At 42.7% G+C, this 72,089-nt stretch overlaps 1 protein-coding gene and 1 long non-coding RNA gene across 2 annotated transcripts; both read right to left on the bottom strand.

Moving 5' to 3' along the window:
* Positions 1–12,440: 12,440 nt before the first annotated feature.
* On the bottom strand, positions 12,441–52,457 carry LOC120434836 (protein NLRC3-like). Its single transcript, XM_039603280.1, has 8 exons — positions 52,453–52,457; positions 52,227–52,305; positions 49,469–49,670; positions 47,533–49,318; positions 35,980–36,153; positions 35,498–35,671; positions 13,131–13,177; positions 12,441–12,982 (listed from the first exon to the last, which is right to left on the bottom strand). Exons 1-8 carry the CDS (start codon positions 52,455–52,457, stop codon positions 12,447–12,449), a joined length of 3,003 nt encoding a protein of 1,000 aa, XP_039459214.1. The 3' UTR covers positions 12,441–12,446.
* Positions 52,458–52,970: 513 nt separating this feature from the next.
* Positions 52,971–55,093, bottom strand: LOC120437829. Its single transcript, XR_005611432.1, has 3 exons — positions 55,035–55,093; positions 54,849–54,950; positions 52,971–53,025 (listed from the first exon to the last, which is right to left on the bottom strand). It is a non-coding gene; the product is annotated as an uncharacterized LOC120437829 (long non-coding RNA).
* Positions 55,094–72,089: the final 16,996 nt, after the last annotated feature.

Genomic DNA, 72,089 nt, shown 5'->3' with positions numbered 1-72,089 from the left:
ATGACTTTACAGTTAAGCCATCTTGTGTCTGCTGTACTCAACGACACACATTGGAGGAGTGTCAACAGTTTCAGCGGAAGAAGCACAGAGACAAAATGCTTTTTCTAAAGGAGAAAGGGCTATGTTTTGGTTGCTTAGGTGCTGGGCACATAAGTAAAGACTGTGCTAAGCGTTTGACATGTAGGATGTGTGGTAAAGGTCATCCCACTGTCCTCCATATTGATAACAATGGTTTAAGTCCAGAAACCTCTGGAGAGCCCTCCTCTCCAAAGAATGTAACTCCTATGAAAACTTGTGGTCATACAGGGGCCGGGAGAGACAGCAGTTTGCTTTCCATTCTGCCAGTTCAAATAAAGTCTGTTAAAGGTAGTCATGTCATACAGACATATGCTTTTTTAGATCCTGGCAGTTCAGCTAGCTTCTGTTCAGAGCACCTCATGCAAAAGCTAAATCTTGTGGGCAAAAGAACTCACTCCCTGTTACAAACGATGGGTCAAGAAAAGGTCGTCTCTGCCCACTCACTTACTGGTCTTGAAGTTTCTGGTTTAGGCAGCAATGCCTTCTATGAACTTCCAGAAATCCTAACACAGGAAAGGATGCCTGTCACCACAGGTAACCTTGTAAAGGAAGAAGATCTGGTCAGGTGGCCATATCTGTCAAAGGTTCAAATTCCCCACGTAATGGCTAACGTGGACCTGTTGATTGGATGCAACGCTCCCAAGTTATTGGAACCATGGGAAGTCATTCATAGCCAGGGAAATGGCCCATATGCTATAAGAACGGCATTGGGTTGGGTCATAAATGGGCCCATGGAGGATGGGAAAAACAACTTGGACAGTGAGCACCCACCAACAGTTGTAAATAGGATATCTGTTTGTAAGCTGGAGGAAATGTTGAAAAGTCAATATAACTATGACTTTAATGAAAAGGTTACAGAGGAAAAGGGTTTGTCAAGGGAAGACCTTAAGTTCATGAAGATCATGGAAAAATCTGCAACAATGGAAGATGGACACTACTGTTTGAAGTTACCTTTTAAAAAGGATAACATAAAGATGCCAAACAATTTCTCCATAGTTAAACAAAGATTGCAAAGTCTAAAACGAAAACTCCTCAACAATGAACGGTTGCATAAAGAATATAAAGGCTTTATGGACGAGATGATAAATAATGGATACGCAGAGCAAATACCTTCACAGCAGCTGTCTTGTGAAAATGGTCAGAAGTGGTACATTCCTCATCACGCAGTCTACCATCCCAGAAAACGATCTATAAGAATTGTATTTGACTGTGGGGCATCATTCCAGGGGACATCATTAAACAAGCAGCCAGAAAGTGCTTGGCCAACCAATCTAACAGAATGCTCCTTAGCACCAGAGGACCCTGAAGTCAAAGGTGAGGCCACAGTAAATGTTACTCGAGTAAAAGACTTGCTTGATGCTACATGTCAATTGATGGCGTACTTCTCAGACTGGAGAAGGCTCAAGGTTGCTGTTGCTTGGTTCCTTAGACTGAAGGCAATCCTTCGTTCAATAAGAGACAAGAAAAGAAGGCTGCAACCTACCTTAGATAACACAATTCATAAAGGTACTACAAGGGAGAAAGTAAAGACACCACAACTGTATAGACTATCTTCAAAGGATCTTCTGGAAGCTGAGCTTGCCATTATTAGATTTTGCCAGCAACAAAGATTTGGAGAGGAGATTGCTGCGTTGTCAAGTGGGAAAGGTTCTGTGAGCAGGCACAGCTCAATTTACAGATTAGATCCTTATCTCGATGATGAAGGTCTCTTAAGAGTTGGGGGACGACTGACAAAGGGCTCCTTACCAGAAGAAATGAAGCATCCCTTTGTTTTTGCAAAAGATCAACACGTAGCAAGTCTCATCCTAAAGCACATTCATCAACAGCTTGGTCATAGCGGTCGCAACCACACCTTATCCACACTAAGGAGAAAATACTGGATCACAAAGGCCAACTCAGCTGTAAGGAAGGTTATTGCAGAATGTAATTTTTGCAGAAAATATCATGGAAAAGCCTTGGAGCAAAAGATGTCAGATTTACCCAAGGAAAGAATCTTGCCAGATAACCCACCATTCACCAACGCCGGAGTTGATTACTTCGGACCTATTGAAGTGAAAAGAGGACGAGGTACAGCAAAACGTTACGGAGTCATTTTCACCTGTTTAGCCAGCCGAGCAGTGCACTTGGAAGTTGCTAGCTCTCTAAGCACAGATGCCTGCATTAATGCTTTGCGCCGTTTTGTGAGTCGAAGAGGTCAAGTTGCTCACATCCAATCGGACAACGGAACCAACTTTGTTGGAGCAAACAGAGAGTTAAGGGAGGCTCTTGAATCGCTGAAACGTACCCAAATAGCGGATGCTTCGCGACACATTGGAATAAAATGGAGTTTTAATCCGCCTGGAGCATCACATCATGGTGGCATTTGGGAACGGATAATTCGTATGATCAGAAAGATTCTGAGATCCGTCCTTCAACAACAACAGTTGGACGACGATGGATTAAATACGGTTCTGTGTGAAATTGAAGCAATTTTAAATGACAGACCCATCACAAAGCTTTCTGATGATCCAAAAGACCTAGAGCCGCTTACACCAAATCACATCCTCCTAATGAAAGGAAAACCATCTTTACCACCCGGACTGTTTGACCCTCAGGATATGTATCTGAAGAGAAGATGGAAACAGGCTCAGTACATCTCAGATCTTTTTTGGAAACGATGGATACGCGAATACCTGCCTTTGTTACAGGAGAGACAAAAATGGAACCAAAAGAAGAAGAATCTAAAACCAGGAGATATAGTCATTATAATGGATTCCTCTGCACCACGTGGTTCCTGGCCACTTGGAAGAGTTCTGGACACCATTCATGACAAAAAGGGACTTGTAAGATCTGTACGTTTAAAAACAAAGACTAATATTCTGGAAAGACCTGTAACTAAACTTTGCTTGTTACATGAGACTGTAATCTAAAAGTGTTTAAGTGCTCTATTACTTATGTTTATTTATGTGAACGTATATGTCTAAAGTTGACTGTATTAGTGGCTCCTTATTTTCTTTATGATTAAAATTGCCATGTCTGATAGCCATTGGAATTAGGGGCCGGGGTGTAGGAGCCATTTTTGGGTTAATACCTTATGTGGCCGCTAGAGGTCACCTTTTCTGTTTGTTGATGTAAAGGTATTTAAGGTAGACGCACGTAATCGGCGTCAGGTGTGTCGGTACGTGTGAGAAGGCAAACAGTTTGTGACCGCTGCGCTGTTATGTCAAGATGATGTTGGAATAAAGAACAAAAAGGACAAGATAAGTACTGCTGGAGTTATTGGACTGTTTACTTAATTCATCCATACCAGTGACATCACACCCCCCCGTTAACGGCCACCTCAGTGGCTTCAAGCGTAGGCTTAGCCTCTACAGGCATTAAACCCGTCCGAGGAGCTCCAAGATGACATCATCTACAATGTCGAGATCCTCCTCGGGCTGTGGCTGGAGAACCCTCCGAAAGGGCTTCTCCGCGCCGTTGAAAGCTGGCTACAACGGCTCTTTTCCAGCCTGCCATGGCTTCTGGAATCGCTTTCCCCGACCATGCAGGCCTTTCTCCACAACACACCCCACCTTCTCTCAGCCACTCCTACCTCGCTGCCCGACTCGCTGGATGTGATGTTGCCCGGCCCGTCAGAGCCGTCTGCGGGGAAGAGACGTCGATCGCGCCACCGGCGCGCCACCCCACAGCTGGCGTTCGGACTTCTAAATTGCCGGCTGTGGTGAGTGAGGACTCTTTTTCTGTGTTGGACTGTGGAACTGTTTTTTCTGGGGCTATGTTTTGTGTGGCAGATAGGAATGTCAACAGCGTATTAGCGGCCCAGCAGCCACTGTCGGCTCAGTTAGCGGCCCAGCAGCCACTTTCAGTTCAGTCTCCAGTCTCCAGCGCCTCCAGGGTCACTTTCAGTGCAGTCTCCAGCGCCTCCAGGGTCACTTTCAGTGCAGGCCTGTTAAAATCTCCCAGTTCTTTTAATCTTTGGGCTGAAGGAAGGACAATACTCGGTGTATAAATGCTCAATCAACAAGATTTTATTTCCATATAATTCAACACGTAAGAGCATAAGAACCATCATGATGGGGAGACCTGCCTGCAGAGGGTCACAGCAAGTCTCAAAATGGTGACGGGTTACTCAGCCTTTTATAGCCTCTAGTGGCCCCCACCTAGTCGTAAAAGCCTAAACATTCACATTCTTTCTCTCACACGGCGCCTAAGTTATGACCTCGGCTCCCTGTCTTTCTGCTCTCTGTAAAGGTGGGGGTATGGAATGTGGTCTGTCTCTTCTGCTATCAGAACAAGGTCTTCTGCACACAACATTCTCTTCATGATTCAGCAGTATGAAATGTCAAGAAACAGTGTAACACATTCAACAGTGTTGAGTAATGCAGGTCAATCCAATAGATCTAATGATTTTCACACTCTTTTAGGTCAGAAGTATAATGCAAACTAAAACTACATACTGATCACACACTCTATATTAAGGGGTATAATATGATCTACAGCAGTATCATAATTCAACTACTTTTATTACATATATAACGTAACATATGATAACAGAATAATCTCACAGGCCCCTGTGCCTCCTGTGTCACCGCTACTCGTTGCTCAGGCCCCAGTGTTACCTGTTTCACTCATTCATTCCATGCAGGGAGAAAGTCTTGTTTCAACTCTGGGTGTTTCTCAAGGTTTAGCTGCTATTGGCAGAGTCTTCCACTCCAGGGCTTCCCCAGAGGCTAGGTCTCAGTCCCCAGCTGATTCTGGACCCCTGAAGTTTAAGCAGCCCCCTGAGAACTGTTCCATATCAGCGTTGCCTGGGCAGAGCCAGTGCTCAGTGCAGCGCCAATTGCCTTCGTGTCTGCCAGTGGACTCCATGCCTGCTGGCTTTGTGATGGCTTCTGCTGGAGGGTCCGAGGGACCGCTCCGGCCTTTGTCTCGTGTCTCTGCTGGAGGGTCCAAGGGATCCGTCCAGCCTGCAGCGCCACCGCCTCCGGCTTCCACGCCGTTGCCTGCAGCGCCACCGCCTCCGGCTTCCACGCCGTCGCCTGCAGCGCCCTCATCTTCCACGCCGTCGCCTGCAGCACCACCGCCTCCGGCTCCCACGCCGTCGCCTGCAGCGCCCTCATCTTCCACGCCATCGCCTGCAGCGCCACCGCCTCCGGCTTCCACGCCGTCGCCTGCAGCGCCCTCATCTTCCACGCCGTCGCCTGCAGCGCCCTCATCTTCCACGCCGTCGCCTGCAGCGCCCACATCATCCACGCCGCCGCCTGCAGCGCCGCCGTCTCCGGCTTCCACGCCGCCGCCTGCAGCGTCGCCTGGCCCAGCCTCCGAGTCTTCAGCGTCGCCTGGCCAACATTTTCAACATTTGTTTTTATGAACCTCCTGAGATCCACTGCCCTCATATGGAGACATGCTGGTGATGGTAACTCCATCTTCATCCTCCTCTTTCCATTGAGGGCTTCTGTTGCCAGGTAACGATGATGTCACACTGGATCTTCTAATCTTTAGCATCGTAGCGCTCGGAGTCTGATGTTGGCTCATGTGTTGTCATACACCAACATGTATACATTACAAGCCCACTACAACCATTATCAACATTTTACATTACATTATACATCTTCACTGATTTAAAGTATTTTAACTTGATTAATTTTTCCACCTTAACTGTTCATTCCTCAAATCAAACAAGATATTTGACCCTCAAAAAATGTACCAACAAATCATTTTGCAATAAAATATTTATTTTCCAGCTTTTACAAGTGAAATCAAACAAGTGTATTTAACAGTGAAACCAGAGTGGAAGATGCTCATATAGTCCAACCCAGGCTAAAAGTAAGTTGAGTAGACCAGCATCATCAAAGTGTCGGCTCTCTGAACACGGTGCAAGATCGCCATCTGCAGGACAAAACTAGTTTTTCATCATACTGCTGCTCTGCCCTGTGATGTTTGAAGTTCATCTGGCTTAGACGTTTAGGTTCAAGGTTCTTTGCTGTGCCTGAATTCCACCTGAGCTGCTCATCTGTACATGAAAGCCCTGTGTTTCCACTGATCACTGATTTGTAACAAACATTAATAATTTTTTTTCACTGTCAACACTCAAGATTTAACATCATGAGGAAGTTTACACTAACAAAAGCACTACAGTGTCTGTTTATATCAGTGTGCCGGTGTCCTGCATGTTGTAGACATAACCCTGGGCCATCACACCTGAATCATATCTAACACACTGAAATAAAAACACTGGCAAGGTCACCCATATTTTCCATTTCATATTAATAGTCAGTTGGTTTTTGATGCAGAAATATACATCAACAGTCTAATCTTTTTCAACATAGTGTGTGTGTGCATATATATATATATATATATATATATATATATAACACCCATCTCGCCCCTGCGGGCGGTTTATCCTTCAAGCTCGGGTCCTCTACCAGAGGCCTGGGAGCTTGAGGGTCCTGCGCAGTATCTTAGCTGTTCCCAGGACTGCGCTCTTCTGGACAGAGATCTCCGATGTTGTTCCCGGGATCTGCTGGAGCCACTCGCCTAGCTTGGGAGTCACCGCACTTAGGCTCTGATTACCATGGGGACCACCGTTACCTTCACCCTCCACATCCTCTCGAGCTCTTCTCTGAGCCCTTGGTATTTCTCCAGCTTCTCGTGTTCCTTCTTCCTGATATTGCTGTCATTGGAACCGCTACATCTATCACTACGGCCGTCTTCTTCTGTTTGTCTACCACCACTATGTCCGGTTGGTTAGCCACCACCATTTTGTCCGTCTGCATCTGGAAGTCCCACAGGATCTTAGCTCGGTCATTCTCCATCACCCTTGGGGGCATCTCCCATTTTGACCTCGGGACTTCCAGGTTATACTCGGCACAGATGTTCCTGTACACTATGCCGGCCACTTGGTTATGGCTTTCCATGTATGTCTTGCCTGCTAGCATCTTGCACCCTGCTGTTATGTGCTGAATTGTCTCTGGGGCATCTTTACACAGCCTGCACCTGGGGTCTTGCCTGGTGTGATAGACCCCAGCCTCTATGGATCTTGTACTCAGAGCTTGTTCTTGTGCTGCCATGATTAGTGCCTCTGTGCTGTCTTTCAGTCCAGCTTTGTCCAGCCACTGGTAGGATTTCTGGATATCAGCCACCTCCTCTATCTGCCGGTGGTACATACCGTGCAGGGGCCTGTCCTTCCATGATGGTTCCTCGCCTTCCTTCTCTTTCTTGGGTTTCTGCTGCCTGAGGTAATCACTGAGCATGCTGTCAGTTGGGGCCATCTTCCCAATGTATTCGTGGATGTTTGTTGTCTCATCCTGGACTGTGGTGCTGACACTCACCAGTCCCCGGCCCCCTTCCTTCCGCTTAGCGTACAGCCTCAGGGTGCTGGACTTGGGGTGAAACCCTCCATGCATGGTAAGGAACTTTCTCGTCTTTATGTCAGTGGCTTCTATCTCCTCCTTTGGCCAACTTATTATACCAGCTGGGTACCTGATCACGGGCAGGGCGTAGGTGTTGATGGCCCGGATCTTGTTCTTACCGTTCAGCTGACTCCTCAGGACTTGCCTGACCCTCTGCAGGTACTTGGTGGTTGCAGCTTTCCTACCGGCCTCTTCATGGTTCCCATTCGCCTGCGGGATCCCCAGGTACTTGTAACTGTCCTCTATGTCTGCAATGTTTCCTTCTGGTAGTTCAATCCCCTCAGTTCTGACTACCTTCCCTCTCTTTGTTACCATCCGACTACACTTCTCCAGTCCGAACGACATTCCAATATCATTGCTGTATAGCCTGATAATGTGGATCAGTGAATCGATGTCTCGTTCACTCTTGGCATACAGGTTGATGTCATCCATGTACAGGAGGTGGCTGACAACTGCTCCGTTCCCTAGTCGGTATCCGTAGCCAGTCTTGTTAATGATCTCACTGAGGGGGTTCAGGCCTATGCAGAACAGCAGTGGGGACAGAGCATCTCCTTGGTAGATCCCGCACTTGATGGTGACTTGTGCTATGGGCTTGGAGTTGGCCTCTAGTGTTGTACGCCACATCCCCATTTAGTTCCTGATGAAGGCTCTTAGGGTCCTGTTGATCTTGTACAATTCTAGGCATTCCAGTATCCAGCTGTGGGGCATTGAGTCATAGGCCTTCTTGTAATCAATCCAGGCTGTGCACAGGTTGGTCAGTCTGGTCTTGCAGTCTCAGCTGACTGTTCTGTCTACCAGTAGCTGGTGTTTTGCGCCTCTGGTATTCTTGCCAATCCCTTTCTGTGCCCCGCTCATGTATTGACCCATGTGCCTGTTCATCTTAGCCAATATGATGCCTGACAGGAGCTTCCATGTAGTAGTGAGGCAGGTTATTGGTCGGTAGTTGGATAGGACCGGTCCCTTCTTGGGGTCCTTGGGGATCAGGACCGTCCGACCTTCGGTTACCCATTCCGGGTGTCTCTCGTTAACTAGCAGCTGGTTCATTTGTGCTGCCAGACGCTCGTGGAGTGCAGTCAGCTTCTTCAGCCAGTAGGCGTGAACCATGTCGGGCCCTGGTGCTATCCAATTCTTCATACTGGAGACCCTTTCTTGGATATCTGCCACTGTGATGGTTACTGGACCCTGTTCAGGGAGGTCGCTATGGTCTGCCCTCAGATCCACTAGCCACTGCGCATTGCCGTTATGGGTTGCGTCCTTCTCCCATATGCTCTTTCAGTATTGCTCCATCTTCAGCCTTGGTGGTGCTTTTCTCTTATTGTTCCCTTCAATTCAATTCAATTCAATGTTATTTATATAGCGCCAAATCACAACAAAAGTCGCTTCAAGGCGCTTTATATTGTACAGTAGATCGCACAATAATAAATACAGAGAAAAACCCAACAATCATATGACCCCCTATGAGCAAGCACTTTGGCGACAGTGGGAAGGAAAAACTCCCTTTTAACAGGAAGAAACCTCCGGCAGAACCAGGCTCAGGGAGGGGCGGCCATCTGCTGCGATCGGTTGGGGTGAGAGAAGGAAAACAGGATAAAGACATGCTGTGGAAGAGAGACAGAGATTAATAACAGACATGATTCGATGCAGAGAGGTCTATTAAGACATAGTGACTGAGAAAGGTGACTGGAAAGGAAAAACTCAATGCATCATGGGAATCCCCGGCAGCCTACGTCTATTGCAGCATAACTAAGGGAGGATTCAGGGTCACCTGGTCCAGCCCTAACTATATGCTTTAGCAAAAAGGAAAGTTTTAAGCCTAATCTTGAAAGTAGAGATAGTGTCTGTCTCCCGAATCCAAACTGGAAGCTGGTTCCACAGAAGAGGGGCCTGAAAACTGAAGGCTCTCGCTCCCATTCTACTTTTTACTCTAGGAACAGCAAGTAGGCCTGCAGAGCGAGAGCGAAGTGCTCTAATAGGGTGATATGGCACTACAAGGTCATTAAGATAAGATGGGGCCTGATTATTTAAGACCTTGTATGTGAGGAGCAGGATTTTGAATTCAATTCTGGATTTAACAGGAAGCCAATGAAGGGAAGCCAAAACAGGAGAAATATGCTCTCTCTTTCTGGTCCCTGTCAGGACTCTTGCTGCAGCATTTTGGATTAGCTGAAGACTTTTCAGTGAGTTTTTAGGACATCCTGATAATAGTGAATTACAGTAGTCCAGCCTGGAAGTAATAAATGCATGAACTAGTTTTTCAGCATCACTCTGAGACAGGATATTTCTAATTTTAGAGATGTTGCGCAAATGGAAGAAAGCAGTCTTACATATTTGTTTAATATGTGCGTTGAAGGACATGTCCTGGTCAAAAATGACTCCAAGGTTCCTCATAGCATTACTGGAGGCCAAGGTAATGCCATCCAGAGTAAGAATCTGCTTAGATACCATATTTCTAAGATTTTCAGGGCCGAGTACAATAACCTCAGTTTTATCTGAATTAAGAAGCAGAAAGTTAGCGGCCATCCAGGTCTTTATGTCTTTAAGACATTCCTGCAGTTTAACTAATTGGTGTGTGTTACCTGGCTTCATGGATAGATAGAGCTGAGTGTCATCTGCATAGCAGTGAAAATTTATGCTATGTCTTCTAATGATGCTTCCTAGGGGAAGCATGTATAATGTAAATAGAATTGGTCCTAGCACTGAACCCTGTGGAACACCATAATTGACCTTAGTGGGTGAAGAGGACTCTCCATTTACATGTACAAATTGGAGTCTATTAGATAGATATGATACAAACCACTGCAGTACAGTACCTGTAATACCTACAGCATGTTCTAATCGCTCTAATAGGATATTATGGTCAACAGTATCGAACGCTGCACTGAGGTCTAGCAGGACAAGCACAGAGATGAGTCCACTGTCAGAGGCCATAAGAAGATCATTTGCAACCTTCACTAAAGCTGTTTCTGTGCTGTGATGAGCTCTGAAACCTGACTGAAACTCTTCAAATAAGCCATTCCTCTGCAGATGATCTGTTAGCTGCTTGACAACTACTATTTCAAGGATTTTTGATATGAAAGGAAGGTTGGAGATTGGCCTATAATTAGCTAAGACAGCTGGGTCTAGAGATGGCTTTTTGAGTAAAGGTTTAACTACAGCCAGCTTGAAGGCCTGTGGTACATAGCCGATTATTAGAGATAGGTTGATCATATTTAAGATTGAAGAATTAATTAATGGCAGGACTTCTTTGAGCAGTTTTGTAGGAATGGGGTCTAAAAGACACGTTGATGGTTTGGAGGAAGTAATTATTGAAGTTAACTCAGAAAGATCAATTGGAGAAAAAGAGTCTAACTTAACATTGATGGTACTAAGAGTAGCTGTAGATAATATTACATCTGTGGGATGATTATTGGTAATTTTTTCTGTAATGATAAAAATTTTATTTGTGAAGAAGTTCATGAAGTCATTACTAGTTAACGTTAAAGGGATGGTTGACTCAACAGTGCTCTGACTTTTTGTCAGCCTGGCTACAGTGCTGAAGAGAAACCTGGGGTTGTTCTTATTTTCTTCAATCAGTGACGAATAGTAAGATGTTCTGGCTTTGCGGAGGGCTTTCTTATAAAGCAGCAAACTATTTCTCCAGGTTAAATGATGATCCTCTGATCCTCCCTTGCCACTGAGAGTACACCTTTGTTGGTTCTGAGGAGAAGAGCTGGTTTATTCTCCTGCCTTCTATCTCTCTGGTGTACCTCCTCAAGCGGCTGGCCAATGCTGTGAGTCTTTGCTTGGCAGTTTTCAAGGAGGTGTCCGGCGTGAGTGTGGCCTGACATTCCATTTGGAACATCTGGCAGACTCATTTGTGCAACTCGGAGTGTGAGCAGCAACTCCTCTGTACTGAACATAAGAAAAGTAATGTGTAGGGCTAAACCGAGACTCCAGGGCTCATGCTTATATGGTTTTCTTTTATTCAAAAACAGGTTAGTTTAGCGATCGTGTCACTGTGTCCTTGACCTTGTTACCGGTTTGAGGAGTTGGTTTCCTGGTCCAGATATTTGGGATGGTTCAAATGCCGAGTCTCCAAATGCAAACAAAAGGATATTTTCAACGTTATTTCTTAAATGTGCATTACCTGGAGGTCGGCACGGGCGCTTACACAGACTGGATCTCCTCCACTCCAGCGCCATTGGGGAGCGCCGGTGGGGGTGGTGTCGGGCAGGACCGGATCAGCGCCGCCAGATACTCCATCTTCTGGAGGTGGTGTTCAGTCTGGTCCTGCAGCTCTTCCCGCCTGCGGCGCCACACCGCCGCCTGCTCCTGCTGCGTGGCCACCAGCTCGGCCACCATTCTCGCCAGCTCCTCCCTCTGCTGGCCCACTCCTGGATCTGCCGTGCATCCCGTCCTGGGTTTGGGCACCACTGTAAATGACCACGGGAGACCCGGTGACATCAACATGCTTTGCATTCCTTTTATTGACACACGGTTGCTGTTTACAAGGCACACAGAGCTGCAGCTCTCCGGCTGCCAGCTCAACATAACGACCACAACAACAACGCCAACCACAGGACCGAGTACAATATTTAATTCGGCGGGGCGTGATTGCAGATGCTGTGCAGGTACTTCCGCCTCCTCTGCACTGCACCGCAGGCCACACCCCGTCACAGACATAAATCAATCATTATATAAATTATTATTTAAGTGATCTTCATGAACTTCAGAGAACAACATACAAAATAGTAGCTTTGAGTGGAAAAAGACAGAAAAACAACATGTGGATCCTGGAATAATGGAAGCTTCCATTTTTAAAGGACTGAAGAGGAAGAAGTTTACAAGGAATCATTTAGAACAATTTCAAACATCAACTGATTGAATCCATGAATCTGAAAACGTGTTTGTGAGTGAAAGAGACAGACATGTACAGACTGAACTATCTGTTCAACAGTCAGAGTGTTTCTCTAACAGGAGACACTCTTTACACTCCACTCAGCACAGGGACACTGAGGAACCAGACCCTAACCATAATCCAGGATAAAGCGTTTGAGTGAATGTGGTGTTGAAGGTGTGGAGGTGGATCAGGGTGTCAGAGGAGACTCTGTAGAAGGACAGAGTGCCAGCAGGACAGTCCACATACACTGCTACTCTGTTAGAGCCAGAGGAAGAGGAGGAGGAGGAGGAGATGGCTGTTTCTCTCTTATTGTGCCAGACAGAACGAGGACCATCATCAGAGCAATGCAGACTCCAAGACTGATCATTCCGTCCGAGCACAGAGTCATCGCTGGCTCTTTTCCTTCTGAATCTTCTGTAACTCACTGATATATAAATTATTCCTCTCCACTCGACCTCCCAGTAACAGCGACCAGTCAGACCATTTCTACACAGTAGCTGAGGACAAACATCAAATCTGTCTGGATGATGAGGATATGACTGAACCTCCTCCACATGCGTCACCTTCCTGTTGTTGTCAGACAGTTGGAGGTTTGTGTGCACTGTGTTTGTGTCGATTGTGAGTTGACAGGAATCTGATGGAGAGAACAAACACAATCCAGCTGCAGTTATTGATCAATCATCTGTTCATTGATTGACACTTTGATGGTGACTCCTGACATGATGAAGATGGTTGAATGTGTGCTGCTTTGTTTTCATGAATCCCATTAAAAACACACTTACACTTCCTCAGACCTGGTCTCAACCATCGGACTCCAGCAGGCTCCACCCTGAAAGGAGGAGGGGGGGTCAGAGCAGCACAGTCAGCATGCACACATGGACATTACATGGCTCTCATACACATACTGTTAGACACTGATAAAGGAACAGTCCAACATTTTCAAAAATACACTTCAATCCATCGTGGCAGCCACAGATGATGAAGCAGGTGTTGGCACTCTAGGCAACGGTGTGGAAGCCGTTGATGGTAGAGCAGAAGTTGGCTGAACGGAGTCACCAGCCATCAGTGGATGCGAGGTGCTGGAGCAGCTCACCAGAGCCACCAGCTGACACAAAGAGGTGCTGGACAAGCTCACCAGAGCCACCAGTGGAAATGAGACAGTGCTGGCTTGGGTCTCCTGAACCTCAGCACAGACACATTGCAGGAACAGTTCTCCATAATCCCCAGCGGAGACAATGCTGGAGTGTTTCTCCTGAACCCCCAGCAGTGACGGAAGCAGAGCCAGCAGGTGCGGAGACCCTTGGCTGGATAAAAAGCCAGCTCAGGATGCCTTTCAGGCTGCAGCAACACAAAGTCCATTGCGAGCTACCTGAGCTCTTGCTGAAGGCTACTGCAGACAGCTGAGACGGCTCGCCCCAGCTCTCAGTGGACACAGAAAGCTGAGTCAGCCAGCAGAGCTCCCAAGTGAAGCAGCCGAAGGAGACTGCGAAAGTTCAGCTGAGCTTTCAGCCGAAGAAGGTGGAGGCTGAACACATGGTTAAGCTAATGACTGAGCTGGTGACCGAGCAGAAGACAAAGGTGGTAAAAGAGATAACGACTGAACAGGTAATAGAACTGAGAACAAAGCTATTGACTGAACTAGAGATTGGAGTAGAGGTTGTATTAGTGTTTGAAGTGGTGGTGGAAGTGGAAGATTCACAGGTAGCTGAGGTAATCCTTGTGGTCCTCCAGATCATGAGGAAAACTGCTGGATGGGCCAGGCTGGATGGGTTCTTTCAGTGGTGCTACTACAATAGTTGATTCTGTTCATCCGGACGTAGCATTTTCAGTGGGAGAAACGTTTTGTTGCTCATTAAAGTGACTTCTTCAATCTCAGCTGACTGCTGGTTTCCCCTATATTATAAACAGTACATTTGCATAATGACTGAAATCAGCCCACTGAAGGAACAATGGCCTGGGAGGTCAGTTCCTTGATCATTAGTTTGTAAATTCTCATGTCCACTGATCAACAACAAAGGATTAAAAATCACTAATCTATTGCCATGAGTACCATTCATAGAGAGTTGGGAAATGAGAGATGTCATTATGGAGGCAGATGAAACTATGGTCTCGTACTATGTTACATCTCTCTTCACTTGCATCCCAGTCACGGAAGCGTTGGAGGTAGTACGTAAGAGATTACAGGATGACCCCAACCTCACCAAGACCACTCTCAGCACCGACCAAGTGTGTTTGCTTTTGGAACTGTGTCTTAATTCCACCTATTTTGCATACAAGGATCAGTACTACATGGGTGTGCCATGGGTTCCCAAGTTTCACCTATTGTGGCCAATTTGCACATGGAAGAATGTACAAATGTGCCAGCAGTATCAGAACAGCTGAGATGCATTTTTTCTAAACACAAAGTCTCTGTGGAGGACAGGGAGGAATGTTGGTTTGAGCAGGGAGTCAAGGAGGCCATTTACGTGAAAAGGGAAAGACCCTATCTGAAATTGAGGAGAGGGCCTAAGAGTACATCCCTTGCCATCAATGCTGTAATTGCAGCCATTCCCCAACTCTCAGTGAATGGTACTCATGGAGATTGATCAGTGGGCTTTGATTAATTAGCTTTGATCAGTGGTTGTTAGTCAATGGTCATGAAAATTTGCATAATTATGATTAAGGAACTGACCTCCCAGCCCATTGTTCCTTCAGTGGTGCTAGGTCCAGTCATTATGCAAATGTACTGTTTATAAGTTTGGGGAAACCTGCGGTCAGCTGAGACCGAAGAAGTCGCTTGGATGAGTGACGAAACGTTTCTCCCACTGAAAAGTTACTTTCAGATGAACAGAATCATCCTTTTGGGATTTACTCACCTGGATAATTGAGCATGCATCAGGACACTCTCTATTTAATTGTCTATTTTTGTCCCTTACCGGAAATTTCTCAAAAGGGTGGTTGGCCTCTCCCTTGTAGATAGGGTGAGGAGTTTGGCCTCCGGGAGGAGATCAGACTAGAGCCACTACTCCTCTACATCAAAATGAGCCATTTGAGGTGGTTTAAGCATCTGACAGGAATACCTCCTGAATGAGGTGCTCCTGGCATGTCCAATTAGGAGAAGGCCCTCAAGCAGACTCAGGACATGCTAGAGAGATTTTATCTCTCAGCTGGCCTGTAAAGGCCTTGGCGTTTCTCTGGATGAGCTGGAGAACGTGGCCGGGGAGATCGAGGTCTAGACTAGATTACTGCCCCAGATAAAGGAAGAAAACGGGTGGATGTTCTTGAAGGCCACTCTAATTTTGACATTTGACATTTTTCACATTGTTATGCCTAGTACACTAATACACACGTCATAAAAAACCTGAGTGGCAATCCTGGTCCAGATTTTTCTGTTCCCAGTGAAAATGCTCTTATTTTCCTCCCTGGATGTAAATATTAGTAATGTCAGATTTAATTCAAAATATGTTTTTCAGAGGTATAACACATATCCTTATTCGGGAATAAAGACAAGTGTATGAATAGTCTGTCTGAAATTACTTAAAGATTCTCCAACTGAACTAAACGGAATTGACGGTAACTTTTTAAAAGCAGCAGAAGACAGTGTGATTATATTTAGATTCCGTGATTTTGAGTAAGATTTTTAATAGGATATTGTAAAATGTAACTTGTGATGTATAATGGAAATTATGGAGTTAACCTTGTGTACTTATTTCATTTTTCACATCTATGAAACATTTACAGATCTAATCAAATGGTGAGTAACACACAGTTATCATGGAGAAGCTTTCTGTTATTTTTCAAATAGTGTTTCTATTATGAACAAAAAAAAGTTCATTCATGTGCATGATTGGTCATGTCACATCTGCAGGAAACAAACAGGAAGTGAGTGAAGGACACAGGAAATGTTTCCAGCTCTTCTTCCTCTATCAGACATTCTCTCGATACCTGAGAGTGTCCAGTCTCCATCCTGGATTCTTCAGTCCAGCCGACAGCAATTTCATGCCTGACTCTCCTGGATGATTGTAGCTCAGGTCCAGCTCTCTCAGATGGGAGGGGTTGGAGCTCAGAGCTGAGGCCAGAGAAGTACAGCCTTCCTCTGTGATCAGACAGCCTGACAGCCTGACACACAAAACAACAATCCATCTGTCAACAATCATTTTCTGTTTGTCCGATACAATAACATCTATCAATTTACATCCATTCAATTTAATTTACCTATATTTATAAGTAACAATTCCCAACAGACAACAACAGTCATTTCAAGTTGTTTAACAATGCAGCGGATCATCCTTAGACAACCTGATGCCTGTCTGAATCATTCTCAAACAGTCAGTTCAATACCCTGAACCCATAGCAGCATAACTATGAGGTTTTCAGGGTCTATAAACGTTATCAAAAAGAAAAAAGTATAAAGTCTAACTGTAAAAGTAGAGATGGTGTACGTCTCATTCAGTGATGGGAATAACGGCGGTACAAGTAACAGCATTACTAACGGCATTACTTTTTTCAGTAACGAATAATCTAACTAATTACTATTTCTATCGTTACAATGCTGTTACCGTTACTAACAAGACAATACGGTGTGGCCATGTTACTATTTTTCAACAAACGGTCGGTTGAAGCTGTGTTCAGCTTACCGCACCTTATATCAGTTGCACGGAAGTAGCTGTCTATGTAAGTAATCTGGGAGCTACAGCTTTAAGCAGCTGCGCACGCTCCGCGGACGGCAATCACTTCCTGCCCAACGATCACTTTTTTAGCACAACACCTGGAGCTCAGGGGGCAAAACAATCGCATGAGTGCTGCTGTTTGACTGAGGAAGAATAAAGTAGTCGTGGTAAGCCAATCACACGACCACTTCAAGTTTGACAAAGCAACAAGGTGATATATACCAGTTTTTAAACTCCATCAATAGGCCACATAAAACCAGAGTCAACGCAGTGTTTTTTCCTGAATACTTTCATCACGTTTACTGTCTAAGGACAGTGCTAGCAAGCACTCTCTGCTTATGACCGAAAAAAAACCCTAAACAAAACAAAACAAAAAACAGAAGTTCTAGGAGTGACAAAGAGAGAGAGAGAGAGAGAGAAAAAGAAAGAAAGAAAGACAGCAGAAAAAGAGAGAGAGCGAGTTTTGAGATGTTAGAGATTTGTGACATTTAGCGTGTTTGCAGTGTGTAGTTAATGTGTCGTCTTGTGTAGTTAGTGTGTAGTGTTATTGTCTCCAGGTAGAAACAGGAGTGATACACCTGCTGCTGTCAGGTATCAGGCTGTGATGTTCTCCTTTATAGTGAACAGGAATTTTTGGAGTGTCACAAATAATTTGTGTGGCATCTTTGGGTTTTTTTTTTTTTTGCATAACATAATAAAGTATACAATTCAGAACCAAAAATAAATAAATAACAAACATAAACAAACAAATAAACAAAACAGAACAAAAACAAACAAATAAACAGACTGATAACTAAGCACAAAACACCAGCTCAGGTCCATCTAAAAATAAATAAATAAATAAAAAGAGAATACAATACAGTGCAATACCTGTAGTCCCAGTAGTACGTTGAAATTTGAACACTCAAGAGAATCCTTGTAACATAATATTAGAAACATCAGGTTCCACATAATTCAAGTATGGTTCCCACACCTTAAAGAATTGATCTGTTTTTGAATGCAGTACACATGTAAGATATTCCAATGGCACTCGATCCAACACTACTCTTTGCCAACCTTTAATAGTTGGTGCTTTTTCATTAATCCATTGGAGTAGTATATTCTTCCTCGCCGCATAGGTGAGAACACGGTACAATCTCCTATTATTCTTGGATATTAATCGCCGGCTGGGGAGGCCCAGTATGAGAGACATAGGGTCCATCTCCAATTCACAACAGAAAATCTTCCCCATTTCAGATAACACATTAGACCAATATTCTTGCAATTTCAAACATGACCAGAAGCTGTGAGTTAAGGTACCAATTTCTGTCTTGCATTTGAGGCACATGGGTGAAAAGGTAGGATTATACTGATGTTCATGAAATATGGATATATGCATTCTATGTATAATTTTTAACTGTATTGCTTTGGTAAGATTACAAACTGAGATTGATTTGGCATAACTCCAGACATCTTTCCACTCTTCATCATCAATTGCTATACCTAACTCCTTTTCCCATGTGCCTTTAAGCTTCTGTGACATCACTGAAGGTACAGAATATAAAGCCTTAAAAAATATCTTCACAGGTACCTCTTTGTCTGTTAAAAATAATAATTTTTCAACAGGAGAGACTTCATGATTCTAACTAAAGTCAGTACTATGCAAGATATAATGCCTTATCTGTAAGTAACGGAAAAAGTCATGTTTGGAGAGAGAATATTTCTCAACCATTTGGTCAAATGACATAACTACATTGTCAGAGAATAAGTCCCTCAGTCTGTGAATTCCTTTGTTCTTCCATTCCTTAAAACCTATATCTAACATCCCCGGTTGAAAGTCAGGATTATTCACAATAGGGGTAAACACAGATCTTAACTTCAACCTTCCCTCAATTCGACATACTGACCGCCAGGCCTTAAGTGTATTAAGTGTGACTGGATTATCACAGCTCAATCTAATATCTTTAAAGTTCTTAAAGAACAGTAAGTCCCTTAATGGATACTTTGAAAGAGAGGTTTCAATCCCCAACCAGATAGAGTGTAAATTATTTATGACCCAGTCATGAATATGGCACATGTGAGTACTCAACTGATATGTTCTAATATTTGGTAAATCTAAACCCCCTACTGAATTCGGGAGCTGCAATGTAGCCATCTTAAGTTTTGGTCTGCGTTTGCTCCATATAAAAGAGCTTAGCCAGCCATTCAGATCCTTCATCACCCTATTTGAAAATATAACTGGAATCATTTGAACAGGATATAACAGTCGAGGCAAAATATTCATCTTAATCAAAGCTATACGTCCTAGCCAGGAAATGGGTAGGGAATTCCATCTCTCCAAATCCTGCTTTACCTTCTCGAACAGAGGGACAAAATTTGCTTTATACATTTGTTTAAATTTCGGAGTTATAAATATCCATAAGTATACAAAACCTGTGGGGGACCATTTGAAGGGGAGGGAAGACAGTCCAGTTGGCACTGAATTAAGGCTCCCAATTGGCATAGCCTCTGACATAGTCAAATTTACTTTATAACCAGAAAATTGACTAAATGTATCAATAATGTTAAGTAAAGCCGGTATTGATGTCTCTGGATCAGAAATAAATATTAAAACATCATCCGCATATAAACTGATCTCATGCTCATAATCGATTTGCAAGCCCCGTACATCAGGTGCTGTCCTTATAGCCTCGGCTAATGGTTCGATGGCAATAGCAAACAAAAGAGGTGACAGTGGGCAGCCTTGCCTCATTCCTCTATACAATGGGAAACTATCTGATTTTAGTCCATTGGACAAGATGGACGCCTGAGGATTATCATACAAAATTTTTATCCACTTAATGAAATTATCACCAAGACTAAATTTATTTAAAGTATAAAATAAGTAAGTCCATTCTATCCGGTCAAAAGCCTTTTCAGCATCCAGAGTGTTAAGAGATTTTGGGATTTTTACTATGTTATGCTTAACGGTACGTTTCATTATCTAAATGTGTTTGCTCTTTTCAGTATTCAGCTTAAACTCAGCAACTTTGTGCAGACTCCTAAATGGGGAAGTTACACAGGAAGCCTGCAGTACTATTTTTCTCTTCCTGTATGTGCTTTCAGTAAAAAGACTACTTTATGCTGCAGGAGAGAGTCTCTCTGAGTCTCCCCGTGTACACGTAAAACCTGCTGTCTGAGCGTTTTATTCCGACCTGGGTTGCAATTCAGGAAAACTCCTGACATTTCTTGGTCCTTCGAGCCGGATGGGACACAGCACTTTTGTGTGACCCCACAGGAAAGCCTCATCGAGCCCTGACGTCGTGAGAAGCCCGCGCTGAAGTCTGTCGACAGCTCCTGTCCAGGTACAGGATAAAGTCCAGAGACGTGAATTCGGGTTCTGGCCAGCGTTCTTATAAGTGGTCCACGGCGGTGGGGGTCGATGAGGTAAACCTGAGAGACCGGCAGCAACCAGGTGAATATTAACACTCAGACACCTCGCGTAAAACGTCTAGGCCCGGCTCGCCCAGAGGGGTTGGTAGCATTCCTAAATGTAAACGCTCGCCTGAAAAAGGGGCTGGAAGCTATTTTAGGGGGCATTCCTAAAAGTAAACGCTCGCCTGAAAAAGGGGCTGGAAGCTATTTTAGGGGGATTTCTAAATGTAAACGCTCGCCTGAAAAAGGGGCTGGAAGCTATTTTAGTAGGGTTTCTAGAAGTAAACGCTCGCCTGAAAGAGGGCTGGAAGCTATTTTAGATAAACCTGGTCCGTAAGACGTAGTGCGCGTTGAAAAGGTATTGTTGTTGTTTTCTTTTTGTTGATGGAATAAGTTGGTTTTACAGCACAATAAGGAGGCTGAACTATTCCACTATTTTGTTTGCTGTTGGCCACCCAAGTACTGGTGAAAAGAGAGAAACAGGTCGTGTTGACACCGCTTTCAAGAATAGCTTGAAAGTAGAAGGCCGTGTCAACTACCTCTCTCGATTCTCGTGCCAGAGAAGGTGCCGCAGTTGTGTAGTTGTAAAGTATTAAAATTAAAAGGATTACAATGGGTAATGAAGCTTCAAAACTCACTGCTGATGAGCAGTGGTTAGAAAAGAAATGTCCAGGTGCCGGACAAATTAGTGCATATAGATGGAGAAATCCAAAGAAAACCTAAATGTCCCACGTGGGAGGGAAAAATGCATTGACTAAACAATAAGTAACCCTCCAAGCAGAAATAAATACTGAAAAGGAAGCTAAAAAGAAAAAGAGTACACAAGAGTTGTAATATTTAAAGCATGGAAAGTGGAATGAAGTGGAATAAACAAAAGGTTAAATTAGGGTTAACTTAAATTAAGGCAGAGCTTATCTAGTGATAAGCATGATAATAGGAGATAATAGGAAGGTTAACAACCTGTAAACTGGTATTAACAATGAAACAAAATTGGGAAGACAACCAACTGAATGAATAGAATGCGTGAAACCAGATAATTCACACAAAATATATCAAATAAAAAAGAGAGATGCATAAGGTATATTAAGGCTGTGTCATTGTTCAGCCAAGGAAAAGCAAATGTCTCCAGCTTGGGAAGGTGTGAAGCTGCAGATTCGCACAGACCTGTGATGGATACATAACAATATATAAACTAATATACTATTGTATATTAGTAGTAAAGTAGTGAAGTAGTGTATTGTAATATACTATTGCTGTTATAAAGAAAGACAAACAATACAATGATAACATTAGTGATAAGAAGAGGCACCTCAGTCAGTTATGATGTGAGGTGGAAGATTGTTAAAAGTAGTCTGATTCAAGCTTAAGGTTTGCTCAAACTCAGTACAATGATATATGAGATGAAGAAAATAAGGAAATAACTACACTAATCAGGTGCATAGAGACACTTGACCTGCTTGTAAACCTGTCATCTTAGATGAGACTTTGTTAAGATGAAGACCTATACTAACAACTAATGAGAAGCTGAATTAAACATGTGGACACTACCAAGCTAATGAGGAGCGGTGACGCGCATGGAGATGCTGGTTTTGCTCACTACAATTGTATAAATAGAGTTTGAATTCATTACTGTGGATGTACAGTGAGTGACCTCTATATATCTTGAAAAGCATGTCTGAAACACTCGTATGGAAGCATATTTTGAGTGATTCTAACTGTGTAAATGCTGTGAGTAGTAGGTTTTGAGTGATTGGGTGTGATTTGTACAAAAATAATGAAATATAAGTAATACTAACACTACAAAGGTTCATAGTGGAGTGAGTGAACAAGTGGGAGTTTGAGAGAGAGAAAAGGCAGTGTGTGTGATGATTCCTGATGACTGAAAGAGCTCAATTTAAAAGTGTGTGTGAAATAAAGGTGTATCGTTTTTAGATCAAGAGATTTAGATCAAGATTTAGTAGAATTAAAGAGGGTTTATAGACTATGAATACAAAGAGAAACAAAAGAGTTCGATTAGTCTGCAGAAACAGGAAATGAAATATGTATATAAATATATATGTGTGCCTGTGGTGTGTCAAGACAGCCCACAGAGAGAAACAGAACTCTATGAATAGACTCTATGAATAGAATGAATAGACAACACATACTCAAATTGTTATATGTGATATGATGCATAAATTAAACCTTATGGCAATAAACACTTGCAATGAAGAAAGCAGCTTACACTCAATTAATATGAACTCAAAGCCTTAGGCCATAGGCAATTTGTTTTATTTTTGTTTGTTTGCTTAGTGAGTTTGGAAAACGAATTTGTGATCATACTTGTGGATCACAGTGACACATAATGATTTGGGCATATGATTTGCTGATGCCTAGTTTTAGAGCTGTGAGCTATGAACTGTAAGCAATGCAAGGTTTTTCCTACCTCAGAAGTTCGACACATGCCAGACAACTTTCCTATGTAGGCATTTTGCTCACACTGTCACACATCAGAATTGCTGTATGCTGTATCACGCGCTGACCTTCACAGCACCCCACAGGCTGGTGTCGTTGATATCTTTGTAGACAGTGTAGACGGTTCAGCGTCCAGAATTAGCCTTGGGTGGAACTGTGTACGTTATACGGTGACCACAGTAGACACTATTTTAGAAGCAAAGGCAGTAACTTCCTCACACTCAGCTGTGAGTGCAGAACTCACAGCTGTCATACGTGCCTAACCCAACTGCAACATGGAAATCTTTTAAAGGCACTGTTGGAAGTGTTTATATTGCCAACACAGTTCAGAGGTCACTGAAGGCAATAACTTGGCAGACCAAAGCCGAAAAAGCAGCAGCACAACAAACTATAGACACATTAATGTCTGACACCTCAATGCAAATACCACTTGATGTGCTTGTAAACGAACGGAAAGCCGCACCAACTAGAGAACAAAAGAGGTGGTTAAAAGGTGGAGCGCAGCCAGAAAATGATTTGATGACTTGTAATAGCAAGCCAATACTACCAAGGTACACATATCAGCAGCATTATTGTCAACAGGAGGGGGGGTAGGAATGGTAGATAAATTTTCAGAAATTTGTCGGAACATGCATGATTTGCCAAAATCATAATGCACATAATGCACACCACCTCATCTTTTTCATACAATCCACATGAGTTTTATTGAGCTAAATGAATGCCAGGGCTCAGAATACGCTCTAGTGATCATAGACGTGATCTCAAAATGGCCAAAAATCTATCCAGTAAAAAAGCAGACGCCATCTCAGTAGCAAAATGTTTGTGCAACCATTTTATTTCAATATATGGCATCCCCACTCTGATAAGATCAGACAATGGGACACATTTTGTTAATGAAGTAATCAGTAAGGTCTCTGAAGCACTAGGAAATAAAACAGAGACTGAGAAAATGCATGGAAGAAACAGGGAGACCATGGCCTGAGTGTATAGGCCTGGTAAAAATGTGGATGAGACTGACACAAAGTTCTCAGAAACTCACAACTTGAAATTATTTGAAAATAAAGAGATTGTTCTAAACAACTCTCCAGTATCTTGCAGGTTGAAACCAGGTGATTGGATCCTGATCAAAGTGCTCCAAAGGAAAAATTGGAGTTCACCAAGGTGGGAAGGTTCTTATCAAGTGCTACTCACCACACCTACTGCCTGCAAAATAGCAGAAAGACCGTCCTGGATTCATCAAAGCCACTGCAAAAAAGTGAGTGACAACATAGACTAAGAGACGCCGATGCCCCTGCCTGTAGGTGATCTAGGAAGGTGGAGGGAGGGCTGTTTGGGTAGAATCCCGCCCTGTTCTTCTCGCCCCTAGTCTACTCACCTATAGGACTTGGTGCGTCTGGTCACCATGAAGACGCTCATCCTCCTAGTGGCTGGTATTGCACTCCTGGTGAGTTTATTAACACTCACCCGAAAGAAAGAAAGAAGATGGACATGACACATGACAACTCACATCTTCGTGACATGACACAAGACCACATTCATCCATGGATGAACAACGCATGGTATCGATATATACATGACAGCACACCCAGAAAAGACTGCTATGGGTATCAGTTCCAGGGAATCGTGGTCAACCATGCGGAACCTCTCCAGATAGGATGTGACGAATGGTTCTGGGTTGACCTGAAAGTGAAGCACAGAAGTAAGGCAGAAGTAAGGAATCATTCCCAGTCTTTCTTGGAAATAATGGGAATTTGAGCCACAGCCTATGCTACCGCCAAGAGAACGGATCCACGCTAATGGGAAACACCACCATCTGCAAAGCAGTACAGACACACGCTCCTGGAGGGCCCGTGAAGAGCAGCAACATCTCAAATGGCACCTTCTGGGTGCAAGGGATTGCCTGGGATATCCTTCCTGGGAATTGGACAGGTCAGTGCGCTCCCATTTTCATATCTGACCACACTTTCAAGATAACCATGGACGCCACGACAACATCAACGTCAACAACAAGGAAAAGATGAAGCACCCCAGACCTCAAGCAGCATGATTCCATATGGGGTTCCGATATCCCAGAGGAATTTAAACTTTGGACTGAAAGACAAATGGTTCTGAATGCTTCATGTAAATTCAACAACGAATGGGATCGAGAGATTGATGCTCTGTGCATTGCAGTAATGCAACACAGGGTAGCATTGGACATAATTCTCGCCGAGAAAGGAGAATTCTCTTTAGCAACACATGTTGCACATACATTCCAGGTAATGTGCACTCACCAAACATGACTGATGCTCTGAAAACACTCAGACAACTTCGGGATGCACGACAACGAAGACTGGCTTACGTGGCTTTTAAGCGGCTCTTGGAAGTCCCTGCTGATTAAAGGACTTGTTTTTGTTGGTGTTATAATACTGTTATTCTGCTTCAATTCATGCTTACATCACCCTGTCACAGAATGAAGAAGATGATAATGAGATAGACACTGGGATATAACATATTCACGAAACCCACTGTTTTATGATGTTTACAAGTGGCCGTAGACTGATACAATAAGCTATGGACTGTACATATACATATGTACAACAGGAGGGAATGTTAAGAGATTTTGGGATTTTTACTATGTTATGCTTAACGGTACGTTTCATTATCTAAATGTGTTTGCTCTTTTCAGTATTCAGCTTAAACTCAGCAACTTTGTGCAGACTCCTAAATGGGGAAGTTACACAGGAAGCCTGCAGTACTATTTTCTCTCTTCCTGTATGTGCTTTCAGTAAAAGACTACTTCTTTATGCTGCAGGAGAGAGTCTCTCTGAGTCTCCCCGTGTACACGTAAAACCTGCTGTCTGAGCGTTTTATTCCGACCTGGGTTGCAATTCAGGAAAACTCCTGACACAGAGAAAGCACCAAACCGCCTATGTTCCTTTGCTGAGCAGCCTGAATTAGATTGAGAAGGCGCCTGACATTATTACGAGAATTACGGCCTTTTATAAAGCCTGTTTGATCTTCTTTAATAATTCCAGGCAGGACAATTTCAAGTCGAGTAGCTAATATGTTAGAAAGTATCTTCCGGTCCACATTTAGAAGAGCTATCGGTCTATAAGAGGAACAAGACTCTGCGCACTTCCCCTTCTTCAAAATAAGAGAAATATTAGCTTCCCTTAGAGTCTGAGGTAATCTATTATGCAAGAACGAATAATTAAACATATTAAGTAATGGGTCTATTAACAGCATATTTTGCTGTATTTATTCTTATTTTATCTTATTCTAATTTTTCCTTCATAACCTTTGCACTGTCCACTTGCTGCTGTGACAAAACAAATTTCCCACGTGTGGGACTAATAAAGGTTATCTTATCTTTTCTTATCTTAGCTCACTAAATTCTTTATAAAATTCACTACTAAAACCATCAGGTCCTGGGGCTGTTCCGTTCTTTAAAGTTTTTATAGCATTTAGTACCTCCTCTCTAGAAATGCGAGCATTAAGGGTAGTCTGTTGTTTATTTGTTATGGTAGGCAGATTGAGCCAGGAGAAGAAATCCTCCATTAATTCCAGTGCGTCAACTGATTGTTCAGATGTATATAGTCTACAATAAAATTCTTTGAAGATGCTATTTATAGTTTTACTATCATATACGCACTCATTCTGAGCATCACAAATAACTGTAATAAATTGTGTTTCAGATCTTTTCTTAGTAAGATATGCCAAGTATTTTCCGGGTTTGTTTCCATGTTCATAAAATCTTTGTCTAGTAAACTTAAGGTTAAGCTCTTCATCTTGCGTAAAAAGGCTATCTAAAGTTGATCTGACTGCAGATATCTCTTGCAGTAAAGCCGGAGTTGGGGAGTCAGCATAAGTCCTTTCTTTTGTTTTAAGTTCTGTCATTAACTGATTCTGCTTCCTCAATTTCCGCTGCCGCTTACTGATTGAGTAAGAAATAAGAATCCCTCTAGTGTACGCTTTAATAGTTTCCCACAGTAGGGCGGAGTTATTTGTTGACTGCAAATTGATGGACAAAATATATCTAAACTCAGTGTTGAAGTAAGACATAAATGTATGGTCCTTTAAAATAGTTGTATTTAATCTCCAGTATTTTCCTCTGTTTACCATATTTTTGAGAGAGAGATCCAGCATCACATTGCCATGGTCTGAAATTATAATACTACCAATCTCACACGATAAGACTAAGTGCAATAACAGCCCTGGTAAGAAAAAATAATCAATCCTAGTATGGCATTTGTGTGGTGCCGAGAAAAAAGTGTATTCTTTATCTAAAGGGTGTTTTATTCTCCATACATCTACAAATCTTCACACATAGAATTAAGTGCCTTAGCTTGTGGTGAGAGAGGCAAAGGCTTGTGTGGGAGCCTGTCAATAATAGGATTCAGTATACAATTGAAATCTCCCCCCACTATAGAAATGTCAGAATTAATCTCAGAAAAGTCTGTAAATACTGTAGTCATAAAACCAGACGGGTGAACAGGAGGGTAGTAAACATTCAATATAGAAATAACCATACCCGATAATATTCCCTTGACTATAACATACCTTCCATACCTGTCCTTAACACACTCTGTATTTGAAAAGGGGCGGCTTTTCCTCACAAGGATTGCCACCCCTCTACTTCTTGAGGTAAATGAGGAGAAAAATACCTGTCCAATTCCACCTTGCTGTAATTTAAGGTGTTCTGCATCATCTAAATGTGTTTCTTGCAAAAGTGCAATATCAATGTGTTCTTTTTTCAGAAAGGTAAGTATTTTTCTCCTTTTAATAGGATTATGGACCCCTCTTACATTCCATGTACACAAACGCAACTTATTACTTGCCATATTATTTATGTTTACCCTCTATATGGATATATAACTTACTAAAGGCATACTCCTGAGGCTTCATAATACAAGGGGAAAAAAGAAGGGGAAAAAGGAAAAAAAAAGAAAAAAAGAAAGGGTCACTGAGCTGGAAAACCAAACCAAAACAAACAAAAGCACCCCCACCCCACACCCCCAAAAATCAAACAAACAAACAACCCCCAAAAAAAAAAAAAAAAAGAAAACACAAATACCTTGGGAGATGTCCCTGCTACCAAATCTACAGGGCATTTAAACCGCTTCCACCTCACTCTCTCTGTACAGACCTCATATTAAAAAAAGAAACTGACCTGTAAGCACTAAATAAATGAGGCTGTACCCTGCTCTTCCCTGACATCCGCACATAGAATAAACAAAAAGCTACATTTACTCCCAGCGGTTATAACTTGATATATGAACTAAGTTTCCCTACATATACAAACATATAATGTCATGTGAACCTGCACGTATACATAGAAAAAAAAAGAGAGAGAGAAAAAAAAAAACCCCAAAAACAAACGTCACGTAGCATGCGAAAATGAAATCAAATCACATGAAGTCACCAACTGCTAGACAAGTTACCGAGTAGTGTCTTCCAGCCTCTGTTCTAATGAATGAAGCAGCGAAACAGCCTCTTTCGGGGTGTTAACTCTCTTCTGAGTCCCATTCACCATTACTCTCAAGGTAGCTGGGTATAGTAATGCATAGTCCACATTCATCTTCCTCAGTAGCGCCTTTACATCATCAAAAGCTTTCCGTCTTCGAACGACCTCAGCAGAATAATCATTAAAGAAGAAAATCCTAGATTCCTTACATGCGGGGCTATCCTGGTTAGCTCGATGGGATCCGATCCGACGAGCCGCCTCCATCACGCGTTGTTTATCTGCATAGTTGTAAAACTTCACTATAAACAGCCTGGGACGTTGATCGGGACCAGGCTTCAGTACTGAGGATCGGTATGCTTGGTCAAGTTTCAGCCTCCCCGCCTTTGTGTCCATCTGGAGGTACTCCGGGATCCACTTTTCAAGGAACTTAACTGGATCTAGGCCCTCCGTGCCTTCAGGTAAGCCGACTATACGTACGTTGCACTTGCGACCTCGGTTGTCAAGTTCATCTATATGTTCTCGCATCTCACGTATTTGTTTCTCGAATTGCACCAGCTTAGCCTCTGATAGTGTCGCCGTGTCGTCCACGTTAGCAATCCGTTTCTCTGCCTCATTCATTCTGGCCGCGATCGCCTGCAGCTGTGAGGTCTGTTCTTTAATAGCTTCGAGGACAGTAGAAATCTTGGAGTCAATTACTTTAGTAAGATTATCAGTTACTCTATCCAAAGCGTGAGCAATACTTGTTTCCATAGAGCCGGGACTAGCAGACATGCTCGGTATCTCCGGTATAGTGCCCAGCTCCTCTTCGCTTTCAGCATAGCCGGGAGTTTTCTTCGATGATTTCTTCGTACCTCTAGGCATGTTGTCCGAGATTTTTAGGAAGTAATTGTCCAGACTCATGTCAGAACACTCCCCTTTAGAAGTTCTGTTCTTGACGTTGTTCAAATATAAAGATATGAGATAAATATTAACAAATACCACTGGAGCTCACTCAGCCACAATGTCTGCTCTACGGCACCATCTTGAATCCCCCTTGTGTGGCATCTTATTGAAGAACAGCTGATTGTTCTGTAAATAGTTTGAAATGGTTATTTAAAAAATCAAGGTAAAATAATAATAAAAATGTATACTTCCCCATAGGGAAAGGGAAAGGGATGCAAATAACTTTGTTGTTTGCAAACCTTGTGCATAGGATTTTAAAATTGACAATTTATATTTGCATTTAAAGTTATGAAATATGATTCATTAAACATGTTTGTGGTTGTTACAGTGAAAATATAACTTTTTCTACTCTGATCTTATGTTTTTTGTCTCTTTAGATCAATTGTGTTAATACAGTATGTCAAAATGAAAACATAACTATAAATTCAGACACGTGAGGTTGTGCTGAAAAGGATGACACCAAACAAGACAAAGTAAATAGTTTTTAAAGGTAAAATGTAGAGGGAAAATCAAAAGTTGTTAAAAATGGCCATTTATACCCTGGACCTCAGAGGATTAAACTTTTTTTTTTAAAGTAACGCAATAGTTACTTTTCAAGTAATTAATTACTTTTAGAATCTTGTAACTCAGTTACTAACTCAATTACTCTTGAAGAAGTAACTAGTAACTATAACCCAACACTGGTCTCATTACAGTAATTCGCCTCTGTCAGTGCGCCCCAGGGCAGCTGGGTCACCTGGTAAAGCCCTAACTATATGCTTTAGCAAAAAGGAAAGTTTTAAGCCTAATCTTAAAAGTAGAGATAGTGTCTGTCTCCCGAATCCAAACTGGAAGCTGGTTCCACAGAAGAGGGGCCTGAAAACTGAAGGCTCTGCCTCCCATTCTACTTTTAAATACTCTAGGAACAACAGGTAGGCCTGCAGTGCGAGAGCGAAGTGCTCTAATAGGGTGATATGGTACTACAAGGTCATTAAGATAAGATGGGACCTGGTTATTTAAGACTTTGTATGTGAGGAGCAGGATTTTGGATTCCGGATTTAATAGGAAGCCAATGAAGGGAAGCCAAAACAGGAGAAACATGCTCTCTCTTTCGAGTCCCTGTCAAGGTTATTATCGTTAACTAGAAATAACGAAAACTAGAAGTGAAAAAACATTTTCGTTAACGGAAATAAAAATAAAAGCGAAAAAAGGAAAACTAACTAAAACTGTAATGAGTAGGGATGGGTATCGAAAACCGGTTCTTGTTGAGAACCGGTTCCCACTGTTTCAATTCCTTGGAATCGTTTGCCATTTTTGCAAACGATTCCCTTATCGATTCCAGTCGCCCGAATGACGCGTCACCACGCTATGGAGCGTCATTTACCTGGCAGGAAACACGGCGCCTAAGCGGCTCAAACGCTCAAAAGTTTGTTTATACTTTACCAGAACGGATGACAACAGGGCAACTTGCAATGCTTGCAAAGTAGATATTTCATTTAAGGGAGGAAACACTACGAATATGCGAAAGCATTTGCTCACAAAACACGCGATGAACTTAAATGAATGTCGTGTTTTTAATTCCGCTCCGGACTCGTGAATCTCAACCCAGCAGCAGCAGCAGCGGTTTGCACGTCCTCTCCCGTTAATGCGGCAGGTAAATAATGTGGAAAAGAGGAAATTGCTTTACTGCTACAATATATTGGATAGCATATTAATCAGCATTAATATTATCTCGTATAGCTTTAAGCTGGCCAGGTGACAGTTAATACACGGACACCATAGTAATCATTTAACACACTGACACCAGATTAATCTTTATTACAGGTGCAGCATAACCACTTTCAGTATTATTATGTTTTTATACACACATTGCAGTCCTGTGCTCATACGGAGTTGAAGCTTTCCCAGGTAATTAAAGGTCTCAAGCTTCATTCAGCGTGACTGTCTGGGTGACACATTGGTTAAGAAGTCGGGAGCTTAAGGAAGATTGCACACATGCTTACAAAACACATATATATATCACATATAACCTAGAACCAGATCTAAGCATAGGCCTTAAGGCATTGAGCAAACATGCTGCACTGGAGCTTTCTTGACAACAGGTGACGTGTGGAGAGGACCAGTCCCTGGAGACTACAGAGGCCCGAGTCCATTGCCTTTTTTGGAAGAAGATGCCAAGAAGAGGAACCTCTATGTTGCATTATATGCTTAAAATATATGAATGTTCTGTACATGCAAATTATGTGCTTGTAAACGCTAGAAGGGGCGTCATAATACCCTGATGCTATAAAAGCAGTCTGAAGTATAATTTTGGTGAAGACCCTTGCTGATGTATGCAGTAATTGTCTTCCCGCGCGTGTACTTCAATAAAAGATCGCTTTGACCCAAATCTTCTGGACTGTCTTGCCTTTGTACTCTCCACCAAATCAGAACTCGTAACAATAATCAACTAACAGTGCATATTATGTTAGCGCGATCTGCCTTATTACAAAACCTGCCATTGTGCATTTAGGTGACCATGATGAGACAGACAGACAGTCTGGCTGGTGCTCGCTGGCAGTTGTCGCTGCAGTCCACCGGTAGCGTCTCTTTTCAGGCCCGAATGTCCCCGAGCAGTGACTAGTTTGTGGTAAAAGCCTTGCAGCCATTTGCCACAGCAGATGGTAAGTGAATGTGTTTAATTGTAGGCAGGGACATTACTGAATATTCTTGTGTAATTGCTACAGAATAATTTATGTTATACTTTGTTATTGCTACAGAAGAATATTTATTTTATTATTTTACATTTACAATTTTCCCCGGGGACCCTGTGACACCCCATTGAAGAGCCATAGGCTGGATCTCTTAAGATCTCACTGTTGGGTTTGTAAGGCCATGTTACTCCTAAATTTCTATCTTGTTCAAAGAGAAGATATAAAACAAAATTCTAAGCTAATCGACCTTAGTGTTCTCCTTTTTAAAAATAAGAATTGATAAGAGAATCGATAAAGAATCGAATCGTTAAACAGAATCGAAAATGGAATCGGAATCGTTAAAATCTTATCAATACCCATCCCTAGTAATGAGTGTTCACAAAACTAACTAAAATTAACTGAATTTATAGCAAAAATATGTTTAGTTTTCGTTGATGTGTGTGTGTCATACAATAGTCAACGGTAAAAAAGAAGGTTAGGTTCCAAGTTTTTTTCTTGCTGTGTCTCATTATGCCAGCAGGTGGCAGTACGTTAGTTGAGTCGTCTGTGTTGATGCTCCGTCCACGCGCAGAATCATGTCAGGAAAAGTCTGGAGAAAGCGCCAGCTTCCAATTTGGCATTACTTTGAATATGACTGTGTTTTGGATAAAGCAAGTGTCATGTAGTGGAGACAAATTATGAGGGACATTTCTAAAGGGAAAAAAATCCCACAAACCTTAAAGTGCACTTGAAAAGCTCACACAAGAAGGCTAACCTAGCTTACCTTGAGAAGGTAAGGGAGCACACTCAACCCTCATCCCCAGAAAAGACAAGCTAACCCCAGGCAAGGCAGCGTGATGCATCCCGAGACAACAGGACTGGGATATCTACATAACTGTGTGAGTCAATTGCCTTCAAAAGGTTTATCAATTCACTTGAACCAAAATTACGAACACCGGTGCTGCAAGAGTTAATAGTCTCATTAGCCAAGATATACCTTTATAGTTGCCTGGTATCAACGGTTGTTCATCTGCCCTAATTTATTTATTTATTTATTTATTTAAAGAACCCATAGGTGGGAATGTGAGTTGTCTGTCTCTGCGTGTTAGCCCTGCGACAGACAGGCGACCTGTGCAGGGTGCAGGGTATGGTAGCTGGAATAGCAACATACCCAAGGATAAGCAGAAGAGCATGACTGATATGATGAAACTGGGATTTTGTTACACTTTATTGCAAACACAACTAAAACTATAACTGAAACTAATCAAAACTAAACTGAAACTAAGGATTTTCAAAAAAATAAAAACTAAACTAAACTAGCAAACAATTGGTAAAAACTAATTAAAACTAATATAAAATCAAAAATCTGAAGTCAAAACGAAATAAAAATAAAAACTAATGAAAATTGCAAAACTATTAAAACCCTGGTCCCTGTCACTACTCATGCTGCAGCATTTGGATTAACTGAAGGCTCTTCGTATGGCCTCTGACAGTGGACTTATCTCTGTGCTTGTCCTGCTAGACCTCAGTGCAGTGTTCGATACTGTTGACCATGATATCCTATTAGAGCGATTAGAGCACACTGTAGGTATTACAGGTACTGCACTGGTGTGGTTTGTATCATATCTATTGAATAGACTTAAATTTGTTCATATACATGGAGAGTCATCTTCACACACTAATGTTATTTATGGAGTTCCACAGGGTTCAGTGCTAGGACCAATTCTGTTTACATTGTATTAACCCCCGATTCTTTTGTCCCTATGATAGAACAGAGAAAACCCGAATCATAGTGGTCAAAACATTTTGTATTTCTTTTTATTCAATCATCTTCCGGAAGAGAGAGACCCCTGCACAGCCCAAACGCCAGTTGCAGGATCTCTAACATTACAAGCTCAACATGTGTCTTATATGGTGTTATTTCGGTACTTCAGACGTCACATACATTCTGCTTAGTTTCACTTTCTCGGTGCAAAAGCACGCTCTGCAAAAGCATGTCCTTTCCTGTCAGGACTTTTGGCACAGACTGTACACACAGTTGGGCCTTTATTTATAAAGCAATATAATCAGCGAATATCATCAGCAATATATATATTAAATACATGACAATTGTACATGCTGCTATGCAGATGAAACACAACTTTATCTATCCATGAAGCCAAATAACACACACCAATTAGTTTAAACTGCAGGAATGTCTTAAAAACATAAAGACCTGGACAACCTTCATTTTTTTAATTTGCTTTTAAATTCAAATCAAACAGATTGTTGTACTCAGCTCTAAGAAACTTAGAAATATCATATCTAACCATATACTTACTGTGGAAGACATTGGCCTCCAGTAACATTATAAGGAAGGGTTTCGGGTGAGCTGATTAGGTCCCACACCCGCTTTCACACCTTGGCTCATGTGATTAGAGGATCACCAGGGGGTCCTTTGTCCCTTTTTGGGGGGATACTCCCACTGGGTTTAAATCTGGGACTCTCTCGCCATTTGACCTTAGAACTGAAGAAGCTCGGATGAGAGGTGAAACGTCTTCAAGCAACCTAAAGAAGTCCAGACGCTTTTCTTTGCAAATTCCTTTGACTACGATGACCTGGATGACTGAGAACCTTCACAGACCTATTCCATGTCTCCCATTTAAAATGCATTCATTTCAGTCCATTAGAATAGAATAACCTTATGTCATGCCCCATATGCCTGTATATGTTGTCAATACAATCAATGGCAATAAGAAACATAGTTTTAAAAAGTTAGTTTATTTTCCACTCCAGCTCCTGGCTCCAGTTTCCACCCTCTAGGCCAGGGTTCTAGTTCCTGCTTTTGCCTCCTTACGCTTATGATCCATCAGCAGTAGTCAGCAGACCTGCATTTAAGACCAGCTCAGATTTCCACTCTCCGCTAGATCATGCACTACCTCACAATGGTAAATTAACCCTCATGTTTCTTGCCTTGTTAGTCCTGTTAATATTGTGTTTCCAGTTTCCTGGACTTAACTCAGCAGACCTTCTGATTTAGGGTTGTAATAATAACAATAATAACTATTATTATTATTATTGTTGTTGTTATTATTATTATTATTAACAGCTGATAGCTGCTAACATCTGCGAACAAATATAATTCTATAAAGTGGTTCTATATAGTGTGTAACTGTTAATATAGAACGTTATTAAATTTATAGCTAATGCAATCATATGGCACATTGTCTTCTGAGGAAATGTTAGATGGCACTCATCATCATAAAGGTTGCTTACCTCTGGTTTAAACTAACCAATGTAATATATAATTTGTCTTTAACCCTCTTAAGTCAGGCATTGCAGATTTGCAACAGTTAAAAGCTAACAACCTGATTACCCCACATATATATTTTATGAGTTTTTTTTACTCAGAAGTACCACTGCAGATATTCTTTTGTGCATTAGCAACAAAAACTTAGTTTGACCTGAGAGGGTTAACAAACAAATCTAAAAATGCAATTATACAATAATAAAACAGTCATTCTGAATTCATCCAAAGGAAAATAAAAAATCACTTTATTTTATAAAAGCTAGCTGTTTGAGGATTAATATGAATCACTTTTTTAAATTACAAGTGGAAAGGTTTCAATCCTGACCTGAAAGTTTTCAGTTTACACTGTGGACTCTTCACTCCCACAAGCAGAAGCTTCAGTCCATCATTCTGGAGGTCATTGTCACTCAGGTCCAGCTCTCTCAGACTAGAGGACTTGGCACTGAGAACTGAGGACAAAGCTTCACAGCTTCTCTTTGAGAGGTTACAGCTTTTCAGCCTGAAAAATTAAAGAAAGAACAAAAAACCAAATAACAACTATGTTAAAGTATATTGATGGTTCAGTGGTGATTTTGTAATAATATTACATCTTGTTTTAGGACTGGCTGGAATCCTTCTTGCCTTATGTTATTTAACCACAAATATGGCATTTTACTATAAAATTGATTGAAATACTGAAAATACAAAGCTACAGATGGATAAAGTTTAGGGTCTTAGTTAAAGACCTATAATTGTAATGTATTTTTGTAAACTAACAAAACAAACAAAAAAAAACCACATGCAACAATGGAATATCATTGATCTCACCTTAAAATTTTGAGTTCGCAGTGTGGTGTCTCTAGTCCATCAAACAGAAGCTGCACTCCTGAATCCTGTAGGTTGTTGTTACTCAAATCTAGCTCTCTCAAAGTAGAGGACTGTGATTTGATAACTGAGGACAGAGATACACAGGCTCTCTCGGAGAGGTTACAGCCACTCATTCTGAAAATTAATGAACAAGAACAAATATAACAATTTCTGTTAAATTGTACTGACATACAAGTGTGTGTGTGTGTGTGTGTGTGTGTGTGTGTGTGTGTGCACGTGTTCCCTGTGTGTGTTGGTACCAACATTATAAGACACAGAGATGTCCGTCCAGGATCAAAATTGCAACTGACCAAGCATGTAACAGACCAGTTATGTAAGGGGTGTATGTGGGTGTGGAATATCCAACATCTAGACTAACATCAATATAGATGTTATCTTAATGTTCCAACATATAGGGCTGGGCCATATTATACCGTTCACGGTAATACCGGTACAATTGTAAGCAACGATAAGAAAATGAAATATCGCGATAGAATATGGGTAAAACGCGCATGCGCAGTGCCTTTGTTTTCATACACATGGCCGAAAAAGCACGGCGGCAACGGAGAATGAGAAGGGGGAAAGTGGATTGTTGAGTGAAACGGATGAACCAGAATTGGTTTGTAAAAATGGTGCCACTTCAGTGATGTGGAACTGGTTTGGTGTTTGTCCGTCAGATACACAACAAAGCACTTTTTTGTAGAACATGCAAGCGGGCCGTCGTTATTGCCGTATTTGTCGGACTCAGGTGCTCGTAAATCTGGTAGTAACCTGGGTCCTAAACTCCGTCCGCTTCAGGTCCCAAAGTCAAACGAACACTGCAGCATCACTGAGAGTTAAAAACTGTCTAAATTCTTTCATCTTTAATAAAACGATCAGCATTGCTGCTTTCCCAGGTGTAACTATGAAGTTTAACATCCAGGCATCCATGAAAAACGAATTTATTACATTTAACGGAGTTGGAAGTTAGCGGAAGTTAGCTTGCTAGTTTCGCTAGTTACCTAAGCATGATCTAGCATGTTCTGACTGAGAGATTTCTGAAAAAAATCAAATGTACAGCTCTGCTATCACTTCCAACATAAATGAAGACAGGAAACTAAACAGCAGTGACGTTTGTAGGGTTACTGAAGTTGGACTAGCTGGTATATAATGATGTGCTACGTGATCGCTAGCGACACAGCTGTGTTAGCATAACATAAACAGTGAAGCTGGAGGATGAACGCTAACTCTTTTCCACTCGATAAAAGTGGAAACGTGAAGGTTCCCGATGGTTAGGGACAAATGCAATCGCATGGCAGGATGCTGTAAACGGACCAAACTTCAGTCAGGAGAACAACTGAGAAAATCCATCCACATTATGAGGTTAGTCATTAATATATTGCAACAACATGGGAATAGAGCAGCTGTGATAGAATACAGCATTAATGAATCAATGGTACAGAAGTGGAGGAAGCAAGAAGAATGAGTTGAATAAAGTTTGATTTATCTGACTAGTTTGTGTGCCTTATAATCCCGTGCACCTTATGGAAAAATACGTATTTGACTTTTTTATTTGGCACACTGCAGTTTAATGTTGCAAAGCACCTCTTTTTAACTTCAGTGGATATTATGCATGGTTATGCTCAGGATATGTCAGCCCATTTCTACTGGAAATGCCTTTTGGTTAAACTTTCAGCAAGGAATTTGCATTTGCACTGTTAAATTTTTATATAGCTTTAATGCACATAAAAAACAGCTGCTTGTTTAAGTGGAAAAAAAAAAGGATGGGGTTTTTTTGCGCTAGTAAAGTTGTGGAGTTGTATTTTGTCTCGCAGAAATTATATCGTCACTTATATTGTTATCGCAAATTTTCAAATATATATCGTGATATATATTTTTGGCCACATCGCCCTGCTCTGCCAACATACACAAGAAGCAACTATTTCATTTATTTATATTCAATTCAATTTATTTGCAATTACCCTGAAATAATATAAAGAAAACGGAGAAAACCCCAAAAATCATATTAACAGAACAGTCTTTTCTCCTGAATTCAAACTGGAAGCTGGTTCTCTAGAAAAGGGGCCTGAAAACTGAAGACTCTGTCTCCCATTCTCCTTTTAAATACACTAGTAACTACATGTAAGCCTGCAGTCTGAGAGAGAAGTGCTTTAATGGGGTGATCTGGGATTGAGGTCATTAAGATAAGATGGGGTATTGATTTTGAATTCAATTCTGGATTTAACAGGGAGCCAGTGAAGGAAAGCCAATACAGGAGAAATATGCTCTCTCTCTCTCTAATCTTTGTCAGTACTCTTGCTGCAGTTTTTGAATCAGCTGGAGATTGATGAGGTACCAATCCAATCCAATTTTATTTATGAAGCCAATCCAATTTTATTTATAAAGCACTGTAAAATACCCAGCACAGGAACAAAGTGCTGTACAGAAAATAAGTTAAAATAATAGAATAATAGAAAACAGCAAAATAAATAAAAAAACACATAAATATAAATAATAATAAAAACCAACATCTCACGTGGTGTCAAAGGCCAGGGTAAAGAGGTGGGTTTTCAAGAGTGACTTATAAACAGATAAAGAACTGGCCTGTCTAATCTCTAAAGGAAGCTCGTTCCACAGTTTTGGAGCTGCTACAGCAAAAGCAGAATCTCCTCTAAGTTTACGCCCAGTCCTGGGTACATTTAGGAGCAGCTGATCAGCTGACTTGAGAGAGCGGGTGGGTGTATAAGGCTGTAGCAGCTCGGAGAGATAAGATGGGGCTAGGCCATGGAGAGCTTTAAAAGTAAATAAAAGAATTTTAAAATGAATCCTAAAAGAAATGGGCAGCCAGTGAAGTGAAGCTAAAACAGGGGAAATGTGCTCAAACTTTGGAGTGCCAGTTAAAAGACGAGCTGTGGCATTTTGCACCCTCTGTTGATGACTAATATATGATGCGCTGACCCCAATATAAAGTGCATTACAGTAATCCAGCCAAGTGCTAACAAAGGCGTGGATCACTGTCTCAAAGTGCTGCCGTGAAAGAATTGGCTTTATTTTTGCCAGCTGCCTGTGGTAAAAGAAGCTAGATTTTACCACTGCCTTAATTTGATTATTAAACTTCAGATCACAGTCCACTTTGACCCCCAGGTTTGTGACAGTTGGCTTAACATACTGGGCCAGGGAATCTACATACACATTGGGGGTCTCAGTGGGGCTACCAAAAACCATCACCTCTGTCTTTTTATCATTGAATTTTAAAAAGTTAACAGACATCCAAGCTGTTAATTTGGGTTGAACCCAGGACTGTATAGGCGTTGGCTGAATAGCAGTGGTGTTCACCTTGGTGTGTCGGTTAGAACACACAGGACGCACAGATGAAGGTTATACCGTCTTTACTGTGATTCCTTAGCTTAACAGCACAGTACAGCAACACAGTAATGCAACCACAGGCTTACAGAGTGGTGAGGGGTGTGGGTGTGGTCTGTGAACAGAACATATACAGAATACTGAAGGTAATAAACATCTGAGTCATGAATTATGATTCATTAGCTTTCTTCGAATGTAACCAGAACTACAAATGGAAATTCCTATATGAACATCTACATGCACAAGTTTCATACACTACTCCCAAACCCTTACAGTACATGACACTGACTGCCCATACACCCAACAACAATATATCACAAAACACCAAATGGGTTTAGCTTACAGCTAGCAAGTATGTAGCATAACAAGTAGCATTAGCAGCGGTAACTAGCCACATAGCGAACAGGTCAATACACATTGCACTTCTACATCCACTAAATGTCTAAATGGCATAAAAGACTAAAACTGTCCTTTCCAGGCAGGGCTCCACAACTACTCACAATTCTTTAGTGACGCACACGACTCACACCGTGTGCAGACATCCCCTGCTGAGTCAGTCTGCCAGGTGGCTTTTGCTCTGTGTTAACTCGAATAAACTCTGATCACTGGAACATGTGCTCAATAGTGCAGCTGTGCTCTCTCGCCACAAGGGGGCTCCCTCACACAGCTGACAGCCTTTCCAACACAAGCCTTAATGTCATCGAGACACTGAAGTAAGGGCAAAAGACCTGCAACTGACAAATAAAGGCTATCTCATCATCTCATCATCATCAAGTAATGGCTGTGTAAGGTATCTGCCTTTTTTCTTTTGAGGGACATAGATCTGACAGACATCAGCATAAAAGTGGAAAGCAATGCCGTGCTTTCTCAGTACAGAACCAAGAGGAATCAGATATAAAGAGAAGAGGAGGAGGCCTAGAAGTGAGCCCTGTGGGACACCACACAAGAGGGGAGCAGAGGACGAGACATAGTCACCGAGGCTGACACAAAAAGTTCGCCCCGCCAAGTAGGACCTGAACCACTCCAGTGCTGTGCCCCTAATGCCCACCCAGTGCTCCAAACGAGAGAATAAAATGGCATGATCCACTGTATCAAACGCAGCTGTCAAATCTAAAAGCACAAGAACAACACAGTCCCCAGCATCAGTCGCTAAAAATATGTCATTAAAAACTTTTAAAAGGGCTGATTCAGTGCTATGAAAGGGTTTAAAACCAGATTGGAAAACCTCTAACACATTTTGCTTTTCCAGGAAGGCCATTATTTGGCTGTTAACTACTTTTTCAAGAATTTTGGAAAGAAAAGGTAGTTTGGAGATAGGCCTGTAATTTGCAAGAACTGTAGGATCAAGAGCAGGTTTTTTTAATCAGGGGTTTGACTACTGCATGTTTTAAATCTTTAGGGACAACGCCTGACATCAGACTATGGTTTACCAGCTCAAGAACCAAAGGACCAACTGTAGGTAACACCTCTTTTAAAAGTTGAGGAGGGACAGCATCATTTGGAGACCCTGCAGGCTTAAAACGACCAACAGTGTCCTTTAAAAAGGACAGAGTCACAGGCTCAAACCTGTCAAAGACAGCAGAGCAGGAAACAGAGACTGAGAGGTCATGAGCACAAGGACAGATTTGAGCCCTTGTGGAGGAGACCTTCTCAATAATAAAGTGTAAAAAATTTTCACAGGCTTCTGAAGAGGGCTCGATACAGTCTTTATATGCTGCACTAAGAACAGAGTTAATAGTTTTAAATAAAACACACAGGTTGTGGCAGTTTGACAAAATAATGTCAGATAAGTGTTTTCTTTTGGCATCTTTTACAGTTCTTTGATATTGACGCCAGCATCTGGAATGACACTTGTAGTTTGTCCTTTTTCCACTTGCACTCGGCTCAACAACAGTCTGACAGCTCGGGTTGTGTTGTTCAGCAAGGGCTCAGCTTTAGTTTTAGGCAGTCTGGTTTTTAATGGAGACACAGTGTCCAAAGCAGTCCGACAGGTGGAATAAAACCATGAGCTCAGTTCCTCAGTCTGGTTGCATAAAAAATCCGGGATCTTACAGATCTGGTCAAAGACTGTTGAAAAGTGTTCAGCAGTGGAGGAGTTAAAAACATGACAGCACTGAGCAGCAGCGCGAGGTTTAACTGAGGCACAGGTAAGAGGAACTTGAAACATCACAGGACTGTGGTGAGAAAACACAGCATCACAAATCTCTATGTTAAAAACAGAAAAGCCATGAGATAAAACAAGATCAAGTGTGTGTCCACGTTCATGTGTGGGACCTGTCACACATTGCACCAGATTAAACGAATCAATAAGGTTTAAAAAGGCCTTCACCATGGGCATATCAGGACAACACACGTGAATATTAAAATCCCCAACAATAAGAACACGATCATATTTTGGCATGTATTCAGCCAAGAAGTCAGCAAAATCACCCACAAAGTCCTTATTGTATTTTGGAGGCCGATAAACCACCGCACACAGCACTGTGTGAGAGCAGCCCAACTCAAACACAGACAGTTCAAAGCTGGAGAACGACGGGGTTGATAGCTGCTTACATTTAAAATGACTTTTAAAGATCGTAGCTATTCCTCCTCCTCGGCCCAACATACGCGGGGAATTAAAATAGCAGCAATCGCCAGGTAGAAGATCTGAGAAGATGCTGCACTCACCGGCACTCAGCCACGTCTCGCACACACAGAGAAAATCCAGTCCTCGGGATGTGAAAAAATCCTTCAGGATAAACGTTTTGTTCACTAGGGACCTAGCATTTACCAGTCACTAGCCGTCCTAGAAGCCCAAAACAGAGGCCGCAGGTTCCGCAGATTCACACCACGCCGGCGGGGGCGAGGAGAGCAGGGTTTTCGGGACTGGAACATCCCATCCAGGCCGATGACAGGTACCAGCCAGGCACAGACAGGTTCCAACGATCGCCGAGAGAAAGGGAAGTTTGGTGCCACTCCTTGTTTTCTGGATAAGGGCTTAAGAGAATACCTTAAAGAAGCTTTCAGCTTCACCAGGAAGCCAGCCCGGCGACCCCGGCGACGGCACTTATGCCGGAGTGGTGGATCTGGAACACGGCACAGGTGAGCCAGGATCTCCGATATTAGCGGGGGCAAAGTTTTATGTCCAGCTTGGTTCCACTTTGCCCAGCCTTTGGCAGAAGGTCGGAGATCCAGTAGGGTTAGGCGATCATACACCAAGAGAGAGTTGGCATTTATTACAATAATCAATAAAATCAAAACAAACAAACATGACACTGACAGTGACAGACTGCAAGCCACACACCGGCGCCATCTCGCCATTTCTTTCAAAAGGCACAACACAAATACTATAGCAAGGGGGGAGCCAAGACCTCCGGTCAGGAGGGAGATGTTATAATCAGTGTTGGGCAAGTTACTAGTTACTTCTTCAAAAAAGTAACTGAGTTAGTAACTGAGTTACAAGATTCTAAAAGCAATTAATTACTTGAAAAGTAACTATTGTGTTACTTTAAAAAAAACGTTTAACCCTCTGGGGTCCATTGGCCATTTTTAACTACTTTTGATTTTCCCTCCACATTTTACCTTTAAAAACTATTTACTTTGCCTTGTTTGGTATCATTCTTTTCAGCACAACCTCACAGTCATGTTTTCATTTTGACATACTGTATTAACACAATTGATCTAAAATCAGACAAAAACCAAAATCAGAGTAGAAAAGGTTATATTTTTCACTGTAACAACCACAAACATGTTTAAGGAATCATATTTCATAACTTTAAATGCAAATATTTACAGAACAATCAGCTGTTCTTCAATAAGATGCCACACAAATTATTTGTGCCACTCCAAAAACATAATTTCTGTCCACTATAAAGGAGAACATCACAGCCTGATACCTGCAGGTCTGACAGCAGCAGGTGTATCACTCCTGTTTCTACCTGAAGACAGCAGTCGCCTCATTGTTCTGACACACAACACAAAACTATCCACAACACTACACACTAACTACACAAGACAACACAACAACTACACATTTCAAACACGCTAAACATCACAAATCTCTCACATCTCAAAACTCGCTCTATATCTCTTTTTCTGCTCTCGCTCTCTCTTGCCGTCACTCCTAAAATGTCCTCTGTTTTTGTTTTTTGTTTTTTTTTGTTTGCTCATAACCAGAGAGTGCTTGGTAGCGCTGCCCTTAGACAGTAAACGTGATGAAACTATTGAGGAAATAACACACGTATATCTTGTTTATCATGACTCTGGTTTTACGTGGCCTATCAACACAGTATCAAAACTGGTATATGTCTCCCTGTTGCTTTGTCTTGAAGTGGTCATGTGATTGGCTTACCACAACTAATTTATTCTTCCTCAGTCAAACAGCAGCAATCATGCAATTGTTTTGCCTCCTTAGCTCCAGCTGTTGTGCTAGACAGTGATCGTGATTGCCGCCCATGGGAGCGCGCAGCTGCTTAAAGCAGTAGCGTCCAGATTACTTACGTAGTCAGCTACTTCCTGCAGCTGATATAAGATGCGGTAAGCTTCAACCGTCTGTTTGTTGAAAAGTAGTAACGACCGCATTTTCTTGTTAGTAACTGTAACGGCGTTGTAACGATAGGAATAGTAATTAGTTAGATTACTCGTTACTGAAAAAAGTAACGCCGTTAGTAACGCCGTTATTCCCATCACTGGTTATAATCCTCACACTCCAAGATTGTTTGCCCAGCCTCAAGGACCATCGGGTTATTAAATACAACAACAAGGTCCACGTCAGGTGTTGAGGAACCAGGGCACCCTACTGGAACAAGAAGGCACCAGTGGGCAACAGATGAAAATAGGACGCTGTTGGTTACTGTTACTATGCAACTAACCCTGGCAGAAAGGGTTACATGAATAGGATGAGGGAACTATGGAATCTTAGACTACACGCCTTTGGAGCAGAGGATCGCAAGTTCGATTCCCGCCTGGGGGCGTCTGTATCCAGTAAGGGTCCTAAGGCTAGACCCCCTATGCTAAGCAAGCCTACCACAGACATGAGCGAGACAGATAAATATGAAGGCATGCCGGCTCGGACGTCGCCCGGATCAACAAGGTCCGCGTCAGGTGTTGAGGAACCAGGACACCCTGACGACAAGTGGGCTACTGGAACAAGAAGGCATCGGTGGGCAAGAGACGAAAACAGGGTGTTGTTGGAATGCTACTACGCAAGTAACCCTGGCGGAAAGGGGTTACATGAATAGGATGAGGGACCTATGGATTCTTCGATACCCAACATCCAAAATGACGGCGAAACAACTAGTAGCTCAGTGTTCCAACATTCGAAAGAAGGGACTGCTCTCACAGCTAGAGATTGACAAGGTACAACATAAATGCTACGGCAAGGAGGAGTCAGGACGCCAGGTCAGGGGAGATATCATCACCCCACCCGAGATTGGGTACATAGCCCCAAGTGCGATAGGAGAAGGATCGTTGAGTGCGAGAGGAACTGACCTGAAAGATAGGATCATGGCCAAGCTTGAAACCTGGATCCCCCGTAGCCGGTTACCAAGATTACGTGAAGTACTCTCAGAAGGTCTGCTAGATGATGTTAATGCAGCACTATGGATGATACCTACAACCACGATTACCGACACTAACAAGCTGATCTACACTACGGCAGCAGTGATCAGTGAGATGCTTGGCTACAAGTTGAACAGCCACAAGGGGCAGTACCCTCCATGGAGAAGGAGGCTAGAGGGCAAGATCAAAGTATCACGAAGGGAGGTTAGCCAACTAACGGAGTTGCAGAAAGGCGCGACAAAGAAGGTGCATAAGAAATACAGCAAGCTGTCCATACCTGAGGCTTTGGAAACTGCCAAGCAAAGACTCACAGCCGCTTGAGGAGGTACACCAGAGAGATAGAAGGCAGGAGAATAAACCAGCTGTTCTCCACAGAACCAGCAAAGGTGTACTCTCAGGGCAGATCATAGCAACCTCCCTGAACAGGGTCCAGTAACCATCACAGTGGCAGATATCCAAGAAAGGGTCTCCAGTATGAAGAGTTGGACAGCACCAGGGCCCGACATGGTTCACGCCACGCCTTGTGTCTGGCAGCACAAATGAACCAGCTGCTAGTTAACGAGAGACACCCGGAATGGCTAACCGAAGGTCGGATGGTCCTGATCCCCAAGGACCCCAAGAAGGGACCGGTCCCATCCAACTACCGACCAATAACCTGCCTCACTACTACATGGAAGCTCCTGTCAGGCATCATATCGGCTAAGATGAACAGGCACATGGGTCAATACATGAGCGGGGCACAGAAAGGGATTGGCAAAAATACCAGAGGCGCAAAACACCAGCTACTGGTAGACAGAACAGTCAGCCGAGACTGCAAGACCAGACTGACCAACCTGTGCACAGCCTGTATTGATTACAAGAAGGCCTATGACTCAATGCCCCACAGCTGGATACTGGAATACCTAGAATTGTACAAGATCAAAAGGACACTAAGAGCCTTCATCAGGAACTCAATGGGGATGTGGCGTACTACACTAGAGGCCAACTCCAAGCCCATAGCACAAGTCACCATCAAGTGCGGGATCTACCAAGGAGATGCTCTGTCCCCACTGCTGTTCTGCATAGGCCTGAACCCCTCAGTGAGATCATTAACAAGACTGGCTACGGATACCGACTCACGGAACGGAGCGGTTGTCAGCCACCTCCTGTACATGGATGACATCAAGCTGTATGCCAAGAGTGAACGAGACATCGATTCACTGATCCACACTACCAGGCTATACAGCAATGACATTGGAATGTCATTCAGACTGGAGAAGTGTAGTCGGATGGTAAAAAAGAGAGGGAAGGTAGTCAGAACTGAGGGGATTGAACTACCAGAAGGCAACATTGCAGACATAGAGGACAGTTACAAGTACCTGGGGATCCCGCAGGCGAATGGGAACCATGAAGAGGCCGCTAGGAAAGCTGCAACCACCAAGTACCTGCAGAGGGTCAGGCAAGTCCTGAGGAGTCAGCTGAACGGTAAGAACAAGATCCGGGCCATCAACACCTACGCCCTGCCCGTGATCAGGTACCCTGCTGGGGTAATAGGCTGGCCAAAGGAGGAGATAGAAGCCACTGACATAAAGACGAGAAAGTTCCTTACCATGCATGGAGGGTTTCACCCCAAGTCCAGCACCCTGAGGCTGTACGCTAAGCGGAAGGAAGGGGGCTGGGGACTGGTGAGTGTCAGCACCACAGTCCAGGATGAGACAAGAAACATCCACGAATACATCACGACGATGGCCCCAACTGACAGCATGCTCAGTGAATACCTCAGGCAGCAGAAACCCAAGAAAGAGAAGGAAGGCGAGGAACCATCATGGAAGGACAGGCCCCTGCACGGTATGTACCACCGGCAGATAGAGGAGGTGGCTGATATCCAGAAATCCTACCAGTGGCTGGACAAAGCTGGACTGAAAGACAGCACAGAGGCACTAATCATGGCAGCACAAGAACAAGCTCTGAGTACAAGATCCATAGAGGCTGGGGTCTATCACACCAGGCAAGACCCCAGGTGCAGGCTGTGTAAAGATGCCCCAGAGACAATCCAGCACATAACAGCAGGGTGCAAGATGCTAGCAGGCAAGGCATACATGGAATGCCATAACCAAGTGGCCGGCATAGTGTACAGGAACATCTGTGCCGAGTATAACCTGGAAGTCTCGAGGTCAAAATGGGAGATGCCCCCAAGGGTGATGGAGAATGACCGAGCTAAGATCCTGTGGGACTTCCAGATACAGACGGACAAAATGGTGGTGGCTAACCAACCGGACATAGTGGTGGTAGACAAACAGAAGAAGACGGCCGTAGTGATCGATGTAGCGGTTCCGAATGACAGCAATATCAGGAAGAAGGAACACGAGAAGCTGGAGAAATACCAAGGGCTCAGAGATCCCGGGAACAACATCGGAGATCTCTGTCCAGAAGAGCGCAGTCCTGGGAACAGCTAAGATACTGTGCAGGACCCTCAAGCTCCCAGGCCTCTGGTAGAGGACCCGAGCTTGAACAATAAACCGCCCGCAGGAGCGAGATGGGTGTTATATATATATATATATATATATTTGTGTGTGTGTGTGTGTGTGTGTGTGTGTGTGTACGGCTAACGAACATCTGCCAATTTAAATTTGGCATGAGTACATATTTACTTACAGAGCTTTGTTGGAGGCTCTGACCACTGGCAGCAGCCCCAGAAGAGCCTCCTCAGAAGCAGAGTATTTCTTCAGGTCAAACACATCCAAATCATTTTCTGATGACAGTAAGATGAAGACCAGAGCTGACCACTGAGCAGTAGACAGATATCTGGAAAGAATTCCTGATCTCAGGTACTGTTGGATCTCCAGGACTAGAGAATTATCATTCAGTTCATTCAGACAGTGAAACAGATTGATGCTTTTCTCTGCAGACAGATTCTCATTGAGTGTATCCTTGATGCACTGGACTGTTTCTGGATTGGTCTGTGAGCTACTTCCTTTCTGTGTCAGCAGGCCTTGTAAGAGAGTCTGATTGGTCTGCAGTGAAAGACCCAGGAGGAAGCGGAGGAACAAGTCCAGGTGTCCGTTTGGACTCTGTAACGCCTTGTTCATAGCACTCTGGTAGAAGTGTTTCTCTGCAGATTGCCTTGTTTCAGAGATTGTTTGTTGTTCTTCCAGCAGATTGAGTCCAGAGTTGATGAAGGTCAGATGGACATGAAGAGCAGCCAGAAACTCCTGAACACTCAGATGGATGAAGCAGAACACCTTGTCCTGGTACAGTCCTCTCTCCTCTTTAAAGATCTGTGTGAACACTCCTGAGTACACTGAGGCTGCTCTGATATCGATGCCACACTCTGTCAGGTCTGATTCACAGAAGATCAGGTTTCCTTTCTGCAGCTGATCAAAAGCCAGTTTTCCCAGAGACTCAATCATCTTCCTGCTCTCTGGACTCCAGTGTGGATCTGTCTCAGCTCCTCCATCATACTTGACCTTCTTCACTTTGGCCTGAACCACCAGGAAGTGGATGTACATCTCAGTCAGGGTCTTGGGCAGCTGTCCTCCCTCTTTGGTTTCCAGCACATCCTCCAGAACTGTAGCAGTGATCCAGCAGAAGACTGGGATGTGGCACATGATGTGGAGGCTTCGTGATGTCTTGATGTGGGAGATGATCCTGCTGGCCTGCTCCTCATCTCTGAATCTCTTCCTGAAGTACTCCTCCTTCTGTGGGTCAGTGAACCCTCTGACCTCTGTCACCATGCCAACACACTGTGGAGGGATCTGATTGGCTGCAGCAGGTCGTGTGGTTATCCAGAGGCAAGCAGAGGGAAGCAGTTTCCCCCTGATGAGGTTTATCAGCAGCACATCCACTGAGGTGGACTTTCTAGGGTCAGTTAGGATTGTAGTTTTGTGGAAGTCCAGAGGAAGTCGACACTCATCCAGACCATCAAAGATGAACACAACCTGGAAGTCTTCAAAGCTGCAGATTCCTGCTTCTTTGGTTTCAGTAAAGAAGTGATGAACAAGTTCCACCAAGCTGAACTTTTCCTCTTTCAGCACATTCAGCTCTCTGAAAGTGAATGGAAATATGAACTGGATGTCCTGGTTGGCTTTGTCTTCAGCCCAGTCCAGGCTGTATTTCTGTGTTAAGACTGTTTTCCCAATGCCAGCCACTCCCTTTGTCAGCACTGTTCTGATTGGTTCATCTCTTCCAGGAGAGGCTTTAAAGATGTCTTCTTGTCTGATTGTTGTTTCTGGTCTGTCTGGTTTCCTGGATGCTGTTTCAATCTGTCTGACCTCATGTTCATCATTGACCTCTGCAGTCCCTCCCTCTGTGATGTAGAGCTCTGTGTAGATCTGATTCAGAAGGGTTGGGTTTCCTGCTTTAGCGATCCCCTCAAACACACACTGGAACTTCTTCTTCAGAGCAGCCTTAAGGTTACGATGACAAACTGCAGCTGGAAGTTCTGAATAATAATAATTAAAAATACAACTTCAACAATCCTATTTTACAAAATGCTGATGACAATTTCTGACCCACTGAGTAATGACTGAACACACTGGTCAGTCATTTCTCATTTATCCAGCATCTTAAATCTTTATTGAAATCCTCTTACGTCTCTGCAGACGGTCAGCCAGCTCCTGCTGCTTCACTCTCCTCAGGAAGTCCACTGTGATCTTCACAAATGCCTCTCTGCTGCTCCTCTGCTCATCATCCTCCCTCTGAAACTCCAAGCATTGGGGCTTATTTGGATTCAGAGCCTTCTGGATCTTCTTCAGCTCGTTCTTCACAAAAGTGATGATGTTGTCCTCCAGCAGCTGGAACAGAATACTTTATGAATGACCCACCGCTCTGAACTTCAGTCTACACAACATCCACTTCTTTATGATCAAGGAGCATATCATCCACGATCTCCTCACCAATTGTAAGTTTGACTTTATTTGATTAACTGAGACTTTGTCCACAACTCCATGATCCCAAAACATTGATTGTGTTCATATGAACGCAGCGATTTCAGTGGGAGAAACATTTCACTGGTGTTCAGAGCTGAACTACCAATGGGTTGAGAATCAAAGCCAGAAACTTGGAGATGTTTCAGGTGACTGAGTTGATCATATAGACAACTGGTCTTAAAGGTTCACTCTGTTTACACATACAGATCAGTGTTTAAGGTTTGACTCTCATCATCCACTGGAGCACAAACTGGGCGTCATCAGGACGCTACAACACAAAACAAACACCATCCCCACAGACACAGCAGCCAGGGAAGCAGAAGAGCATCACATCAAGAAGGTCCTGAGTAAATGAGAACGCTGGTTTGAGGGCGGAGTCAAGGAGGCCGTTTATGTGAAAAGGAAAAGACCATCTCTGAATGGAGGAGGGGCCTAAGGGTACATCTGTCACCATCTTACAATGCTGTGATTGCAGCCATTCCCCAACTCTCTGTGAATGGGACTCATGGCCATTGATCAGTGGTTGTTGATCAATGGTCCTGACAATATGCGTACCAATGATCAATGAACTGATTTCCCAGCCCATTGTTCCTTCAGTGCTGCTCGTTTCAGTCATTATACAAATGTCCTGTTTATAACCTGCAGTCAGCTGAGACTGAAGAAGTCACTGTGATGATGATGAAACGTTTCTCCCACTGAAAACGTCCAGATGAACAGAATCAACCTTTTTGGGATTTACTTACCTGGATGATTGAGCATCAAGACACAACTCTGTGACTTTTCTCAGTTGAATAAATCCTCTCCTCCAGCTTTGTTTACATCTACCAGCCCTGTGGCTCTGCCCAGGGACAATAATCTATGTGAGAGGTGGAAAGTCATACAGGTGTCTGCTCCTGCCTTCAGTTATTTTTATCTACTGTGTGTCAACTGGCTGAACCTACTCCAGCTGTCTACCATCCCCCTAAACTCAACAATGACTTAGTGATCTATCCATTCTCTGACCAAACACATCCTGCTGCAGGATGTTAACATAGCAGCCAATGATGATCCCACTCACTGTGAACAACACATTTGGACCTGATTTGCTGCTCTGGTTTACACGTGAACTTTGACTGCTTTCGCCAACTTGAGAGGCTCTACAGAAAAACTGGACTTGTCCAAAATCATAAACTACATTACAAGGACAGCATTGCTCAATCAACTCTAATTACTATGGCCATTTTATCTCTTCTAATTAAGGCACAGACACTCAAACTTGCTGCTTTCAGTGAGAAGTCAAATGTCTGAATATGAGCTGGAAGCCGCTGAGAGTCCTCCCTCTTTCTCATGGGGTTTACTTTCTCTACTACTTTCACTATAAACACGCCCCTTTCATGCACCTGCAGAGGGCCACTAGCAGATGGAGCTGTCTTAAACAAATCCACTTGGATAGTTAGCTGTAGATGACTTTCTCAGTATTTTTTTTACTGCGGCAGAAATGAGCTTCCTCCGAAGGGTGGCTGGCCTCTCCCTTAGAGATAGGGTGAGAAGTTCGGCCATCCGGGAGGGGCTCAGAGTAGAGCCGCTGCTCCTCCACATCGAAAGGAGCCAGTTGAGGTGGTTCGGGCATCTGACAAGGATGCCTCCTGGGCGCCTCCTGGGTGAGGTGTTCGGGCATGTCCCACCGGGAGGAGGCCCCGGGGCAGACCCAGGACACGCTGGAGAGATTATATCTCTCGGCTGGCCTGGGAACGCCTTGGTGTTCCCCCGGATAAGCTGGAGGAAGTGGCTGGGGAGAGGGAGGTCTGGGCTTCTCTGCTTAGGCTGCTGCCCCCGCGACCCGGCCTCGGATAAAGCGGATGAAGATGGATGGATGGATGGATGGATGGATGGACTTTCTCAGTATGATTGTAGGATTTTGACTTATTCTTTAGATTCATTTAAACTCTTATATTGTGCACAAGTGTTGAATGACCCATAATTTCTCTGTACTTTTAATAAGAGCAGCCAGACTTTCAGCTAGTTCTTTTTTAAGAGCTAAAAGTTATTGAAGAAACAGTTATTCAGCTTGGTCAAAGGAGTTTGCAAAGAAAAGCGTCTGGACTTCTTTAAGTTGCTTGAAGACGTTTCAAGCAACTTAAAGAAGTCCAGACGCTTTTCTTTGCAAACTCCTTTGACTACGATGACCTGGATGACTGAGAACCTTCACAGACAGTTATTCAGCTTCATTCCCACTGATCTCGACTACAAACTGTTTCACTTTGGTTTTTGTTTAAAGCCTCGATGTTTAAAACGTTTCCCTGTGATCACATTTGCACCGTCTGATTTCAAAGTTTGTTTCTTTTGGTCATTTAGTCCACAGAGTCCTTGGTGTTCTGAAAGGGACCTATAAATAAATGTATTATTATTAATAATAAAAGTAGTTGTTGTACACGTACAGACCATAAATATGGAGTCCAGCTGTGTTTGATGCTGCTGGGCAGACTGACCACTGGGAACCTCTGAGCTCTGCTGGTCCACTCTGGAGGAACCATGGAGACACACACACACACACACACATGAAGCCACTTTCATTATTAAAATATAGATTTAGCCTTTCTAATTTTAAACCTGTGAAAAATCCTTTTTAGAACAGTTTAAGCTGTTATATGTTGAACTCTTGGCTGACATCATATTAAATGCTGTGGATTCAGAATCTGATGTCACTCAAGTTTACATGTGTGAAGGCAGACGAGTCAGTACTTTTGGTAATACAGTGTAAAGTTGCACTGATTGATTTCCATGAACACCACTGTGGTTCAGTGTTGTCCTGATGGAGTCTGATTAACAGCAGCCAGTATGATCCAGGCTTTAGCTGCTGGGTCTCTGTGTGACCTCTCAGACTGTTTAACAGATCAGACACAAAGAGAATCAGAGCAGCTCTGTTCTTTAAAGACAAACATGAACCCACTCAGGTCACACTTTCCCCACAGATATGAGCATCACTGTCCTCAAACAGCAAATGACCAAGTCTAACATTTGGATCTTTTCTCTTTCATTGTTTTCTTTTTAATGAATCTTTGTAACAATCTGAGGATGTTTCAGGTCATATTTATCCAGGAAACACAAACATGTAAAGGAGTCATCACAGCTCTCTGACCTCGTTGGTCCAGGTTCACCACTGAAGAGTGGAGGGTCACGTTTGGACCGGTCACTCCTCACAGACGGACAGCTGGACCCTGCAGACTGTGACCTCTGACCTCTGCAGACACAAACATGATTGAAGCAGCTGTGATCACACAGACTGCAGGGTGGGCCATTTATATGGATACACCATTGTTTTTCTTGTGACATTACCAACACTGTACTTTTTGAATATTACTTTAAATACTCAGACTTAAAATTTTGCTAACAGTTTATATAAAAGATCAGTGTTGCTGAACTGTGAGATATTTTAGGTGCAGTGTAGTTTTTGCATACAGGTATAACAGAACAGCTTTAGTGTTTGTTTGTTCTTAAATTTGAGTAAAAAATGCAGCAAGATAGATTTAAAAAAGCCGTTTTAGTGATTATAAAATAGACCATATCAGATCCATATCCAAATTTATGATATCAGTACATAAAACAGTGGTATGATGCCATCTCTGCCAAGAACGTGAGTACTTGAGTGTTGAGAAACAGTCAAAGGCATTTTTAATCTCATCTCTCCACCTTGAACAATAATAACTGAGTGAAAACACTCTGATAGAAATCTGAGCTCATCTTTGATCAGCATGTGAATGTTAAGCAGCAAACAGAAGTCTAGTTCAGTCTCATTTGTACAGGTTACAAAGGTTTCTAGAGTGCGATCAATGCTCCTGATCAGCTGATCCACACCATCATTTCCTCCTGATCACATGATTGCAGCTCAGTGTGTTCAGGCCTAAATGATGCAGCAGTGTCTCATCTACAGTCAGTACAACACACAGCAGCAAAGCTCCTACACACACTGAGGACAGTGAACACATCACTGCAGCAGCTTCACGTTCACTGCAGAATCCAGTTTAATCAAATCTCTACATGTTACAGCTGCACTTTATATCTCAGAGCATCTTCAAGCTGAGACCCTCAGACCAGAGAATAAATGACTGTTACAGGGTCAAAGGTCAGGGTTCAAACACAGGACTGTGTTTCACTGTTTCAGCATCAACACTGTGGAACAAACTTGCTCTCACTGTGAGATCAGCACAGTCAGTAAGGTGTAGTAAACTCCTCTGATTTGATCCAGCTGTCTGCAGATTCATCACTGTGGTCGGCCTGCTGCCAACAGCAGCTGGATCACTGCTTCATGTTTGAAAGGAGCTTTATCAGTCACTTCATTATAGGAACAAGAAGCTCATCAGATCCTGTCTGTGTGACACTGAAGGTGAGATTAACAATGAAAGATGCAGTGTGAGCGACTAACTGTGTGTTATCATTTATACAGAAACTCACAGGAAAAGAGGAAACACACTCGTATAAATGTGTGAATGAGGCGAGTGTCAAAGAGCTCAGAGGAGAAAAGCTCCATATAAGAACCATCGTTCCCAGTATTATTCCAAACTGTTCCAGCCTATAAAGCTGAACTCTGTGTGAACAGCTGACCTGTGTCATGTGACCAAGAACACAAACATGATCTACTGTCAGATCAGGACACGTCACAGTTACTGTGTTACTGTTTAACAGCACACTGCAACATTCACACGTTCATCTAACAAACTGGATCATTAACATTTTCACACACGTTTCACTTTGATTCACTACAGATTCAGCAGACAGAAAGAAGTTGATGAGGAAACAACAGTTCAGTTCATTTCTGTCCTGGTTCATGAAAACAGCAGCACTGCTGAGGAGCAGGAAGTGGGGATCAGATTGAGTGAAGAGTTTTAGGAGAGAGTTTGAGAACATTTCCCCTTCCTAAAAATAATCTCTGAGTATCTGCTGTGTTTGTGGAAACACTCCAACACACACCGCTGCACATATGAACATGTGTGTGAAACAGAGCTGACATTAAACATGACGGAGGATTTATTCACTAACACACAACAGCATTTACACACACATTACCTCTCTGCAGGACGACACACGCCTGATTGAAAGTCAGGATCACCATCTTTAGACCGGTCACTCTGTAAGAACACAGAGCTGGGTGGAGGTGCAGGTTTCTTCCTGTGAATAATGATGGAGCAGTGATGTGAGTGCTGAGCTGTGACATGGAGAAGAGTCATGGACAGTTAGAGATGGTCATCTCACCTCTGAGCTTTGGTCTGGCTCTCATGTTCCCCACACAGAGTGGTTTTAGAGGGAGGGACTCCCTCCTCTCTGTCCTCACACTGATCCATGCTGCTCAATTCACATCAGCTCACACACACTTTCTACCTTCACCTGCAGAGGAAACACAAATCATTCATGTGCACATCAACTAAAATCCTGCTTTCCATCATGTGTGCTGTCCAAATAGCAGCTGCTTCTTTCCTGCTTCATCTCAGTGTCAGCTGAATGCAGTCAGACAGCAGTGTGAGGCAGAGGAAGCTGCAGTCAGCTGCTCTACTATCAGTCCACTAGATGGAGCCATGAAGCACACACGATGCATTGAATGACACAAACTGGAGTTTGGGAGTCGGAATATTCCTTGAACTTTTTTCCGAACTATTCCAGTGAGTTAGCTGAATTCAATTAATGCTACCAATGTGGTTCAGTGTGTTGGGAGGGAAAAAATAATAATAACCAGTCAGAATAGTCTGTGAGTGTTGGTTAACGATATACAGATATTTTTTATAGTACCGCAATAATATGACAGTTATTTTGGTAATTGCGAGTGTTAGCATTTTTTCTTTTCCCTTGAGCCTAGTTCAGTCACGGGCCACTACGTGGATGCGGAGTCCACGTTTAATAGCCGTGCTGTAGCTACAACTCCGAATAATGCATCTAGTTGATTTATCCTCAATGTTTTACTAAAATGCTGTGTATTTTTTCATTTTAAAGCTAGGGTATGCAAATGTTATTTCAATTTATTATATATTTTTATTTCATCTGTTACAATAGTTACGATGCAAATCTACTTCTTATTTAAAAGAAACAAATGCATTAATGAAAGAGACATTAATGTGGACGTCTAAGCATACTTGTGTGCAGACTTTTTTTTTTTTTTTTTTTTGGAGGGACAATTCCATCTGTGCCATGTGAGGAGCTGCCTTTGTGGATCTAAGACGCCATTTTTACTTTGGAGGCCTTCTGTGTGTCAGGACGCCAAATAATTGATGCCTGCCGTACCAGGAGGGCGGTAGGGGAAGAAAACAAAAGGGTTTCCACCAGAGAGCAACTTTATTACTTTCCTTTGCTACCTTTTCCTCCGCCTGAGACTCAGGTTGTTTCTTGTTCTCGAACCCAGATAACTGATGACTGAATCATCTGACAGAGCCCGTTCTCACTCCACGAGGCGTTACAGCCTGACGTTTTGTCACGTCCCGCGGCGTTCCTGAGGAACACGAAAAGTGACCATCCGCATTCTTACAGTACGTGCTGGGCTATGGATGAAATCCAGTGGAGTTATGCTATTAGACGTTCCAGCCCTGTATTCCAGCCCTAACCATAACCTTATTCCTAACGTCAACCAGCACTTTAATGGCGTTAAATAGTGTTTTCCCAAGCGATTTTAAGAAAAAGAGTAAACGTGTAGATTGAGTCCAAATAGTTCTCATATTTCCTCACGTTTCCGATGTCGTGTGTTGGGTGCCCAAAAACGATTTGTCACCTACCATAAAACGTTATGCTTTGGGAGTGAGACTATGTTGTCTGACACCATAAGAAACTGGAGGCTCACACCCAGTGGACAGTCAAGGAGTTCCGCATTTCCCTGTTTTGTTGGGGTTGTTGTAGTATTTTTATTTGTTTTCTTTGTTCTAACTCATTTAAGTTGTTAAGATTACTTTTTGGTATATTTGAGTAATTTAATTTTACTTTAGGAGTATCCCTACTTTAACAAAACCTAAGTGAAATTGAATGAGTTATTCACATAAAGCAATTTCCTGTTCATCAGCATGTGGTCCTGTGTGTTGTGTGGGCTGGAGGTCTTATTTGCTTCCATTGAGTCTGCTACTGCCAATCTCCTTTCCAAACCTAGTGGGTTATTGAGTGCGAATCTGAGTAGCCTTGTGGTGATTCTACACTGGAAAGCTCTAGATCCGAACACTTTAGGTATCACATTTGGTGCCAGTAGGGTGGATCATTTTATTGGGATAGAGGGACACACGTCCATGTTACATATACATATGTATATACATATATATGTGGTCTTTTTACGAGTTGGTGCTCTGTATTTTCAGGGTCAAAAGCCTCATCCAGCGGAATGGCTTGCCATATTGAGAATTGATGTAGAAGTGCTGAGTGTCTTTTTTTTGCTGCATGCTTACACTAGATGCTCAATCTAGATAACAGTTTGGAGGATATTTTCTAGGCCAAAGGGAGTCCGAAGAGAATGTCTCAAACTATATGAATAAAATCAGTAGTAGGATAAAAAATAAATACCAAGGCTTGGCAGAGTGAAGTTTTCATCTCGTTCATTCAAGTCAGATGCGGGCGGGGAAGGAGGCTTGAAGAGAGACATCATGCCTGACACATTGTTTTCCGGAAGAATTGCCGTGAGGCATTCATACTATAGTGTTCCTGTTTCTCTTTATTCTTTATTCTACCTTATTATTATTCTACTTGCCACTTTCTTTGGCCTTAAGTACTCCCTCAGTTTTTATCCGATTTTTGCCATTCAAACTTTAAAAAATTCTGCTCTTTCTGCTAATGCCGGCTATATCTTTTGGTGCTTATAACTTCTATACTCTTTGAGATATTGAATTTTTATGCAATATTTTTGCCCATTGAAATGAATGGAACACATTATCAATGTGGTTACTGATTTCACGTGCCGGGTTGAGCTGTGTTTTAGCTCAGTGAGATGAGCAGCCATTCTCAGACTGGGCGGTTCGGGTTCAAATCCCACTTATGGCAACATTTCTTTCAGTTAACAGTTAAAAAAAAATTTTAAACTCTTTTCAACACAAATTTCAGCTTTTTCACCCTGTTTCAGCAGAATTTTCAGTTTTTCACCCCTTTTCAGCACAAATCCCAGCTTTTTCAGCTGTTTTCAGCAGAAACCTCTTTTCAGCAGAAATTCTGCTGATTCACCTCTTTTCAGCACAATTTTCAGGTTCCTTATCTCTTTTTCCTGAACATTCAGCATTTTCACCTCTTTTCAGCACAATTTAGCTTCTTCTGCACAGTGCACATTTTTTTTCTATCATATCTTTGTTTGAGACCAGAACTGGTTTGGTGCAGTGGGATTCGCAGCTGCTGTGAGATGTGGTGGTAAGGGTTTGAGTCCTACATGTGACAGATGCTGCACATCTTCCCTGCTTGCATGCAATCTGCTTTCTTGACACTCTCCAGGGTAGTCTTTCAAATAAAGCAGTTTTCAGCAGATTTCAGATTCTACACAGTGTTTTCAACAGATAGCTCTCCTTTTTCTGCTTTTTTCAGATTCCACTACATGGCATTCACACTGCATTTTCGCAGGAAATGCAACTTTTTCTAGTAATATTGTTGTGTTATTGTTGGGGTATAAAACTGTATGTCCCGATTCAGGGTCATCCTTTCTTTGAATTCAGATGGGTGCTCTCACAGAGAGGTCCAGCGCTGTAAAGTTTTCATGGAAAAATACATCTTTTTAAATGACAGATACTTCTCCTGTACTTCCTTTGAAGAAATTGAACATGATAATGCCTCGATAAATCCACCCTACAGGATCATTGGAGACTGTTGAATATTCTCGATGAATTCTGGAGAATATGTAATGGACAAACGTGAACTCTAATGATTTATAAAACATGAAACGTTCCTCACACATCTGCCACTGTTTGATCCTCTTTAACAGAGGAAGTGTGACTGTGCTGTGATGTTTAGTCACACTCAGTGTTCATGTGGACTCTGAATAGGCTCACAGTCAAACCATCAAACTGGTTTCCTGATATGAGAACCTGCTTCAGACGCTGGACTCCAGTTTGACTCTGAGGTCCGACGTGCAGCACGAAGAAACCTGAACACTCTGAAAGGCTCTGAGCTGGATGTTGGAGACTTTGTTGTTGCTTTCGAGTCTTTATCCAACACCAGACGTCAGAGATGAAACAGGTCTCCATGTTTTTCGCCACAGAAACACGCTGACAAACAAAGAGCAGCTGCACTGTGATGAAGAGGACTGGAATGAATCAAAGTTGAACTTACTCAGCTTCTTCCCATGAACGTCTTCGCTCTGCAGCTCTCTGCTGTCTGGAACAGGTCTGTACAGAAACAGAGAAAATCCTCTGCTTCTTCTCCGTCATCAGTCCTCTGTGCCTGCAGGCTGCCCTCACATTAAACACTGCCAGTTTCAAAGAAACTGAAAATTGGAAGGTCGAAGATCAGATGCAACACTGATATAACGCGCACATTGTATATAGCATTTCACTAATCATTTTCTAGAGCAGATGTGCCTCTGCAAGCTTAAGTAGTTTAAACATTACTCACTAAATCATAAAAGAGTCTTAAGCTGCATCTCTCAGGTCAAAGCTCAGCTGCTCCACCCTGATATCAGTTTATAGGTTTAAATAAATCATTACCCTGAAACAAAAGTTAATCATGATCTTTTCCCTCTCAGTGAACATTTCACTTAGTCTTGAGGTGTTTTGACTGAACTGTATGTTTCAGTTGTTGCAAATAACAGAGAATGGTCTGGTGAATTTAGAGCGTTTTGGTTGTATCATTGGTTTGTTTTTTGTTTTTATATTTCTATATAGATGAATAAAAACAGAGTGTGTCCCAAAGTGCCTCCTATCCTAGCGCCTTTCCTAATGACCTTTCCTTAATGAAAACATCATGGAGGTCAAGGAAAGGTGGGCAGGAGAAGTGATAATAAGACTTTGTAAAACAATCCAAACAGCCTCACACTAATGACATGATGCATGATGTCCTCCATGTCGGAACTACAATGTGCAGCAGGTGGACTACAACATGTGCATCTTAATTCAGCACATGTTCAACCCCTGCTGATTTCTGCAGGTCATTTAAAAGAGAACAGCCTGTCAAACATCAGGTTTGAGTTTAAAGAAAAAGGAACATTTCGGGTCAGATTTACTGACATCTGCAGCAGCACAAAGACTTCTGTAGATGGTAAAAAGCTGCTGGATTTACTGACGAGGCTCAGAGTCAGTTTGTGACTGAAAGCTGTGGACAGGAGGATTTTTGTGGCCTTATGTATGTGTAAAAGTTTCACTTTCAGGAGGAGAAGGTTTCAATGAGTCACACAAATGTGAACCACAAAATCTGACACACAATTCACTGCAAGCTGCATGAAATCTGAGCCTGAAGAAATCCAGTCTTCTGCCTGTTGTGGTTGTGACAGCTGCTAGCAGGAGAGTTTGTTTTTAGGAGGTGGAGATGTTCTCAGAACGAGTGCGCAATAGTCTCGTTGTGTAGACACTAAAAGCTGTGAGCCAAAACTCTCTGACCCAGGGCTGGACTGGGACAAAAAACTGGCCCCGGCATTTTGACTAGAGACCGGCCCACCAGGATAGAGATTGAAAATGTGACGTCATTCAGGGGTAAAACCGCAAAGGATTCTGGGAACTTGTGGCAAGAGGTACTAGCGCACGCAGGCTTTCAATTGAACTCAGTTACACAGCGATAAAAAGAAACCCAAAAAAATGGCAAGAAGCTGTTGTATTATTAACTGCAATAGCCGGTGGCATGACAGCCACGGGAAGCTGACGGGTAAAGAGATCGTTTTTTTTTATCTGATGTCGTTGAAGAGAAATTTTTTAAGCCATGTTTCCGAAGTAAGAGCCGACGGATGGTCTGGATATACCAAATATAACGTCTCAGAACACTCCAGCTCACATGTTAGTCTGCTCCAAGCATTCCCACAAAGGTCAGTGTTTTGTAGTAGTTAATACGTCACTTTTCATAACATAATTGGTGATATAGGTTACAAGCAAGTCTGGCGCTGAACAGAAATTGTTGCGCTATGCTTCTTTATTTATTGTGCATAAATAGTGAATTGTCCTGACACAATATTGCGTTTCGCTTCTGTTATTACCACGGTACACTGACAAAAACATATACTTTTATTCACAGGATAAAACAGTTGTTTTGTATCACTAATTGTCCAGTGCGATTACAACATACAATATTATTGTCACTGCTACATTTCTGTAATGCGTACCAGAAATTATTTCCACTACTAATTAATTACCGTTGAGCTCAAAGGTTATATTAATAAACGGTTAACGAATGTGTATTTATGACAACGATTTGTGAGACTGGTAAACTTACCTTTGTTTGTACGATGGTCTTTCGTTCTACACGGTGCATTTCAAGGTCCTGGACCCATCCGTCGGTAAACTGTACCTGGGCTTGTTGCAGGGACCTGAAGTTACTAAAAACTTCATGAGTGTATGCACTCACTCCAAGAACCGTATAAAATTATAAATCTGAGCGTGGTGAAAGTGGCAGCACGCTAACGTTTTTTGTCCACTCTGTGTGCTCGTAAGGGTCTGACCCTCTCACTCCTTTGATTTTTTCCTCGTATCTTTTCTTTGCCTTTTCGTCGAGTCTGTCTTTGTACGGACCGGCATTATTCTCCTTAGTTTTGTACGTTCCTTTTTTGTGCGGCAAAGAAAAACCAAGAAGGTATTGGAACCGGAGAATGAACATTTTGCGGTGCTGCAAATGCTTGCATTTGATGCAGTACTTGGATTGTTTTGCCTCGAGTTCCCGGCACGCAATGCGCGAAAGTCACGTGATCTGTCAATCGCTATAGGAAAAACCATAAAGCCTTTGCATGAAAACAACTGCTTTGATGTACACTGCCTTGCTGGTGCATGTATCAATCTAATAAACTTAAACCTACACCATCCTCCCTATTCTGTATTTTAAACAGTACATAGCGGAGTCAAAGGAGTTTGCAAAGAAAAGCGTCTGGACTTCTTTAAGTTGCTTGAAGACGTTTCACCTCTCATCCGAGAAGCTTCTTCAGTTCTAAGGTCAAATGGCCGAGAGTCCCAGATTTAAACCCAGTGGGAGTATCCCCCCAAAGAGGGACAAAGGACCCCCTGGTGATCCTCTAATCACATGCGACAAGGTGTGAAAGCGGGTGTGGTACCTAATCAGCCAGGGTTTCGGGTGAGCTCATTGTGAAACCTGGCCCCACCCTATCATGTGATTTCCTGAGGTCAGATGGCCCAGGATGTGAGTGGGCGTTAAGGCGTCTGGGGAGGGAACTCAAAACTGGATTATAGATGGCAGACAGTTGGTGTCGTAAACCACCGCCTCTGTTCAAAGATGGTCGCTCACAGTGGACATAGATGGCCTCTTTCACTCCTCTTTCAAACCATCTGTCCTCTCTGTCCAAAATGTGAACATTGGCATCCTCGAAAGAGTGACCTTTATCCTTAAGATGCAGGTGGACTGCTGAGTCTTGTCCTGTGGAGGTGGCTCTTCTATGTTGTGCCATACGCTTATGAAGTGGCTGTTTGGTCTCTCCAATGTAGAGGTCCGGGCATTCCTCGCTGCACTGTACAGCATACACCACGTTGTTCAGTCTGTGTTTTGGAGTTTGTCTTTCGGGTGAACCAGTTTGTGTCTGAGTGTGTTGCTGGGTCTGAAGTACACTGGGATGTCATGCTTGGAGAAAACTCTCCTGAGTTTCTCTGATACACCGGCTACATAGGGGATGACAACGTTGTTGCGTCTGTCTTTCTTATCCTCCCTCGCTGGTGTCTGATCTTCTTTTCTGTGCCTTTTGCTGACTTTATGAACGCCCAGTTAGGATAACCACATGTTTTCAGTGCTTCCTTTACATGTGTGTGTTCCTTCTTTTCCCTTCAGGCTTAGAGGGAACAAGTTCTGCCCGGTGGTGTAGGGTCCTAATTACTCCAAGTTTGTGTTCCAGAGGGTGATGGGAGTCAAAGAGGAGGTACTGGTCCGTGTGTGTGGGCTTCCGGTAAACTTCAATGTTGAGGTTGCCATTCTCTTCAATGTGCACAGCGCAGTCCAGGAAAGGCAAACAGTTATCCTTAGTGTCTTCCCTGGTGAACTTGATGTTTTTATCCACGGCGTTAATGTGCGCAGTGAAGGATTCCACTTCTTGTGTCTTGACAGACGCAACAACATTGTCATCCCCTATGTAGCCGGTGTATCAGAGAAACTCAGGAGAGTTTTCTCCAAGCACGACATCCCAGTGTACTTCAGACCCAGCAACACACTCAGACACAAACTGGTTCACCCGAAAGACAAAACTCCAAAACACAGACTGAACAACGTGGTGTATGCTGTACAGTGCAGTGAGGAATGCCCGGACCTCTACATTGGAGAGACCAAACAGCCACTTCACAAGCGCATGGCACAACATAGAAGAGCCACCTCCACAGGACAAGACTCAGCAGTCCACCTGCATCTTAAGGATAAAGGTCACTCTTTCGAGGATGCCAATGTTCACATATTGGACAGAGAGGACAGATGGTTTGAAAGAGGAGTGAAAGAGGCCATCTATGTCCACTGTGAGCGACCATCTTTGAACAGAGGCGGTGGTTTACGACACCAACTGTCTGCCATCTATAATCCAGTTTTGAGTTCCCTCCCCAGACGCCTTAACGCCCACTCACATCCTGGGCCATCTGACCTCAGGAAATCACATGATAGGGTGGGGCCAGGTTTCACAATGAGCTCACCCGAAACCCTGGCTGATTAGGTACCACACCCGCTTTCACACCTTGTCGCATGTGATTAGAGGATCACCAGGGGGTCCTTTGTCCCTCTTTGGGGGGATACTCCCACTGGGTTTAAATCTGGGACTCTCGGCCATTTGACCTTAGAACTGAAGAAGCTTCTCGGATGAGAGGTGAAACGTCTTCAAGCAACTCAAAGAAGTCCAGACGCTTTTCTTTGCAAACTCCTTTGACTACGATGACCTGGATGACTGAGAACCTTCACAGACACAGTACATAGCGGAAACAAAAAGACTGCTTGGTCGAGTTAACCTCCTGAACTATCTACAACACATGGTAGAAACCTTAAATTAAGACCAAGAACACTAGAGGTGAGACATGATCATTAATTAATATTAAAATTAATAAATGGCAGATTTAATGATATTTTCATAAACACCTCCTTTCCTTTTTTTGTTCTCCATTTTCTTTAGTTCGTCTATAAGATTGCTAAACAAGGGGGAGGGTGCATCCGGCCTCCTCGGCTGTAATTGGTCCAGCCCAGAGTTGATCATGACCAATTGGCCAATCCAACACCTTTCATTATATATACCCTTCCTAAAAAAAATAAAATAAAAAAAAAATCCATCGGCCCATAAAAACAAAAAATCGCCAGTGGCCCACCCCGATGGCCAGTCCAGCTATGCTCTGACCTGAAACTCTTCACTCAGTCCTCACGCTGAGAGTTTAGAGGTAGCTGAACATCTTGTTCCTCCATAATACGGTTTTCATGAAACAGAGCAGAAATGAGCTGAGCTTCTTTTTCTCAACAGTGCGCACACAGAGAGCCACTTCTCACTGTGTGCGCACTGAATACGAAAATGAGTACAAAGTAAGAAAATTTGTGTGAATGAAATCAGTCCAAAATAACACAGTGAAGAGCAGCAGATGCTGTGGCGTGTCCAGCGGGGTGGCCTGGGGGGGCACAGGCCACCCCCCCAACCAGACTGGCCACCCCAGGTGCCACCCCGAAGCTAAAACAATAAAATTCAATTTAATATCAAATGTACGATTATGTTTTCACAGTGAAGCTCAGATATCCGAGTGTAAGTGAATGCAGCATCGGCTTCTGCGCTATGAGCATCATGTTAGCAAAGGTAGGAGAGCCAAGCACGAAAGACAGCACCACAGAAAACAGTTTTTCGGCGAAAGATGGACAGGTTAACATTGCTGGACTGGCCATCGAGCATACGGTGGGCGGATGACTTATTTATTTATTTTTTTTGTAACGGCATGAACAATGAGAGGTGGTGGATTGGCCAGATGCTGGCCGATGTGTAAAAATAACCAGCAGGTGGATGAGGGAAGGGGAGGCAGGAGGAGAGACCCGAGGTGGCCGCCGGTTCGAGTGTCAGGTGAACTGAACTTCAGATAAGAAGTTATGACCTGCAGTCTATCTGGGTCAGATATAAACCAAGTTTAGGTGGAATTTATTTTCGTTGTGCTGACTTTTTACAGTCAGTTACAATAACTCGTACTGCGTACTAGCTAGCATGATGGAGTTTCTATACAGCTGGGCGGGTGCTGTGATGCTACTGATAGTGAACTTTATTTTATTCATAAGGTTAGTTAGTAGAGTTGCCAACGGCTCCTTAAAAATGGAATGGTCCCTCATTCAGAGAAAATATTACACGTTTCATATTGAGCTGAGAAGAGATGCAGTTTGTCCTGTACTTCAGCTAGAATGAAAAAAGACACAAAGGTGGATTTATTATGTCGTTACGCTGCACAGCTGCCTCTTCTCTCATTCTCTCCCCTCTCTCTCCTGTTGCTACTTCAATCATGAAACTGATCAGTGATCAGCTGATCGGCTTTTCTCTCTTGTTTGTTTATCGCCCACTTTGCGCCAGAAAGAGGAAACCGCCGGATGTCGTGCTAAACAACCGCAGCACGTTTAAGCTTGATCAGCTGTTGTTAGAATTTATTTAATATTAATTTCTAGTATCAGCTGATGTTTGCTGGAGCCACAGCTGTAAAAGCTGCTGGTCATGATGACGGTTTGGATATGTGGTGAGAGGGAAACATGAAGATGAAACCAGGAGATGTCCTTACTGAATCATCAGAGCTGAACAGGTGATGGAGAAACAGGTTTACCTTTTAGGTGACATGAATGAGTTGAAGGGAAGTTATGAACTGGTTCTGAGAGACAAATAACACCAGGATCCTTTTCTACGTAGCTGACAGCTGGTAACTGTGCAGGGGCGGGTCTAGCAAAGTGATGCCAGGGGGCCAGGTAGGGCATTAACAGGGAAAGGGGGGCACAAGGAAATACTTTTCTTACTTATTCTCATTTAAAATATCTAGCTTTTATTAAATAATTATCTGAATCTTGAGAACAAAGTTTTTATCTGACGTAAAATTTATAGAAATCATACATATACCAACAAGACAGTGTACATCACTGTCACAACAGTGTTTGTTTTCATTCAAAGTCCAGCCCTGCAGGTTAATACTGACAGTGTCACCATGCCAGCTGACTGTATTTCATCATCAGCCAGTGTTGTTCTTTATACATCAGTATTACCAAAGTTTACCATAAAACAGCATATAAAGTATTTACTTGCTTTCAGGTTTTATTTAAATGTTAGTCTTTTCAGTTGTTTCCCCACTTTTTCCCTGTTTCAAAATCAAACACCAGTTTGCAATAAGATTATCTTCTTTTTTTAATAGGCAGATAAAGTTTTGCATTGGCTAATTTGCCAATTGTATGTTAAAAATGTTCGTATTTTAATATTCAAAAATGTTTTTGCCCAAAACATATGTGCACTATATGTCAGTAAAAATACTATGCAAATATTGCTGTCCTTGAATGCTGAGTAAACACTGACAAAGCACTGATTGTATCTCTTGTACTTCATCAACGCGGTATCTAAAAACTTTGCACCATAGTGGTTAAAACCTCATTCTAATAAGAGTTAAAAGCAAATTCAGTTATTAGGTTTACAGGGTTATTGAATTATGGTTAATGGTTGGTAGAATTTTTTTTTAACATTATCTGCCAATTACATCTGCCACCCTTCTCCAAATCTGTGCCCCTACCTGGCCCCCCCAACAAAAATTTTCTAGACACGCCACTGAGCAGATGAAGCACAGAGGACACAAAAAGGAAGGAAAGAAGGAAACAAGGTCCATCTGTATACTTCCAAACAAACAAGCATCAACATCCAGGACTGAAACATGAATCCACTGAGAAACTGAGCACTCCACCATCCGCTCCAAATACACTCACTCCAAACAGGCCATCTTTGATATACAGTCTGTGCTCTGGGCTCCTGCAGCCTCTCCTTCAAAGCTCTGAGGCTTTCTGTCTGCACTGACTCCCTGCTTCTTCAAACCTGTCCTCAGGTGTTCCAGCTTTGCTCCCACATGCTGCTCACAGCGGATCGTGACTTTCATTCTCCAAGGAGATGCTGGAGCAGATCCAGGCTGCACAGACCCTTTAGGTCAAAAAGCTCAAAGTGACAAATGTGTCCAGAAAGCATCGGCCGACATCGAGTCCCAGGAGAGAGGAAGAAGGTGCTGTTTGAGGAGGAGACATTTGTTCCTCCACCTGTACTCATACTTCAGCTTTAAACAGGGCATTAGTCCCTCCCTCCAACTGTGTGCTCCAGCCAATCACAGGACAGACTGTGCTCTGAATAAAGCTGTCCCAGTATGTACATGTGTACACAGTATGAATCCAGAATCCAGCACACAAACAATTATGGATCTTCAAACAGAAAAAAGCCATTAGCACTTAGAAAAAGCCAAACAAATGGAAGCTGAGAGCTTTCAAATCTTCTGGGATTCTCAGGCTGGGAATTCCAGTCATGAGCGCAAAGGCCGGATCACCTTTAGCGACTAAATGAGTCTTTGGGAGCACTAACGAGCTTTGCCCTCAGTGTTAGTGTAGCAGGTTGGAAAAAGCTACATGTTTATTTTTGTAAGAAAACCAATTACCCCCTTATTTTTTGTTTATTATTGTGACTTATTTTGACATTGTTATGTGTTGCCAGACCATGGTTATATTTCATTATGCCAGTAGATGGTGCTCTTGCACTGCTGTGGAATGTTAAGGGTTCAGTATTGAGGACGAGAGTAAAAACAACCATGGCCCAGAAGAGCTTGGTCAAACAATTGATTTTAATGAACACACGCAGCGTGGGGAGATGAACACTGCAACATCAGCTGTAGATCTACCAAAACTACACAGGAATGGTTTTATAACATCAGGGTAGGTTTTCTGACGCCCCCTCATACGTCATCCGATACAATACGTGCATAAGTTAAACCCACAAATGTTCTGTTGACAACTTTTGACACAGTTAAAAAAGAACATTGTCTCCACGGCAGGTGCTTCCTGTCGCTGCTGGAAGCCCGCTTATCGTCTGGAACATCAGGCACACATTCTGCAACAAACTGTTCTTTTGCAAGCACAAGTTTGCAGTCACAAGCAAAATATGATTAAACTTTCACCTATAAATGAGTCTATCTACAGTGTGTGTGTGTGTGTCTCGACCTTAAATGCTCTCTGGTTAGTTTCACTTTCACAAGCACGCTCAAAAGCCTGCGCTTCCTGTCTACTTTGGCACAGAGTGTACTCAGCGTTAGGCCTTTCTTTTATAATGCAATGTAATCTGCATATAAACATTTAAGATTATAAAAAGCATTCAAAAGCATTTAAGATTATAGATTCAACTCAACAGTTTAAAGTGGTTATAACTGCACCTGTAATAAAGTTTAATATGATGCCAGTATGTTTAAAGATCTGAATGCAATATCAATGCTGTAGATTATATTTTTAATGCAATGGTAATGATGATGATTATGAACAATAGCAGTAAAATATTTCTCTAATCTCCACAGGAACTACCAGAGAGACTCTAGCTATAGGCTCTGCGCATGCGCAGCTCAGAAATAAATGAGCTCCGGCCTGAACAATACACTACGTTGGTGTCCTCTCTACTAATCCACAGGTACTGACAAACAAACTTTTATGTTACCGAACTGGTTCTAAATGTCATGTAAGTTGAGTAACAACTGTTCGGCCATATTTTGAGATGATTGTGATGATGTTGTTTTGCGGTATTTTGTTGTAATGAGTATTAGTGTATCATCGGCATAATGCTATTACGCTACATAGCACTATAAGTATATGCTATGACAGTGGCAACCTGCGGCTTCAGAAAATGTGTTGTAGTGTTTGTTTTAGTGTTAGCCAAGCAGTACTGAGTACATGTGTTAAGGGGAAAGCTGTTAGTTGGTGAAACATTTGCAGTTGTCTGCCGCCATGTTGTGTTGCGTTCAGGGGACACCATGTTTAAAAGTAACAGGGCTTTGCAGTTGACGTCACGCCGCTATGCATTGTGGGAGCGCGGAGCCATTTTCGGGGTCTACGAATCAAAACAAACACACTGTGTTGGAACGACGACTACAAGAAAGATGCTTAAAAGCAGCTCAAAAGAGAATGGACTGTATAGAGATCGATTGTGTCCAGAGGCGAAGCAGCGGTACTTGCAGAAAATAGCGTGCATTGGAAATGTGGACCCGTATGAAATACGGCCGTGGAGTAGAAACCCTGAAGACCAACCGCTATTGACGTAGCCTGACGTATTTTCGCACCTTGTCTGTGCAGTCAGCGTGTACAAGTCGTCATTTAAACAAAGGTAAGTCAGCGAGTACTGCGTGTGAAATGTGTTTGATTTTCCCCTAACATTCAAATTAGTGCAGCATAAATTCATTCATGAGGGGGAAATTACAGTGAGAACATGTGGAGGCTGTTAGGTGGATAACATAGTGAGTTCAGTGCATTGATGTGACATTGTCCTGAAGGATTTAGTTATTCTCTATGGTTAAAGAAATTGCACTGATTTATTCATATTTATTATAAATAATTCTAATTATAGATCTTGCTTCCATATTTGTATCCTGTGTCACTAAAAATACATTTTATTTTAGTTTTATACATTGATTAATGACCTGCAGAATCTCCTTATCATATTAAGTGATTCATAATTGTCACTTTATGCTTTCTCCATCTCTAAAGTGATTACATCCTTACATTACATACTTTAGGTTCATTTTCTGCAGGCAGGTTTCTGACAGAGAACAGGCAGATTTACCCTATAAAATGCAGCGTTTTATAGATGGACACATAAAGAAATGAAAAATTACATGTATGTGCTAACTTTCTAAACACTTTGTTACATTTATGATAAAGTAGATAAAACACATTTATGTCGGCCTTGGCTCATAGTTCTTGTCTTTAAATGAACTTTGTGTGTGTTTCAGGTGCTGCACTCTCAAAGACTGAATGAACCAGCATTGCAGCCATGGGTCACTGTGAGCATCACAGGGAAGGTTGAAGCCGCCCACTGCACCTATATGGCCGGAGTCGAAGAGACCTGCAGCCATGTCGCTGCTCTTCTTTTTAATCTAGAAGCAACAGTGCGGATCTGTGGCACAAGGACTGTTACAGATGAACCTGCATACTGGGTTTTGCTGGGTAATATGACCAAGATACAGCCAGAGGTTGGCCATAAGATAGACTTCTCCTCTTCAGCTGCCCAAAAAAAGGCTCTTGATCAAAACATAAACAGACCATCCGTATTGAAAGGTAAAAGGAGCCGTCCTCAAAAAAGAAAAATCCCACCCGCTACTGTGGAGGAGTTGTCACTGCTATAATGCCATAATGTTTTATCTAGATTCTAGATTTATCCCTGTAGTGCACTGCCATGTAAATAATTTGCATTTACTGAATATGTACTGACTGAGTACCACTGTTCAAAAGTTGAATAAAGAAACAAACTAATTTTTTTTCTCTTTTAAAAAAAAAATTAAAACCACTTTATAGAAAATCACATCAGTTACAATGTAGAATCCATGTCATTTATAGTTTACAAAAGACAAAATGTTTACATAAAATCATGACAGTGTTTACATGATATCACCCACTACTAACATTACTTTATTTACTGTATCTTTTGAAAAAATACAGCAATTTTAACAGCACAAGACTTAAGAATATTTAACAGGAGCAAGTTTCATTGTTCCCTGGTTTTACTACCACACTGTTCACTAAAACGCAGCAAACCTTCACATGGAAGAAGTAAGCTGGAACCCAGTCACGATGTGTTTCATCCATTTCATAGGCTGGTTTGTCTGGAATAATGCCAAATAATTATCAACTCTATAAATAGAAGGTAGTTCTGCAAAATCACTCAGTAGGATGTTTGTTCTAATTTGCTATGACCTCAGAGCGCATCGAAAACAAAACTAATAGGCTATAAAGAGTGATATGAACATATTTAGAACTTATGAATGAAAATGAAAGCTGCTGCTGCTGCTGCTGCATCTGCTCCTGGATGACACACGTGTGGATTTGAATGAACGAAAGCTCAAACGAAAGCATTGCTCAGTTTGGATCACAGTTCAGTCACTAGTCTGAGAAATTATTGTTGTGTCCAAGTGCCACAGTTTCATCATCAATTTGTAAAGAGGGAACTTCATCTGACACATTTTCACAGCTTTGAAGTGGAAATGATGCTTTGAAGGAAACGCAGGATGGATTTGCCTCCACAAAACAAACAGACCGCAGCAGACTGAGGATCTTGTTAGAGGAAAAAGAAGGTGAAAAAAAGGAGATTTCACGTTATTTCCATGTGTTGCTGCTCTGGACGGTGCCCTGCAGAAGCTGCTGTGCTGTTGATACTGAGAAGGTTTCGGTTTCTCTGTGTTTGATGAGCTCTGTCTTCTGTAAATATGTAGACTGTATGTATGAAGAGGCAGATGGAGTTTGTGTCTCACTCATGTAGTGACTGTTGTTGTTAAACAGACACCATGACAGAGATCATAAAGGTCTCCTGATGTTAGAAATGAGACAAAGGCAGGAGGTGTGTGGACTGTGTATAGAAGCATGTGTGTGTTACTGTTTGAAGTCTGTTCGTGAATCCAGTCATATTTAGATCAATATAGTGATGTGCTGATCTTCACCATGTTGTTCTGTTGTTTTCATCCCTCTGGATTCAAATGATAAACAGATCAGTCCTGTGTTTACTGCCATGGAGCTGACACGTGTCACACAACTCTGAGTCCTCTTGTTCTCCACTCGCTGCTTTGAAGCAGATAGTTTGGAGCCACAGGCTGGATACACTTTCAGCCAAACAGAGATGACCAAATGATACAGAAGCTTTGAAGCCTGAAGCGCGGCCGTTCAAAATGCTAAGAGAAAGTGGAGTAGTGGAGACAGTCGGCTGTTCCTGTATCGCTGGATTGGGGAAATCCTGGAGGTGATGAAGGTCATCTTGACGTTGACGAGGAGGGTGAGAAAAACTAGTTTTGTCCTGCAGATGGCGATCTTGCACCGTGTTCAGAGAGCCGACACTCTGATTAAGCTGGTCTGCTCAACTTACTGTTAGCCTGGGTTGGACTCTGTGAGCAGCTTCACTCTGGTTTCACTGTTAAATACACTTGTTTGACTTCACTTGTAAAAGCTGAAAAATAAATATTTTATTGCAAAATTATTTGTTGGAACATTTTTCTA

This window comes from Oreochromis aureus, linkage group 3 (assembly GCF_013358895.1).
Source record: "Oreochromis aureus strain Israel breed Guangdong linkage group 3, ZZ_aureus, whole genome shotgun sequence".
NCBI classification, from domain to species: domain Eukaryota; kingdom Metazoa; phylum Chordata; class Actinopteri; order Cichliformes; family Cichlidae; genus Oreochromis; species Oreochromis aureus.
This window is presented reverse-complemented; position numbering and strand designations above follow the sequence as displayed.

What these genes read in the sequence shown, in the direction of transcription:
- LOC120434836 (XM_039603280.1), bottom strand. An exon ending in GGCTGACCGTCTGCAGAGAC is followed by an intron (nt 49,319 to 49,468) that starts GTAAGAGGATTT and finishes ATTATTATTCAG; the next exon opens with AACTTCCAGCTGCAGTTTGT. An exon ending in TGTAAACTGAAAACTTTCAG is followed by an intron (nt 13,178 to 35,497) that starts GTCAGGATTGAA and finishes TCCTCCTTTCAG; the next exon opens with GGTGGAGCCTGCTGGAGTCC.